The sequence below is a fragment of the Gopherus evgoodei genome, unplaced genomic scaffold (assembly GCF_007399415.2).
Source record: "Gopherus evgoodei ecotype Sinaloan lineage unplaced genomic scaffold, rGopEvg1_v1.p scaffold_34_arrow_ctg1, whole genome shotgun sequence".
Lineage (NCBI taxonomy): Eukaryota > Metazoa > Chordata > Testudines > Testudinidae > Gopherus > Gopherus evgoodei.
The window spans coordinates 3,756,755-3,824,389 of NW_022060016.1; the positions used below are offsets into that span (position 1 = coordinate 3,756,755).

General features: G+C 61.0%; 3 protein-coding genes across 6 annotated transcripts; 1 reads left to right on the top strand and 2 right to left on the bottom strand.

Moving 5' to 3' along the window:
- Positions 1-885: 885 nt before the first annotated feature.
- DMWD (DM1 locus, WD repeat containing) lies at positions 886-11,987 on the bottom strand. Its single transcript, XM_030544353.1, has 4 exons — positions 11,628-11,987; positions 8,845-9,027; positions 6,707-7,972; positions 886-2,520 (listed from the first exon to the last, which is right to left on the bottom strand). The coding sequence occupies exons 1-4, from the start codon at positions 11,985-11,987 to the stop codon at positions 2,473-2,475; spliced, it is 1,857 nt and encodes a 618-aa protein (XP_030400213.1). The 3' UTR covers positions 886-2,472.
- Positions 11,988-12,391: 404 nt separating this feature from the next.
- Positions 12,392-34,027, bottom strand: LOC115641418 (symplekin-like). Of its 3 annotated transcripts, none has more exons than XM_030544568.1 (27): positions 34,006-34,027; positions 33,005-33,256; positions 31,895-31,960; positions 31,395-31,448; positions 30,812-30,885; positions 29,978-30,104; positions 29,365-29,614; positions 29,021-29,191; positions 28,438-28,677; positions 27,659-27,813; positions 26,615-26,765; positions 25,863-26,097; positions 23,803-23,953; positions 23,490-23,725; positions 22,752-22,833; positions 22,305-22,418; positions 21,779-21,926; positions 21,103-21,263; positions 18,930-19,038; positions 18,588-18,688; positions 18,007-18,097; positions 17,518-17,619; positions 17,048-17,235; positions 14,667-14,843; positions 13,855-13,944; positions 13,248-13,553; positions 12,392-12,688 (listed from the first exon to the last, which is right to left on the bottom strand). In XM_030544568.1, exons 2-27 carry the CDS (start codon positions 33,110-33,112, stop codon positions 12,518-12,520), a joined length of 3,858 nt encoding a protein of 1,285 aa, XP_030400428.1. In that variant the 5' UTR covers positions 33,113-33,256; positions 34,006-34,027; the 3' UTR covers positions 12,392-12,517. The 3 variants fall into 3 exon arrangements, with proteins under 3 accessions (XP_030400428.1, XP_030400430.1, XP_030400427.1); XM_030544570.1 differs by having other exon boundaries at positions 25,863-26,076; positions 33,005-33,259; positions 34,006-34,021; XM_030544567.1 differs by having other exon boundaries at positions 33,005-33,259; positions 34,006-34,021.
- Positions 34,028-40,168: 6,141 nt separating this feature from the next.
- LOC115641421 (homeobox protein H17-like) lies at positions 40,169-53,535 on the top strand. 2 transcript variants are annotated; one of them, XR_003998073.1, is made up of 4 exons: positions 40,169-40,334; positions 44,419-44,582; positions 45,664-46,758; positions 53,523-53,535. XR_003998073.1 is itself a non-coding variant. In XM_030544580.1 (3 exons), exons 1-3 carry the CDS (start codon positions 40,319-40,321, stop codon positions 45,826-45,828), a joined length of 345 nt encoding a protein of 114 aa, XP_030400440.1. In that variant the 5' UTR covers positions 40,169-40,318; the 3' UTR covers positions 45,829-47,077. The 2 variants fall into 2 exon arrangements, 1 of the variants encoding a protein (XP_030400440.1); XM_030544580.1 differs by lacking the exon at positions 53,523-53,535 and having other exon boundaries at positions 45,664-47,077.
- The last annotated feature ends 14,100 nt before the right edge of the window (positions 53,536-67,635 follow it).

Sequence of the window (67,635 nt, forward strand, 5' to 3'; positions counted from 1 at the left end):
GCCCGCACGGCAAGTCCCTGCTCAGCTCCCCCAGTGGCCCTGGCCAGGTTGCAGCCAGCAGGGGGTTGAAAGCCAGTTAAGTTCAGCTGGTGCCAAGCCTGCTGTGCCCCCCACGACTACTTCACACCTGGGCACAAGGGCTGTTCATGCCAGTGCTGGCTGCCCTGCTAGAAATGGCACCGAGTTTGTTCCCACCCTGGACCCGCTCACTCTGCAGCAACTGCAGCTAACCTAGTGCAAGGGGCTGGCCAGTCCCTGGCACCTGTTCAGCCAGAGCTCAGGAGTGGGGATGCCAACAGGGCCCCAATCTTGGTTGCTGCATGTCCGGGCAGCGTCCGGCCCGCTGGTGCCCCGGTCTCGGTCACTGTGTGTCTGGGCAGCGCCTGGCGCGACGGGGCCCCGATCTCGGTCGCTGTGTGTCTGGGCAGCGCCTGGCGCGACGGGGCCCCGATCTCGGTCGCTGTGTGTCTGGGCAGCGCCTGGCGCGACAGGGCCCCGATCTCGGTCGCTGTGTGTCTGGGCAGCGCCTGGCGCGACGGGGCCCCGATCTCGGTCGCTGTGTGTCTGGGCAGCGCCTGGCGCGACGGGGCCCTGATCTCGGTCACTGTGTGTCTGGGCAGTGCTTGGTGTGATGGGGCCCAGAGCTTCTCACTGTGTCTGTTTAGTACCCAGCCCAAGGGGCCCTGATCCTGGCTGAAGACACAAAGCGAATTATTTTCAATAGCCAGGGGGTCAGATGGGCCCAGCCTGCCCTACCATGCTACCAGGAAAGGAGCGAGGCTGCATCTGCACCTGCTACGGCTGCCAGGCTGGCCCTGTCCTCGCCCCACGGGCAGCGCAGAGCGCAGCTGGAGGTGCACACAGAGCAGAGGCAAGGGGCAGTGGTGTGAAAATCGTTTCTTTAGTATAAATAAGAACTTGCAGAACCGCAGCTCCATAACTTAGACATTCAGCCACAAGGGGAACAGGCGGCAGAGGGGTCCCCACTCCCTGTGGGCCCTGCCCCCCACCTGGGGGAGTTCAGTGGGCAGGTGCCCCCACGGCCAGCAGTAATAAGGCCCCAGGGTGCCTGCAGAGCCCCAGAGGGCTGCCTGTGGGGGAGGGGGCTAGAGGGCACGGGTGAGTGGCCATGGGGGGGGACACCAAGGCTAATACTGTTCTTTGTGCTGACCGGGCTCTCCCAGGGCCCACACTGGGTGTACGACAAGCAGGGGCGAGGCCAAGCCAAGCCGCACCGCAGCGATTCACGGGGTGTTTGGGTCAGCTCCGGGGGGGGGGGGGGGCAGGGCACCTGCTCCAGCAGTGGGGAGTTCCCCAGGCCCAGCCCAGCGAAAGGTGCACCTCCTGCCAGCCTTCCCACAGCGGTGGAGGCCGTGGCTGTTGCTCAGGCAGCTGGGGCCAAGTCCCTCTCCCCCCACATGAGCCCAGGGGGGCCATTCCCAGGGAGAGGGTCTCCGCACAGCACACAGGTGCTCGCAGCCAAGGCTTTAGAGGTGGGAGGGGTCAGCGCTGTGGCCAGCTGCAGGAAGGGGCCAGCAGCCAGGCAGCGCTGTGAGCACCCACAGCTCCAGGGAGCCCAGTGAGAGCCAAGGTGTGTGGCAGCGCCCTTCTCCATGGGGAGGCCGGGTACTGCCGAGGCTGGCTCCTCTCTCTGCCCAGGCACAGGGCAGATGCCCAGAGCAGGTACAATGCAGGCTGTTGGCACAGCAGCCTGGGAGTTTCTCCAGCTCTTTGGGGGTTGTTCACACGCAGGAGAGGAGGAGAGATTTGCCAACTTGCTGCCCTCTGGGCACCTTTCCACTCAGCCCTGCTGCCTCTGGGCCCGGGGATCAGTAGTGGGCGCAGAGGCCCTGCAGGGTGAGGACGGAGACAGACACAGGCAGGCGCCACCAGAGCGAGCGCTGGCTCAGGACAAAGCCCGGCCTGCCCGCAAGGGGTCTGGGACAGCAGCAGGTGGTGCTGGGGACGCCAGCGGTAGCTTGTGCCCACGTGGGGGCAGGGTGCCAGGTCTCCAGGACTGCGTATGTTCCAGGGTGGGCGTCCCTTGGCAGAGGAAGTGCAGGTAGTGCCGGTCTGTAGAGGCCCTTCTGGCCACTCCAGAGTGTTTTGAGGAAACTGAGGCAGCAGAAAACCTCCCCCCTCCCCAGGTCGCTGGCAGCTCCTGCACTCCAGGCTGTTATGCAAAGTGAGGGCTCTGGGGAGACCAGCTCTGCTCCCATCACTCCAGGGCTGAAGTTCCACAACGCTTTAAACAGGGGGCCATTAATACATTAAGGGAGGGGGTGGCCCGGGCCGGCGGAGGGGCCTGTGCTCTGTAGACGGGGATCTATATATTAAACCTCTGTTAGCGGCTCACCACCACGGAAGCGTCTGGCCACGCAGCGTCAATTAGCGTTAAATAACGAGGGCCTGGAGTCTGGGCAGTGCCAGGTGGCCAAGCTGGCACCGAGTGGGGGGCGGGCGCTCCCGGGGTTATACCACAGTGCCGCTGGGCGAGCTGCCGTTCTGAGAGGTGAGGTTCTGAAAGGGAAGGGGGAGATGGTTAGAACTGGGGGGCGGGACAGACACCCCACACTAACAGTCAGGGACGAGAGGCTGCAAAGGGGCAAACTCAGCCCCACAAGCCAGGACTTCGCACCTCCCCAGTCCCAGGACTCCAGGCCAATGCCCTGTCGCCAGGGACTGAAACACGGGCACCGACCAGGGCCTGGCCTGGCAAAGGGATCGAGGTCCCAAACGCCCCCCAGACCAACAGCAACTAGGCACCACACCACCCTGGAGGATCTGGGCCCAACCTCATTGATTCCCTTTGCAGTGGCCAGAGCCAGAGGGGGCCGGTCCCTGCGCCTGAGTCCTGGCCCTGGCCCAGAACAGCAGATCTCTGCTAGCCCAGCCCATCCCAGACCTGCTCCCCTTCCCCCCACCCTGGGGGTGGTGGCCAGGGGCAGAGCTTTGCCTGGGTATTATGGTTGTTCCAGCTGTGAGCTCTTTGGGGTGGGGCCTGTCTCTCCCTGCAGCCAACACAACCCCCCTGCACACACACACACCTCAATCTCTGTCAGGGGCTGTGCAGCACCCGGACAATGCCCCTCCGATCCCTATAAGTGTCTGCACAGTACCTGGCACTACATCCCCGACTCCCATCAGGGTCTGTGCAGCACCTAGCACAATGCGTCCCCACAGCAGGGGCTGTGCAGAACACCTCTCTCCCCTGCAATCTCTGTCAGGTGTGTGCAGCACTTGACAACAACAATCCACCTCAAAGTGCTTTACAAAGGAAGACAGCATCATTAGCCCCACTGCACAGATGGGGAAACTGAGGCACAGGGTGGGGACGTATCTTGCACAAGGGCACCCAGGAGCAAAGCCCACAGCGCCCACCCAGTGGTATGAAGGCAATGGGGGCCATGTGGGTGGCCCTGACACAGGGGGCAGAACTTTTGTTGCTGGAGACGATAGGTAAGACCGAGAGCGCCTCGCTCCTCTGGCCGAGCCCCGGAGCAGCTGTCAGGGCTGGCGATGGGCATCAGATCCCATGGCTTGCCTTTGTTTGCGAGCCCAACTGGAGTCCCAGCATAGCCAGGGACCAGCCGGCCGGCTGCGGGGGGGAGCGCTACAAGGTGCGGGGCTGGATGGAAACTGCCTTCCAGAGGCAAAACTCTTCTGCTGAACAAGCCCCCACTCCGGTCCCAGACACCCCAAAGCCACTGGAAGCGCCTCTACCGGGGAGGCAGCGGACGCGGCAGCAGCTGAGACATCTGGGTGAAATCAGGGCTGAGTTGGCAGCTGTGAAGCCCTTGTTGTATTCTCAGGGCAGGGCTCACCAGCCCCTCCCCCCACATCCTGCTAACGGGGCTCGGTCCCCGAGGCCGCCCTGCGCACCCAAAGCTTTCTAGCCGCAGGCTCCCATTGGCACAAAATGTGGGGAGAAGCCAACAACCCTGCAGCACAGAGGGGCCAGGCGGCTCCAGAGAGAAGCAGCTGCAGCCCATGGGATTCTGAGCACTACCGAGAGTTCACACAACCCCCCCGGCCTGCCTGATTCAGAGCCGGTGACCATCTCCTGGACACAGGGTGCTCAGCTCCGAGGGGGGGTTCCAAGGTTCGGGCTGAGGGGGTGACAAGGAGCTGGTTAAGAACTTCAAGAAGGGCAGCTGAGGGGCTGGGTGCCCCTAGGATCTCACAGCCCCAATGTTCTCACTGACAGCGGCCAGAGCCGGGGCACACAGGCGGACCCTGCTGACTTTTAAGCGCATCACTCACCGGTCCTGTTTCCCGGCAAAGTCCCGGTGTGAATCCTTTGCTTGCAGGCTACAACCACTATGGAGATGGATGGAAAGGGGGAGCCCCTCCCACACCAGCGGCAGGACCAGAGGGGATCACACTACGCCAGGCTGACTCCCACACGCCTGGGGCGAGCGGGTTCCTGCCCAGCACTGCGGCTCCAGCTGTGATTTGGGGCGGACAGGAGGTTGGGAGGGTCCGAGTCTCCGCCAGAGCCACCTCCACACGGCACGAGTGTCAGCCTGGGCTGGGAGGCTCGCTGCCAGCTGCAGTTCAGACATACCCAAACGGCAGTTGTGTGTTCCTGCCACAGAACCCAGGGGGCTGCTGTGTCAGTCGTGGGGGTGGGGAGCAGCTGTAGGCATCCCCGATTTCACACCTCAGTGCTCCAAGGCAGCAGTTAAAGGATGGGGGGAAGGGCGGAGACATGCCCCTCCAACTGGGGAGACAGGGAAGGGCAAAGTTAACCCCAGTGCTCGGAAATCAGGAAACTGCCTCCCCAAAATCACAAGATTCGCTTCAAACTCCTAAGATTTTTTTAAATAATCAGAGGGGAGGGGTCATTAGCCTCCTGGTGTCTGAGCCTTTTGGGGGTCCCCTGCTTTCATATTTGCAGCTTTTTCTTCCCAACCACAAGGGCGAGAAACTTACTTTTGTTTTTTAAACGTGATTCTCAGGTCACCAGGAGACGCTGGCAGCCGGGGCTTTAAGAGCAGTTTTAAATCAGGACTAAGAGACCTGCTCTGGCTCCCGCAGGAGCTAATGCTCCTACGGCCTGTGCTACAAAGGAGGTCAGGCTAGATGACGGCGCTGGTCCCTTGTGGCCTCAGAATCTATGAAAAGAGGAGATATGGCGAGAGTTGGCACCACGGAGGGGGCACTGCCTGAAGCACAGAAAGGCCTGAGAAGACAGCAGAAGAGGGGGGTTCATATTACACCTGGGAATGGGGGGTAGGACCTTCCCCAGAAGCCTCAGGAAGGCAGAGGGCCTCACTTGTTGGCATGCAGAAACAGGAAGTGAAACTGACTAGACCTGGAGGGAAACTGATTAGGGTAGCTGCAAAAAGCCAGCTAGCATAGGTGGGGCAGGGAAGTCGACTGGTGACAGGGCTCGAGCGACATGCGGCAGATCTCAGAAACCTGCACCCTACAAGTCATGAAGCTCTTCACCCTGCCCCCCTGCTCCCTCCCCGAAAGATCCCTACCCCTGCCAAGCAAGAGTGAAATCACAGCCCTGCTGGGGTTCGATTTGCAGAGAGCAGTGTCTGCTGACGCCCTCCAGCCCCCAAGACACACGCAGCGGGGGCGTCACTGCTCCGATAGAACAGGGCATGGAAGAAAGCAGCAGGGAGCAGGAGGGCTGACGGTGGGAGAAGTGGAACCCCAAAGTCTCTCCCAGCGCCTCACGGCTGGAGCACCTTTCGACAGAGGATCTCAAAGTGGGTGGCACCCAGCAATTGCTGGACACCTCCCCCAATGCTTCTGCCGCGCTGCCACTCCAACACAGAGTCAATCCGGAGGCAGACAAAGTGATTTGCCCCCAGGGTTGAAAACCAAACCAGCGAGTCAGCGGCAGAGACTGGAGTCACCCGGGGCAGCAGCATCCCTAGAGTGAAGCCTGAGACTCGCTAACAGCTGATTTTGCTAAGAGCTCTAAAATCCACTTGCTCACTCGGTCTATCTGGAAGATGACTGGGCCCCGTGCAGGGGATGTGCCCCACAGAATCCCCTGGAGGAAGGCCAGGGGAGGTCTGGGTGGTCTGGGCAGCCGGCATCTAGGGTGGTCTGGGCAGTGGAGGTGAGTCCAGCCCCGGCGTAGCTGGTGGCCATAAGCCAGCCCTAAATCTGACTATTCCCCTTGCGAGGACACGCTCAGCTTCCTGCTGCCCCACATGCTGTGTCCCCACCTCACTGGGTAACATCGGGAAGGGCAGAGCAGAGGGGGGACCTCTCGCAGCGAGCAGAGTTCAAGCTGGCCGATTGACAGAGGTTTATGTCTAGGCACTCGACCTTCTGCAGCAGCCAGCCAGGGCAGGGAATAGCTAGAGCCAAACGCTCAGTCCCTGGTCCGAGAGCGGGTCCTCACTCCCCTCCCAGAGCCGGGAACAGACCCCAGGGGCCCCGACACCCACTTTACACTGGACCCCACTCCCCAATTTCTTAGCTGCTGTGCCAAATGCCCTCCTGAGCAGAACAGCCTTTCCCACGTCCCTCTCCTCTGCCCCAGCTCTGCTCAGAGTGCTGTCCCTGTGTGGCCCCCCAGGCAGGAGCCATTCCCCATGGGCTGCAGGACTCCAGGAGAGCCAGTGGCTTTGGAGGAGCCTGCCAGAGGGGAAGCAGACGCCTCGGCCGCTCTGGGATCAGTACGTGCAGGCCTCCCCCTTCCCAGGGCAGCCCTGCAGTCCTCGGCAGCTGTACTTACGGCTTTCCCAGGCCTGGCCCAGGTGCAGATGAGCCCCTCCTGGCAGGCGGTGATGATGCAGTCCTCCAGGAAGAGCAGCATCGTCAGTCGCTCGTGTGCGATCTTCTTGCAGACCAGGGGCTCCAGCAGGGGCACCTCGTTGATGCGGGGGCAGAGGGCCGTGCCCAGGACCTTGGCCGTGTCCAGCTTGCTCCGGGGCGCCCCGTTGAGCTTGTCGTTGCTCTTGCTGATGTTGCCCAGGCTGTGGTAGCGCTTGTGCTCCTTCTCGGCGCTCTTGTCCCGGCGCTCCTGCAGGGTGAGCGTGGCGAACTTGCCGATGCTGAAGGGCACGGCGCTGTCCGTCGTGTGGCTCTTGGCGGCGCCAGTGACGGCCGGGTGGGGCAGGCTGTTGGAGCGCGAGAGTGAGCGGGGCAGGATCGACCCGCTGCTGCTGCCCCCCGGCTCCCCAGCCAGGTTGCTCCCGCCGCTCATCGAGGAGGGGATGCCAGTGCTGAAGGTGTTGGTGAGAGTCCGGGCCCGGGAGAGCGGGTGGTGGGGGTACAGTACATCCTCCGTCAGGTCCCACAGGCAGAACTGAGTGTCCTGCCCGGCCGAGCCAAAGCGGTAGGTCACCGAGGGGGAGCTCTTGGTGCTGTGCTTGGAGAGGCGGGACAGGGTGCTGCTAGTCCGCACCCGGCCAAAGTGGGCCGGCTCCTGGGGCTCCTCGTCGCTGCCGCTCAGCTCCGGCGGCTCCTCCTCCTCCACGCTGCTGGTGTAGGGGTCGAAGGCCACCGCGTTGACCCAGGACTTGTGCCCGTGCCCCCTGGCGATGACCCGGCCCTCGGCGAAGGACCAGACGGTCACTAGGTCGTCCTCGCCGCCGGTGACAATGTAGCGCCCGTCGGGGCTCCAGCAGACGCACAGCAGCCCCCCGAAGTAGCTCTTCATCATGCCCTGCAGCAGCATGGAGTCGAAGTGGAAGACGCGGAGGCAGCCGTCCTGGCTGACGCAGGCCAGGTAGCGGCCGTCGGGCGAGAAGGCAAACTCGTTGAGGGCCCCCTCGCCCACCGCCCACTTCACCAGCGGGTTGCGGGTGCTTTTGCTCTTGCAGGCGTAGACAGCAAAGCCCTCGCCCTGCTTGAGGAGAGTGTACTGGGGCAAGGCAGAGCCACACGGGTGCTCCACATTGTACAGGTACAGGTGCCCACTGGCATGTGAGGCCAGGAAGAGGCTCTCCGTCTCCGGGATCCACTTCAGGTAGGTCACCTTCGTCTTGTCGATGAGCCGCTGGGGCAATGGGAAACAGACAGCAGGGATCAGATTGAGGAGATCTTCCCTAGGGGGAGCCCCACAGGGTGGGGAGGGGAATTCAGGTCTGGGGCCTGTCCAGGCCTTGGCCACTCCATTGGGGTTGGTTGGGACAGTGGCCTGCTGGGCCCTAGACTGAGAACTCCCCAACTTATTGCATACAGACCAAGGGACAGATGGCAACTGCTTCCCAAATTGGGCTGGATCTGAACCAGAAACATGTAGGTGGAAGGGCCTGTAGCCTGCTCCCAGCCCTCTGCCTCACCATTAACCCTTCCCAGTGCAAACCACAGCCTCGTTTGAAAACCCCTGCAGCTAAAAAAGAAACATGCAGGAAGATTTTAGCAGCCCCAGACAGCTGCAGGGGAGTGTTTTGCCAGCTGAGAGTCAGGCATAAACCCCCACAGAAATGTACATCACCCAAGCAAACAAGAGCAGCTGCAAGTCCCACTCCGGTTGCTGCCGCTACCAGGGTTATTTCGGGTAACGGACAGAACATTAACGACCTCAGAAGATGGTTTATAATGACAGGCTCCCCATGAGACCCAGTGACCCCTAGAAACACACAGGGCTCAGTAACCAATCAGAGGGAAGAGAACTGCCTCACAGAACCTCCCCCAAACTCTGGCCCAGCCTGACCCTGCTTAACTTGTGAAATATGACATGGTGCCAGGAGCATGGGAAACCTTGCACTGCTGACTAGTGCCTCCTAGTGGCCAGTCTGAGGACTAGCACAGACGGGATCTGAGGATGGTGGTGAGTCACAAGACCCATCGGCTCCAGGGGGGCTGGGTGAAATCCTGCCTTGGCTAAGGAGGGAGCAAAAGGCTCGTTAGCGGCGGGGATCTCACCTCCTCATTGAACAACTTGCTGGTGTCCTTCTTGATGAGATCCAGGTACTGGACCTGCCCGGCGGAGAAGCCCACCAGCAGCGAAATGCTGTCAGCGGCGACTGTGAACTGGTTGAAGTCATGGCAGGTGGGCTGCGTGCCTTTGTAGATGCGCTTGTCGATGGGCTTGTTCAGATCCAGGGACTGGAATTCAACAACACCAGGAGGGGTGAGAAGCTGCTGGCTTTGAAAGAGGAAATGTCAGTTACATCCCCTCCCCCTTAACCTTACACGCTTTGCAGGAGTGGATCTAGAGCAACGACTCTCAAGCAGGGGCTCAGGGCCACCTGGGAGGCTGCTAGCAGATATTAGGGGATCCACCAAGCAGGGTTGGCATTAGACTCACTGGGGCTGAGGACAGAAAGAGGAAGCCCCGGGCTCTGAGCCCCACCACCTGAAGCTTCAGCAACTTAGCTTTGCTACCGGCAGCCCGGCCTTTTATATGCAGAAAAAGTTGTTGTGGCATAGGTGGGCTGTGGAGATTTTACAGCATGTTGGTGGGGGCAGGGGGCAGAAAGAGGGCCTCAGAAAGAAAAAGGTTGAGAACTCGTGATCTAGAGAGCAACTGGGACCCTGAACCGAAGAGGATCCAGCATGCTGCATGGAGAACACACTGCGAGAGCTGGCAGGAACAGAGGACATCACTGCTGCTCCTATTCGGGGTAGGATCCCCAAGGGAAGCAACTGAAATCAATAACCATTCAGGACAGCTAATCCCCTCCCTCCTGCAGCGCCCTACTGCCAAGGGCCTCAGAGTGTGCACAGACACAGGTTACTGAGGCCCAGCCACTAGCTCCCGGGTCAGTACCATACTGCTGATTGTACAGATGGGGAAAATCAGGCAAAGAAGGGAAGTGATTTTTCTCAGTGTCAAGAAGTGACAGAGCCAGTAACAGAACCCAGAAATCCCAACTCTCAGCCCCTTCCTGCTCTAACCACTAGGCCGCTTTCCCCTCCCAGAGCTGGAGGGTGGAATACAGGAATCCTGAGTCTAGGCTTCTTCCTGCTCTAAGCAGTGGACCCCACTTTCCCGCCCAATCACGACCACTTCCGACGTGCCTGTGACAGGGATTACAACCAGCTTTGCCTAACACACGTCCCCTTCCCAGTCAGCCGTTCAGTCTGCCTTAAGCGGACAATTGCTCTCACGCTATTTCCATCTGCGTCTCCAGTGATGTTATCACATTGCAGTAAAGACTGGAACCGTTTCCTAACTGCTTACACAACCCCTAGAGAGGACCCCAATTACATCTAATCCCCAGGAGGCCTCTGCACAACACTTCCCACCACCCTCTTCAGCCCACACAAGATCCCAAACAAGCCTTTTAAAGAAGGCTAAACCTTTCCCCTTTCAAGCAGCTCTGCTTTCCCTGCCCCTCCTCTGGGAGAATCGAGAGAGAACTGGCACAGTGAGGGCTCTGATGTGGAAGAGTGCCAGCCGTGTAAGTGCCAGTCTCCACACAGCCTCCCTTAGTGGTCCCAGTGATAGATCAAGAATCTTAGTGCTCTCAATTTCAGCTAAGAGGCTAAATTCAGGTGTACAGTCATCTTATCTGTCTGAAGCACCATGCTCAGTCACCGTCCTGTGTGAGCAGCTGGAGTCCGCCATTAACACAAGCTGCAAACACCCACAAGGATGCTGCATCATTGAATGTACTTTGATTGGTCAGGCTCAGTAACTGATACCACAGTCTGGCCCCAACTGCCAAGATCTCTCTGCGTATGGGCCCAGTCCCCTCACATCTCCAACACCCTTAACAGTCAACTAAAAGTTCAGAGGTCTAAAGTCAGCATGCACACACACACCCCACCTACAGTTTGCATCCCAGTTGCTGCTGCACAAATATCTGCACTGGAGTGTATGTCAGAGAAGTGCAGTAGAAAGATTCACTGCAGCAACATCCCCGCTGCTAAATCGTGTGGAAATGGGGGGATTGCAGAGCAGCGAAGTGGGACACAGCATGGTTCGGCTGCCTGGCACCCAGCACCAACACAGAATTCAGCAGGGGTTGATTGCGTCACTTGTTTGTGCAGCTGTTTGAAAGCAACAGCATGGGGCAGATGCCCAAAGTGAACAGGACAGATGCCTGTCAATGCCATGTTTGGCCTTCACTGGAGCTAAACAGCTCACTCTGTCCTAAACTCCTTCTGCCTGCACCCCTCCCAGTGCAGGAGCACTGAGGCTGCCAAGCACCCCTTGCAGTGGAGGTGCTTCCCTGTCTGGAATCCGGCCCCACATGCTCCCATGCTCTTCTGTGGGAGTTTAACCTCCTCTCCTTCCCCGGGGAAGGAGCCCCACACACCCAACCCTCCTCAGGATTCCTGGTTCCGTCCCTCCCCTCCAGCCTCAGGGTCCCCCTTCCTCTACCCCCATCCAGATTCCCTCTGCACTTTGGGGGTCCCTGCTGCTCTCGCTTCCAGAGGGAACCATCTCCCTTCCCTGGGGATCTGCTGATTCCAGCCCCCCAGCCCTAGTTACCAACCCCTCCTACTCCCCCCATTACCAGCTTGCTCACCTCAGGCCCCCCAACTTGCCTGCACCCCGTGACCTAAATGCTCCCCCAATCCTTGTACCAGTTACCCCCCCACTCCCTGACATCCGCTTACTTTCCTGCTCCTCCCAGACACCTCCCCCTCCCCGACCCCTTCTTCCGCCCGTCAAGAAATCGCTCCCCAGCCCCCGATGCTCTGGGCTCCCCCCCCCACCCTGCCCCTGGGGGGGCTCCCGCCCCGCCCCCCCTCACCCGCCTGCTGGCGCGGCCGCCGGGGCCCGGCCCGCAGCCCGAGTAGAAGTAGAGCTCCCGGCCCAGGTTGCAGCAGAGGCGGCTGCGCTCGGCGGGCTCGCCCGGCTCGGCGGGCTCGGGCCCCTCGGGCAGCAGCAGCCGCACCAGCGAGAGCCGCACCGGGGGCAGCGCGGCGGGGCCGGGCGGGGGCGCGGGCGGGGAGGGGCCGGCGGGGGGCGGCGCGGCGGGGCCCCCCCGGCTGCGGGGCTCGGGCCCCGGCGGCGCCAGGAGCCGGTAGGAGCCTTCGCGGGTCCGGAACTGGCTCTTCAGCTCGGGCAGCAGCGGGGGGGGCCCGTCCGCAGCCGCGACCACCGCCGCCATCTTCCCGCCGGAAGCCACCTCTGACCCCGCACCCGGAAGTGGGCCCGTAGCAACCACACACGGCCCCCGCCAGGCCCCGCCCACTCATTGACCCGTCTAGGTCCCGCCCCTTGGAAACCCCGCCCACCGGGCTCCACCCCCTCAATGACCCTCCATAAGGTCTGATCCTCAGCAACCTCCCCCAGCCCCCACCCACTATCCCTCCCCCATCCCTCACCTACCCTCCTTCAGCCCCCCCCAGCCCCCCCCGTCCCCACCCACTATCCCTCCCTCAGCCCCCCCACAGGCCCCACCCACTGCCCCCCCCAGCTCCCTTTCTCCCCTGGGGGAGGCTGCTCCGGAGGGTCAGGGAGATGGACCTGGCAGCGGGAAGGACGCGCCCCATGGAGACAAGGAGGCAGAAGGACCCAGGAACAGCGACTCTTTATTTAGCCCAGAGCCAGGCCCTTAGCTGTGCAGTTTCTGCTCCTCCCCACCCTCCCCCCAGAGTATCTTTGCCCTCCATGGGGCGGCACTGCCCCATCACCCCATCAGCTCTCTGCTTTCTGCTCCTGCTCCTTGCCAGGCTCTGGCAGCTCCTCCGGCTGGCTGATGGGCTGGGGCCCGCCAGGTACCGGCTCGTCCGGCGTGAGGCTCTCGGGCTTGCTCTCGGCTTCCCCCTCAGCAGCGCTGCTGGCTCCCGCCTCCTTGCTCTTCACTTCCTGGTGTGGGGCAGGGAAAGGGGGCAGATAAGATGCCTCATGAATGGAGACACCCCAGCCCCACAGACGGACAGACTAAGGGACCCATTGTTGAGCTGGCTTCTAGCTTTAACTGCCATTCTGACCCCCACAAGGGGATCATGTCATCCCCACCTGGGATCTCTTCAACTGTCCCTCATTCATCCTGGGGCAATCCCCCTCCCCCCAAGATCTCTACATTAGCCTCAGTTTCCCAGCCTCAGGCAGGAAGGAGAAGGGCTAAAGGCACTGGGCAGGTCCTTGGCTCCATCCTTTGACCAATGAAACCAGTGGCTGCACAGGGGTTCAGTGGGGGAGCCACACTGACCACCATGGGGCAGGGCCCCTGATGCTGCAGTGTTTGGGGAGGGCCCCCGGTACCCAGCAGCACTCCTTGTACCCCTCCTCTGTGCTAGGGGACACTGGGGGCCAAGAAGTAGGAAGCTTTGAGGCCAGCAGGGGGTTAATGGGACCCTGGCTGGGTGCATCCCTGACTCCACGCACGAGCTCTGCCAAGCCTCCGCCTGCCCCCAGAACGTACCTTTGCAGATAGGGGCCCCTCCACGCTGGAGTCCAACAGGGACCCATCTCCGCCTGAACCCTCCTCTTCCTCCTGCATGCTGATGAAGATGGTGGGCGTTTCCACCTCGGGCCCCTCCTCCCGGAAGTCCATGGGCTCTTCGGGAGGCAGCGGTGCCAGGGCGTGGGCAGGGCGTGGTTGGCTGGAAGGCTGCTTCAGTTTCTGCTCCTCCTCCAGCTGGCGTTTGAGCGCCTTCTCCTGGGCCAGCCGCAGAGCGATCATGTCCTGGGACATGCGTGGGAGGAGGGGCACGGGTTCCAGCTCCTCCTGCCCAGGGACAAAGCACCGTCAGCCAGGGAAGGGACCCCTCCCCATCCCTTCGAGTTGGGGTAGCAAAGGACTCCCCTCAGAGAGACTGGGCTGGGGACCCCGCTCCCTGCCAGCCTGCGGGGGGAATAGACGAGGCCCGGCCCACGGACCCTAGGCCTCTGCAGCAGAGCATTAACCACGGGGCTGGTCTGAGAGTCCTCCCACAGCACCTCCCTGAGCGCACGGCTCTGTTCTGTGCCTTCAGGCACTGACTCCCTCCCTCCCCGGCCCGGTTCCCAGCCCAGGCGTCTCCGCTCACCTCCTCCAGCAGCTGGGAGTCTTTCACCTCCACCTCCTGCTTGCTGCTGGCTTCCAGGATGGCCATGGTGGAGTTGGGGACATGCGCTTGCTGTGAAGGGTGGGGAGGGGAAAGAGGGGTCGGGTGAGCGAAGCGTGCGGGAGCACGGGTCCACGCACCCAGTGCCTGCTGCCTGGGGCCGGGGCTCCAGCCTCTCCCCTGCCCTGGGAACAGCCAGCTCCCAACTGGAGCGAGAGGCCAGCCCGTAAGGACCTACCCTGGGATGGGGGAAGAGCTGCCCTGGGGAGCAGTCCCTAGTCGCAGCAGGTGAGTTTAAGGCTGAGCACAGGCTGACAGCCGCCCCGGGGGGCTCGTGTCCCCTAGGGGAGAGATGGGAGCCCCACTGCTGGGGGGACACACAACCAAACAGGGAAAGAGCCCAGCACACTAGGGGGCAAACTTGCACCAGGCTCCAAGAGATGCTGGGACTAGGGCCACCCTCCTCCTGCTGAGGGCTGGTGACTCGCAGCCTGACTCCCCACCTGCCCCAGTGCAAGGGGGGGGGCAGGAGGGTGATGGTGGGGGTGCTGGAGCCCTGAGGGAACTGGCTGAGAACAAACCCTAAAGAAAGCTCCGTTCCCTACACCCCCACCTTGGTTAGACTGAAGGGAAGCACTGCATGCTCGGGCCTGCAGTCTGTCCCTAATTATTAAAGGGGAGGGCAGCTGCATACCCCCCCCATCACTTGTGTGCCCTCCCCCGCCCCCCAGGATTACACTCAGCCCCCAGTCTCCTGCACGACCCCCTCTGCCCTCCAGGGGGCAGGCCAGTACCTGGTGCGGGGTGAAGGAGCGGACGTGGGCCAGCAGGGGCTCGCGCAGCTCGGGGCACTTCTCGAAGACGGCGCTGAGCTGCTGCGGAGGGAGCTGCAGGATGACCTGGAAGGACTGGGGCTTGGTGCGCTGGCAGCATTTGATGAAGCCCTCCCACACTTTGGGGTACTTCCACACCTGGGAAGGCGAAGGGGAGAGTTAAGAGAGGGGCCTTTCCACTGTGCCCTCCCCCCCACACCCATGTGGGCACAAGGGGCAGCCAATTCAGCCAGCCCTCCACGTCAGCGGGTCACCCTCGCTCTGGCCAGGGCTTTGCTGGGGCATGAGCCAGGCGTCCCTCTGCTGGGAAGCAGCCAGCCACCTGTATCCCCATCACAGCCCTTTCAGAGCTGGGGAGATGCCCACCCAGAGGCAGTGCTGAGAGCCAGGCTGGCTGGCAGAGCAGCGAGGGGGCAAGGTGCACCTGGAGCAGGGCAGAGGCCAGGTGTTGTCACATGCACCTCCAGAGCCCGCGCCCGAGGGGGAGGAGGTCTGAGAAATGGAGAGACCTGGGCTGTCTGGGGGACAGGCGAAGAGCTGCCCCTCCCCCAGCTACTTCGGAGAAATTGCTTTCCTTGGCCCTAGGATGCGGCCACCTCTGGGGAGGAACTCACCAGCTGGTCAACAGCTAGATGCCACCAGCGCATGGTAGTTTAGGACAAGAAGTGCAGACTAAGTGCAAGGAGTGGGGCTGAGGGAGGCCGAAGAAAGGAGAGGAGGAACGGGCCAGGACAGTGGACACAACAGAAGCCAGCGATGGGATCTTGGGGTGATGGCTCAGCCGGAAGATAACAATGCCAGCTCCAGAGCTCCCTAGTTCCAGGGCACTGGCTTAACAGGGCCCAGCAAGACAAGCGCCCTCTAGTGGATCATCCCCCCCCTCCACTCATAGACCTAGGGCTTGTCTACATCAGAAAGTTGCAGCGCTGGTGAGGGAGTTACAGCGCTGCAACTTAGGAGGTGTACACATCTGCAGGGCACCACCAGCGCTGCAACTCCCTGTTTGCAGCGCTGGCCGTACTCCCGTTTTGTCTCGGGTGTAGAGGATCCAGCGCTGGTGATCCAGCGCTGGTAATCCAATGTAGACAGTTACCAGCGCTTTTCTTGACCTCCGTGGAAGGAGGAAGCCTCTGGTAATCAAGCTGGTTTCCTTTCCCGGTTTGCTCTCTCGGTCCCGGAGCCACCCAGCAAACCACAGGGAAGGAGACCTGCTTGCTCGGGGTTCCGGGACCGAGAGAGCAAACCGGGAACGCCGCGGTTTGCTCTCTCGGTCCCGGAGCCACCCAGCAAACCGCAGGGAAGGAGACCTGCTTGCTCGGGGTTCCGGGACCGAGAGAGCAAACCGCGGCGAAGCTGGTTTCCTTTCCCGGTTTGCTCTCTCGGTCCCGGAACCCCGAGCAAGCAGGTCTCCTTCCCTGCGGTTTGCTGGCTGGCTCCGGGACCGAGAGAGCAAACCGCGGCGTTCCCGGTTTGCTCTCTCGGTCCCGGAACCCCGAGCAAGCAGGTCTCCTTCCCTGCGGTTTGCTGGCTGGCTCCGGGACCGAGAGAGCAAACCGCGGCGAAGCTGGTTTCCTTTCCTGGTTTGCTCTCTCGTCCCGGAACCCCCCTTGAAGCCGCCCAACAGCGCTGCAGTGTGGCCACATCTAACACCACTTGCAGCGCTGGTTGCTGTAAGTGTGGCCACTCTGCAGCGCTGGCCCTATACAGCTGTACTAATACAGCTGTAACAACCAGCGCTGCAAAATTTTAGATGTAGACATGTCCTCAGACTTGAAGGTCAGAAGGGACGATTACAATCTTCTAGTCCGGTCTCCTGCTCAATGCAGGCTACAAAATCTCACCCACCCCTCTTGTCACAAACCCCTGACCCATGTCTGAGCTACTGAAGTCCTCAACTCGTGGTTTAAAGACTTCAAGGGGCAGAGAATCCTCCAGCAAGTGACCTGTGCCCCACGCTGCAGAGGAAGGCGAAAACCCCCAGGGCCTCTGCCAATCTGCCCTGGAGGAAAATTCCTTCCCAACCCCACGTATGGCCATCAGCTAAACCCTGAGCATGTGGGCAAGACTCACCAGCCAGGCACCCAGGAAAGAATTCTCTGTAGTAACTCAGATCCCACCCTACCCAGTGTCCCATCACAGGCCATTGGGCATATTTACTGCTAAAACTCAAAAGATCAATTAATTGCCAAAATTAGGCTATTGCATCATACCATCCCTCCATAAACTCTTTAGAAGCCCTGGGATTTCCGGGGGCTAACCCAACCCAGCTTAGCTTGTGCCGGGGTCCCAGCGCTAGGCTGCCTGGCCAGGCTGCAGGAGGCGCCGCAGGGCCAGGTTCCCACCTGCTTCATGATGAGGCGGGACAGGACGTTCATGACGAAGCCGCCCAGGCGTGGGTACATGGTCAGCGACTGGATGACTGTCCTCATGAGCAGTATGGGCAGGGGGCTCTGCTCCATCAGCTGCTGCATCACCACGGCCAGCACCTCCGACGTGTAGACGTTCCTCTCCCCGAAACACAGGTTGGTGGCTGTGGGAGGAAGAGATGACCTCAGCCGAGGCCGCCGGGCATTTGGGGGTGTGGCTGAGACACACGAAGAGGTAGAGAAGGGAGCAGGTCGCCAGTGGGTGCGAGACGAGAAGCCGGAAGTCCCGGCTCCCACCCGTGGGCCAGCCTGCTGCCAGTCAAGGGGAAGGAGGAAGAGGCAAAACAGTGAAAGCAGGGCAGGGGCGCAGGCAGCCAAAGGGCTGGCTCAGCAGACGCAGCCATCTCCGCTGTCTGACTTCACTCAGGCCTCTGGCACCCCCTTACCTTTGATGATGGATTTCATGTCACACTTGGCGGAGTCGATGTTGTGCAGGGCGATGAGCAGCTCCCCGGGGTTCAGGGGGGACACGGCCGAATTCCCTTCACCTACACAGGGTAAAGAGAGGGAGGCTGAGCTGGGAGGCCAGGCTGTCTGTGCAGACCCACTGTGCCCTAGTGGGAAGCTTGTGCTGGGCAGCATAGGGCCCTGCTGCCCAGATCGGTTTCTCCCCCAGGCTCCCCACAAGAGACACACGAGATGGGGTTCCTGAAACTTCCCAGGCTCAGGCTTCTCCCTGGCTGGGCCGTGAAGCTCCTACCCCCACCTGGAATGGATGTGGCAGGATTGACCCCCAACTGTCCTCCCACTCAGTGTCATGGCACCATTGTCTGCCCCCACCCCAGGGTCTGTCGGCGCCAGTCCATCTCCCAGCATCATGTTGGCAGCTGGCCCTGCAGAACAGAGAAATCACAGCCCCTCGGCTCGGCACCTACCATGCTGAGTCCCCAAGAGGCGGTTGAACACCTCCTTCACCACAATAGGGTTCAGCTTGATGAGCTTGGGTAGAGCCTGGATCACCTCTTTCTGGAGCAGGGAGAAGAGAGAGGGAGAGCTTGGCAGATATCGGTTATGCCACATGACCCTCTGGCCTATTTAACACAGGGGAGACTGAGGCACAGCAAGGGGACACGATGGACTCGGGGTCACACCGAGCCAGTGACAAAGCCAGGAACGGAACCCAGGAGTCCTGGCTCCCAGCCCCCGCTCCCCCTGCACTCTATCCACTAGATGCCATCCCCCCGAGAATGGAACCCAGCAGTCATTGCTCCCAGCCCCCTACCCCGCTCTCACCACTTAGACCCCATTCCAAATGGAACCCAGGAGTCCAGGCTCCCAGCCCCCAACCTCCCCTGCTCTAATCACTAGAGCCTACTGCCTCCCATAAGAACAGTCTCCCCTAGGCAGTGACTGTCCAGCCACTCCCCTACTCTTGCTGTGGCAGCAGCTGGGCCAGGCAAGACGCCAGGAGCCCTGTCTGGCTCAGCAGCGCCTGCCAGGCCCCATGGGGTCCTACCTTCTCCAGGCCGTTGAGGACAGGGATGAGGAACCGGACGTCTGGGAGCCGCTTGTGGTAGAGATCACGAACTCGCTTCACCAGCTCAGGAGAAGGGGGCACTGCGAGAGCAAGGGGAGGTCAGTGCTGGGGGAAGGGCTGGAGAACAGGCAGGAGAGCCCGGCGGTGAAGAACAGTTGGGGAAGCAACAGTCCCATTTGAGGGGAAACTGAGGCACGGGGCAGGGTAGCCAGCCAGGGAGAAAAGACAGCAGCCCTGCTCTAACCCTCTGAATGCCCACTCATCTGGACGGTGGTGCCCGCCGGGGAATAACAGTGGCAGCACGGGGCAGGGCACTGATACCTTTATCCGTCAGGCTGTGCAGGCATCGGGTCACCAGGGTCTCGGCCCCTTTGGGGCAGTTCTCCACCAGCAGCAGCAGCTCCGGGGAGTTCATCCCCATCCCGCGGATCTGGCCAAGGAGGGGGAGAGACAGAAAAGGCAGTCTCAGAGGATAATCACCACAGATCGCGGGGGAAGGAACCAACTGTGACAAGTCAGCACACGCAACATGGCCATGGCCCCACCCCCCAGCCAATCCCCAAGGGAACCCAGCCAGTGGAATGCAGCTGAGTACCCCAAACCCCCATCCCCCTGGGACCCTCCCCACCCTGCTGCAAGGTGGCCCAGCAGCTGCCTAACCCGATCCGTGCAGCACGGCCAGGTAATGCTCTTTGTTTGTACCTTCCCCGCCAGAGGCTGGAGTCTGCATGGGACGCTCCTGCTTTAGGCTCTGTTCAGAAAAGGCAAAGGGGGATGGACAGAGGCTGTAAGCAGATCACAGACCCCAGGCTGGCTGCTCACCAGAGATGGCTCTGAGCCATGGTCAGGAGCAGTCTGGGGGATAACAGGGTTATACGGAATGGCCAGCATGGATTTGTCAAGAACAAATAATCCCAAACCAACCTCATTTCCTCCTCCACCAGTTACTGATCTCAGAGGTAGGGGAAAGCAGACAGGATGCAGCTTGATTTTAGTCAGGTTGCACAGTCCCACCTGACAGTCCCAGAAGCAAACTAGGGAAATGCGCTCTACATGGAATTACGATAAGGTGGGGGCACAAAGCGCCGTTATCAATGGTTCGATGCCCAAGTGAGAGGATGTATCTATCGGGGTCCCACAGGAGTCGGTCTTGGGTCCGCTTCAGTATTTTCATTGCTGACCCAGGGAATGGGGTGGAGAGTGTGCTTATAAAACCTGCAGCTGACCCTGAGTTGGGAGGGGTGCAAAGCGCTCTGGAGGAGAGGGTTAGAATTCAGCAAAAAGAAATTCCATCAAGGCGAGTGCAAAGTACTGCACTTAGGAAGGAAAAAATCAAACTCACAGCTACAAAATGGGGAATAATCAGAGGGTCGTACTGCTGAAAAGGGGGTGGGTGTTAGGGTGGATCGCATATTGAATGTGAGCCAAGAATCTGATGCAGCCGTGAAAAAGGCGAACGTTGTTCTGGGTGTATTAACGGAAAGACATGGGGTATAACTGCCCTGCTGTACTTGGCCCCAGGGTAGGCCCCAGCTGGAGAACAGGGTCCAGTTCTGGGTGCCACATTTCAGGAAAGATGTGGACAAACTGGAGAGAGTCCAGAGAAGAGCAAGAGAAACGATCCAAGGTTTCGAAAACCTGGCCTAGGAGGAAAAGTTAAAAAAAAAAACTGGGCACGTTTAGCCTTGAGAAAAGAAGCCTGAGCAGGGAGCGGAGAACAGTTGTCAAATTCGTTAAGGGCTGGTAGACAGAGGACAGGGATCAATTGTCCTCCCTTCAGTGGACATGGAAAACAGGCAGCAATGGGCTTAATCTGCAGCAAGGGAGACTGAGGTGAGATATTAGGACAAAAACTTTCCAGCTCTCAGGGAGTTCGGCTCCGAAACAGCCTTCCCAGGGAGGCCGAGGGATCCTCGTCATTGGAGGATTTAAGATCAGGCTGGACAAACCCGTCAGGGCTGGGGCTAGGTTTGCTTGGCCCGGCCACAGTGCATGGGGGCCCCTTCCAACTGGGGTTTCTGGACTCCAGAACAGCTGATCAACCCAGCTTTAAGACAGCTGTCAATCATCCATTAATCCTTTTATTTCTAACCTGAACCTTAATAGAAAGTGTGACCCATCTGCCTGAATCATTATTAGATGTATTACGGTAGCGCCTAGGAACCACAGTCACAGCCAGGACCCCACTGTGCTAGGCACTGTACTTCTGCTTTGCTATTAGATGTATTATGGGAGCATCTAGGCATTCCAGTCATGGAGCAGCCCCCCACGGTGCTAGGAGCTGTACAAACAGCATGAAGATGGCCCCTGCCCCAAGAGCCTAGCTTGGAATTCAGTCTCCAGCCCTGGGCTCAGACAGTTCCAAGTCAACAGGTCCCGACGCCCCTTTGCTTTGGGGTCGGCCTTGCAGTGGCTACAGTTCGCTGTCCCACCTGCACAGAGAGCCCTGTACTGCTGCAGGGGGTCCCTGCAGAGCCTTTCCCGGCGTGCTCACCGGCTGCTCGATGACCCTCAGCACAGTGCGCTTGATGTCAGCGATGGCCTCCGTGTAGACCGACGCCAGCTCGTGGATCAGCTTGTGGTTCTGCGGCAGCAGGGCCAGGTAGAGGTACAGACACTGCTTGACGGTCTCCTCGGTCCAGGGAGCAGCCACCTCTGCACGACAAGGGAGGGAGATCGGTCGTGGGGCTCCCAGCGAACAACCGCAGTTGGAGAACCAGGGGAAAGAGCAGCAGCTGCCCCGACCTCTGGCGACAGCCCAGCAGGGAACTGAGGGACGGGCTCAGACTGCAGAAAGGGGCCAGCAGCTGGCCCCATTAACTCTAAGGAGAGGCTCTCGGATCATCGGCTATGGAAGCAGCAGACGACTACCGGCACAGCAGGGTAGGAGCGCTAACCACGGTAATGCCAGCTCGTGGGCAGAACCCAGCCATGGGCCTGAGATGCCCTGGGATTCACCGTGGCTACAAGCACAGGCCTCCTTCCTCTAATGACCGAGTGGGAAGGAGCCACCAGTACCAGGCTGGGGGACCCCCACATGGCTGGTGCCGCAGCCCAGCGCAGTAGGGGAGATCTGACCCACCAGCTAGTGACAGTGAGAAGTGTCCCCTCAGGACAGCAGCCCAGGTTCACTGGTCGTCCCCACCCCATGCATGGCCCCACCTTGTTACCTGTGTCCTTGTCGGCGCCGAAGAGCACAGACGGGGGGTTGGGGTGCACCAGGAGCTGTAGGTAGTTCAGCGCAAACTTCTCCACGTACTCCCGCAGCTGGTCCTTCTCGTACATGCGTTTGATGAAGAGGATCGCCTGCTGGCGGACCTGCGGGGCAGACGTGGTGTGTGAGGGGAGTGCTCACCCAGCACTGAGGGGCAGCCACCTCTGGGGCAGGGGGCAGCTGAAGACAGCTGCACAGCAATGCCCCACGAGCGCTCCAGTCGTACCCCTGATTAGCTGCTGGGGGACAGAGGGCTGGGATCTGGCTAGGACGCCATTGGGAACTCTCCGTCTCGCTCAGGCCGCTGGGGGAGCAGTGAGGAGCTGAGTTACGGGTCTCATCGGCAGGATTCCTGAGACTTCGCAGCCAGGGCAGCGGGAAGCTAGCCTGAGGCAGTATCTCAGGGGGCGAGCCGGGCTGAATGAAAGCACAGAGGAGCTGGACAATACCACAAGACACCGGCTCCCGGTTGCCTGACGCACCTTGTCCTTTTCGTGGGAGCTGAGGTCCAGCAGCACGTGCAGATACTGGAACTGCCTGGACGGGCGCTTGAAGATCAGGTCTCGGAGGGTGGACATCCCCAGGTAGGTGCGGCTCTGCGAGAGACCACGTCAGTGAGCAGATGGTCCCCCAGGGCTCGGCTTGGAACCCCCCACCCCCCGCACAGGCTTGGGAATCAGCTCTATGCATTCAGCCGGAGGAGCTCGATCTAATGTGGACAGGCAAGTGCCAGGCGAGGGACGCAGGCGGTGAGGCGGGAATCACAGGAGCCTGCCCACAGATACTGGGTGCACATACCATGTGACAGGGAGATGCCAGCCCCGTCCTGCCCCTCTGCAAGAAGGATCAGTGGGTTCGGTTAGGATCTCCTTAGGCAAGGACGGTGTCTCTTTAATAGCCGCTCTCCCCTCCCTGCTCCTCGAACCCACCTCATCCTCGCAGTACTTGCGGATCACCTCCAGGGCACTCTCTGTGATGAATGGGGCTTCCAGTACCATCTTGGTGAAGATCCTGCAAGAGGCGCACACACAGACCATCACCACCGGGCTGTGGCCCCCAGGTTCCCTTTGAAAAGGGGCCCTTCGCCTGCCCCGGAGATGCAGCCACCTCTGGGGTGGGCCAGGGCCGGAAAAGGGAGAGAACCCCTGCCCCATTGCATTATCCAGGATGTTTAGGACAGGAAGTGCAGGCAGATGTCTCCAGCTGAGAGTGCTGGCTCCAGAGCCCTTGCACCCCCACGCTGGGATGGACTGAGGATGCTCACTGCTGTGTGATGGGGACACCTGCCCCCTGGAAACCCTTCCTAGCACGGCAGGTAGGGCCAGACTGGCAGTCCCATGACACGGCAGGGAGCTGGTCCCAGCAGGAGCATTAGTTATGCTGCGCTGGTCACGCTGATGGAGCCCTAGCTGCTGCAGGCAGGACACTGCTGGGAGGAAGCTCGCAGCCCTGGAGCCCGAGTTAGGCACTGCTGGGAGGAAGCTCGCAGCACTGACATCCCAGCAGGGTCACAGCTCATGGTATAGGCTAAGTTCACACCAGGAGATGGTAGGGAGCATGTCCCCAACCCAGGCTAATCTGGGTCCAGACCAATGACTCAGGCTGGCAAGGCTCCGCCTCTCAACTCCTCCCCCCTGAAGCTCTGCCCCCACAGCGAGGCCACTCACCCATCCTTCTGGTCTGGCTTCTCCTGCAGGCCGGAGAGCAGGCCGATGAGGCACTCATCGTAGCTCTCCAGGGAGCCGGACGGGTACGTGCTCAGGTAGGCGTTGTACTCCTGGTACAGCCAGGCGAAGGCCAGGTCCAGCCGGTTGCGGATGTCGTCCAGGATGAAGGCCAAGACCTCACTTTTCAGGGGCACGTCAAACTGGGTCACCAGGGATGAGAGGATCTTGACACGGGCCTGGGAAGGAGAGAAGGGGAGGGTCAGGCATGGATGGTACCCAGACCCTGCCCCGCTGCGGCTGAGCCGGTGCCTACCTGGGCCGCCCCACTGCAGACGACGGCTCTCTCTGAGCACAGGATCCGCTTCACGGCTCCCAGCTTCAGCTTCTCCATCTGCACGTCCGTCAGCGGCTTGATTGCGTCGCTCAGGCGGAAAACCTTCTTGCGCCCGCCGGCGCCTGCCAGCCTAGAGCGGGGAGTTAAAGCGCGGCTCAGTGCCGGAGGGGGGCACGGTTTGTAACGCTCTCACAAACCACCCACGCCTCAGATTATCCGTTTGGCTTGGCAGCACTACCCACCAAGCACAGCAGCAAGGCCCCAGGCATCTGGGCAATGGGAACATGCCATCAAGAGCTGGCTCGGCTCAACACGTCATGGGGGATTGGGAGAAATCAGTGCCTGACCATTAACCATAGCAGGGGGCTCAGGCAGGACCAGGAACTCAACAGGGCTTGGCAGCTGGAGGACAACAGACTGGAGGGGGCAGAGAGGTGTGTAAACAATGAGGACACAGAGAGACCCCGTGAGGGACCCCATAGGAGCCTGCACGGCTCCCGCCAGGACAAAGTGCCATAACCTCTGCGCCTCTTCTCTGCCCTAAAGCCCTCCCAGTGGTATTGGTGGTTCACAGTCAAACTGGAAGGGCTCATGGAGTGGTGTCCCGCAGGGATCGGTTTTGTTCCATATCTTCATCGGTGATTTAGATAACAGCATAGAGAGTACACTTAAAGTTTGCGGATGTTACCAAGCTGGGAGGGGTTGCAAGGGCTTTGGAGGAGACGATTAAAATTCAAAATGATCTGGACAAACTGGAGAAATGGTCTGATGGAAATAGGATGAAATTCAATAAGGACAAATGCAAAGTACTCCTCTTGGGATGGAACAATCAGTTGCACACGTACAAATGGGGAATGACTGCCTAGGTAGGAGCACTGCGGAAAGGGATCTGGGAGTCAGGGCAGATCACAAGCTAAATATGATCAACAGTGTAACGTTGTTGCAAAAAAAAAAAAAAAAAAAAAAAAAAAGCACACATTCTGGGCTGTATTAGCAGGAGTGTTGTAAGAGAAGTCATTCTTCCGTTCTAGTCTGCACCGATTAGGCCTCAGCTGGAGGATTGTGTCCAGTTCTAGGCACCATGTTTCAGGAAAGATGTGGACAAATTGGAGAGTCCAGAGAAGAGCCACAAACCCAATGAAAGGGCTAGAAAACATGAGCTATGAGGGACGACTGGATGAATTGGGTTTAAGTCTGAAGAAGAGAAGACTGAGCAGGGACATGATAACAGTTTCAGGTACATAACAGGTGGTTACAAGGAGGAGGGTGAAAATTGTTCTCATTAACCTCTGAGGACAGGACAAGAAGCAATGGACTTAAAATTGCAGCCAGGGCAGTTTAGGTCAGACATTAGGAACAGGTTCCTGTCCGGGTAGCTAAGCCCAGGGAGGGTCGGAATCTCAGTCCCTGCAGGTTTTTAAGAGCAGGTTGGATGAACAGCTGGCAGGGGTGGGCGAGTTATTACGTGGTCCTAGTTGCTCTCTCGAGGTCCCTCCCGGGCCTACGTTTCTATGATGCTCTGGTGCAGGGACTCAGAGCTGGCTCTTCCGCAGCAACCCCTGCTGCCCGCTGGGAGCTCTGCCCAGTCTGATGGGCAGACTCCTGCTCGGAGAGGTTTCACCCCATCAGGGATCAGTGCCTGTTAGTATCTGCAGCGCTGCCAGGCAGCCCGGCAGCGCTGCCAGGCAGCCCGGCAGCGCTGCCAGGCAGCCCGGCAGCGCTGCCAGGCAGCCCGGCAGCGCTGCCAGGCAGCCCGGCAGCGCTGCCAGGCAGCCCGGCAGCGCTGCCAGGCAGCCCGGCAGCGCTGCCAGGCAGCCCGGCAGCGCTGCCAGGCAGCCCGGCAGCGCTGCCAGGCAGCCCGGCAGCGCTGCCAGGCAGCCCTGCAGCGCTGCCAGGCAGCCCTGCAGCGCTGCCAGGCAGCCCTGCAGCGCTGCCAGGCAGCCCTGCAGCGCTGCCAGGCGACCTCTTGGGGTACCTCCCGGGAGCCTACAAACCCTGCTCAGCACAGACCCTGAGCGCTCTCCCCCGAAAGGCCTCACCTGGGCTGGGTGGCCGGGATGATGGGCTCCGGCCGCCGCTTGGCTTGGGGGGCCTCTTGCTCCAGGAGGATAGTGACGCAGCCCTGTGCCCCCAGCACGGAGATGGCTTGCCCCTGGGACAGCGAGGACAGGCGCCGTTTGATCAGCACGCTCTCGGGCTTCGCCAGCTTCTCCTCCTTCGGCTCCTCCTTCAGCAGCTTGGTGTGCTCCACGCCTGGGGGACGGGGAGAGGAGCCTGTGCCAAGGAGCCGTCTCACTCATGGTGCCCTCGCGAGGCCAGGCAGAGCCATTTGGCCCCCAGGCAAAGGAGAGTGGAGGCAGGAAACGAGCTGCAGCTACCCCCAGCTCAGCTGATGCCCCTCTATCCCAATCCACAGCCCCCTGCCAGCCTAGCCCCACCCCAGCTATGCCTGTGCCCCTCAATCCCAACCTGCATCCCTCTGCTAGCCCAGCCCTGGGCTCCCCCCACAGCTCAGCCAGTGCCCCTCACTCCTGACCCGCAGCCCCCTGCTAGCCCAGCCCTGGGCTCCCCCCAGCTCTGCCTGCACCCCTCACTCCCGACCTGCATCCCCCGCCCCCAGCTGGCGGCAAGGAATCTTGTGGCCGGGGAGGGCTCCTGAAGGCTGAGGAGGCAGGGAGCCGATAAGCAGGGGAGGTGGCACGAGTCTGAGGTCTCCCCGTCGTTAGCTCCCCTTCCCCCAAAGCTCTACCTGTGCTACAAGGGAGCCCCCCACTCCCCCCAGCAGACATACCTGGCCCAAGCCCTGCAGCTGTCATCTGGGTGGCCATCAGGCGGGCGAGATGCTTGATCTGGGCATCTGTGCCAGCCGACTCCACAGGGGTGTAGGTGGCTTGGAAGGAGGCGGGCATGGTGTCGGGCAGGTACACCATGCTGATCAGCACCTGGGGCAGGAGAGGCAGGACATGGCTGTGACGCAGCCCGCGGGGGGGGGGGGGGCACCCTGCAGAAGGCGCTGCTCTTATGGGCCCCAGGCCCTGCGCTCTAGGCCCAGCCCCCCACCAGCTTGCTGAGGCCAAGAGCCATTTCCAGCAGCGAGGCCCCCCCAGCTTCCCACCAGGCCAACAGAGAGCGCCCCCTGCTGAGCTCCCGCCCTGCTCCCCGCAGCCCAGAGCCCCCATCCCACTCCCTGCAGCCCAGCGCCCCCTGCTGAGCTCCCCCGCCGAGCCCCCGCCCCACAGCCCAGCGCCCCCCGCCGAGCCCCCGCCCCAACTGCCCCGCAGCCCAGCGCCCCCCGCCGAGCCCCCGCCCCAACTGCCCCGCAGCCCAGCGCCCCCCGCCGAGCCCCCGCCCCAGCTCCCTGCGGCCCAGCGCCCCCCGCCGAGCCCCCGCCCCAGCTCCCTGCGGCCCAGCGCCCCCCGCCGAGCCCCCGCCCCAGCTCCCTGCGGCCCAGCGCCCCCCGCCGAGCCCCCGCCCAACCGTACCACGGCCCAGCACCCCCCTGGAGTCAGCATTGATTGCAAGGTGAGACTGCCCCAAGCTGAGCCCCCTGTCCCATTCCCCACAGCACAGCGACCCCATGCACCATGGCATTGAGGTCAGCACTGACTGCAAGAGGAGAGCGCCTCCTGCTGAGCTGTCCCATGCCCTGAACCCCCTGGATTTCCCCATAGGTCTCCCGTCCAGCAGGCCTGACACTCTTTGGCTTGTGAGCCAGAACAGGAGCCGCTGCTCAAGGCCTGGCAGCTGCAGCCCAACACACCCGTCCCCCGGCAGCGTGTCGGGAGGGCTGTCCATTTCAGAGGCCAATACCGAGCCAGGGCCCAACCTCACCCACCAGATTGGCCACATTGTCTGGTGTCAGCAGGGGCTGCAGGAACTCGGCTGTGATGTCCGTGTCCGAATGGGTGCTGGTCTGGGCAGAGGGCTTCAGTGGCGGCGCGGCTGCTTGCTCTAGGTCCTTATCCTCGTCATCCTCCCCGAGAGGTGGCTCTGTGCCGGAAAGCCTGGGGTTAGAGTCGAGGGCACTACCAGCCCCAGACAGCCAGGTCCGGCGCTATCCCCATTCTGGGCCTGGCAGCAGAGGGCAGGCTCCTGGCAGGTGCCGCAGAGCAGATGCCGTGTGCACACAGAGCTACACCTTCCCGGCAGCCCCTGGGACCAGCACCTTAGGGTCCACAGCTGGTATGGCCCCAGCAGAGGGCAGGCAGCTTCCGCCCCACACGCTGCCCCTTGCCAACCTTACCCAGCCCTGGAGAGGGATTTCACTGCCTTAGAAACTCCACCTCTAAGGACAAGTTGGCTGCTCCGCACCTCTGGATCCGCCACTTTGATGCGCAGGCTGCACCCAGGAGCCCAACTGAGATGATGTCTGGGATGCCAGTGCTCCCATGCCCCCACAGCACCCCCTGCTGGGAGAGGCTGAGACTGGAGTAACTGAGCTGTTCCCTTGATCACCTCCCTCTGGGAACTGGGACAAACTCGCTGCTCAGGGGGCCCCCCGGACAGCTCTCAGCTGCCTGCACCCGCTCTCCCAAGGCACCCCACCCCCAGGAACGGTTGCTGCTAAATGGGGCCTCCCAGCAGAGCGAGGCCCACCCCGCCCCGTCCCCTTACCCATCTTCATCTTCTTCAGGGCCGGGTCGCTGTCATCCCGCGGGCGCTTGCGCGGCTCCTTCAGGCTGGGCATGCTGCGGGTGATCTCGGCCTGCTGGGTGCCCAGGTCCACCAGCAGGGTGGTGATCTGCGCCTGGAACTCGAAGGACGAGGGGTGCTTCAGCACGCTCAGCAGGTGCAGCTTCAGGTTCTTGCGGACGCTGCTCACCTGGGACTTAGCCAGTGTCGGCGGCAGGTTGGCTGGCGGGAGGGTGACATGGAAGGGGCGTCAGGTACGCGGGAGGGGGGCTACCCTAGAAGGGCCCCACTTTAGGACGGAGGCTTGAGCTAAGCCTGGGGTCTGGCTCTGAGTAGGGTGCAGGGCGAGGGAGGGGCTGAGGGTCAGGACTCCTGGGTAGGGAGTGGGTGCAAAGCGGGGGAGGGGCAGGACTCCTGGGTTCTATTCCTGACCAGGGAGTGGGGGGCGCGGCTGGGAGTCAGGTCAAGCGTTGGGATTTCGATCATTAACGCACACAAAGCCCAGGGGAAGCCCCAGGCCCAGTGCTGGGCCCAGCAGCTCAGGCCAGGGAGGGGCAGCACTTACCATGCAGGGTCTCGTAGGCCTGGATCACCTCGGCCATGAACATGGGCCGCTGACGGGCAATGGAGGCCAGGGAGCCCAGCGCCGCCGTGAGGTTGATGCTGGAGATGGCCGGGTGCACCATGAACTTTAGCAACTGCTCCAGGGCCGCCTTGCCCTCCTCCCACAGCACATCTGAAAGGCAGGAGCGGGCGGGGTCATGGCACAGGCCACAAGCCATAGGCCGCGCAGCAGAAGGCAGGCTGGGGTGGGCAAGGGCTGTTAGAGGGCCGTGTGCCAAGGCAGCCAGCGGGACCCCAGTGGGTCACCCGACCCAGCTCCGAGAGCCCCGCTGGGCCCCCACTCACTGTGTTTGATGTAGGGGTGGTCCTTGGGGATGCGGTCGAGGCTGATGTCGTTCTCATGGCGCTTGGGCACGTCCGAGTCGGGCATGCGGGGCGACAGTGTGATGATCAGCCCCTCCACGAACTTGATGGCGTGGGTGCGGATGCCATCGTTGTCCGAGTCCAGCAGCAGGATGATGTCGCTGGCCATGGCCGACACCATCTCCCAGCAGGCCTCCTGCAGGTCGTTGATGACCTTGGACTTCACCATCCACTGCCGGGAGCCAGAAGGGAGGGGTGAGCACCGAGGCCAGCCACTGAGCACTGACAAGGCCGGCTGCTGAGCACAGCGCCCCCTGTGGGGACAGGCCGGGCCTGGAGTAGCCGGGCGCTCTCCCCACAGCACCTCCTGCTGGAGCTGGAGTAGCCAGGAGCTCCTCCCCCACCCAGCGCCCTGAAGCGCCCCCTGCTGGGAGAGGCCAGGGCTGCAGTAGCCAGGAGCTCCTCCCCCACCCAGCGCCCTGAAGCGCCCCCTGCTGGGAGAGGCCAGGGCTGCAGTAGCCAGGAGCTCCTCCCCCAGCCAGCGCCCCCTGCTGGGAGAGGCGTGGGCTGCGCAGGCTGGCCGAGGGGGGCTCACCTGCAGCGCCACCTTGTAGAGCTGGGTCATGGCGAGGATGGCCTTCTTCACCACATTGACGTTCTCATCCTTCAGCAGCATATTCAGGTTGGCAATGAGCTTCAGCAGCAGCTCGATGTCCCGTTTGCTGGGGGCAGGGGAGAGACAGCAAACTCAGGGGGGGAGACACAGCGCTGGCTGGAGGTGGGGCAAGCAGCTACTGCAGCAGCCAGACCCTCATCCAGGACCAGAGCAACTGGTTTCTGTGGAAACCTCATCCCTTGTACAGGTGGGGAAACTGAGGCGGGGGAGAGACTCGCCAAGGTCACACAGGGAGTCAATGGCAGATCAAGGCATAGAACCCAGGAGTCCTGGCTCCCAGCCCCCCTGCCCTAACCACTTGACTCCAATCCCCTCCCACAGCTGGGAATAGAACCCAGAAGTCCTGCCTCTTCACAGCCCCTGTTGTAACCTACCAAGTTCTGCTCACAAGAGGGATCTTAGCTGGAGACAAGGGATAAGCACCTGCCCTGCCCTGGAAGCCACCCCCCAGGCAAAAGCCCAGTCCCTCCGGTCCATAGGTGGCTGACTTCTCTTCTGCAGGCTGCTGCTGGGACACTCCTGTTCTGGCTAAAGGGAGCTCTCAGACTCAGCCCCTCCCAGCAGGGGACGCTGTAGGTAGCGGGATGAAAGAGTCCCAGCGGCGGCTGACGTCTGTGGGGCGTGGGGAAGGAGCTGGCTGGGTGCCCCATCTAGGTGCTGTACAGACCTGTAGCACCCTGAGGGCTCGGAAGCTGTGGGGGAAGGAGAATTATACCCAGTGGCTCCAGGAGGCAACAGCAAATCCGTTCTTACCAGGCCTCTTCTATGAAGCCGATGACAAACTTCCGCACCTCGATGGATTTGTCTGCCTGGAAGGCGATGATCTCCTGCAGCCGAAGAGGCAGGTGGTTAGGGCTGGCCCCCAGCTGCCTAGCAGGCAGCAGAGCTGGCCGAGACGGGGAAGGGGGCAAGAGCAAGGCAGAGTTAGGCTGCCCCCGAACTAGAACAGGGAGGTGGCTGCAGAAAGCTTTAGGTTAGGCCCAGGTGAGAATATTTGACACTGAGCAGTCTAAGATGCCAGCCTTGGCACTGCCCAGGACACGGCAAGCTTGAGGGGTGTCGGGCTCCAGCTGGAAACCCAGCAGCCTTTGGGCAGCCGCTCATACCTCAACCCTCCCCCGCACCATGGGCCCGCTGAGTAGGCAGTTGATGCTCTGTGTCGATCCAAGGAGTTCTCCACCTCACTCAGCCATCAGAGGGTTGGGGGGCTGCTGAGTGAACGGCCTGCAGTGCCAGTGGTACTGCACCGGCCCTTGCTACGGGCACAAGGAGAGTCAGGAAAGGCTGTTTTCAGAGGAGTCCCCGGCACCCCAACTTTGCACCCAGGGCTACTCACATCCAGGAAGTTATCCAGCAGCGTGGGGTCCTTGTTTATAATTAGCTCCTGGACCTGTGGGGAAAGCAGAACAGCAGCGGGTGAGACCCGGGCAGATGGAGGGGTTTGCACCATCAGCTATCGCCCATTTGCCTCCCCCCAAAGCAGCACCCTGCCCCATGGACCCAGCCGCTGTCCAGCGTTTCTGAAACACCAAGGAGCTCCTCACAGAGCCAGGTGAGCCCAGCAGCAGGTCCTGTCCCTGAAAGGAGCCAGAGTCAGAGAATCCTGGGGAAGCCAGAGAGGGGCCAATGGCTAGAGAGATGGGTCCTCAGGAGAAGGCTGGGCAGGAATCTGGGGGGCATGAAAGAAAAGCTGGTGCTATTTGACCCTGGCCCTGCTGGCTGCACCTTTGACAGGCAGGCACGGAGCCTCGTGCCCCTGTACAGCTCTTCCCAGCTCCCTGCATCCCAGCCCACTGTCATCCCATTGCTGCAGGGAGGAGCAGCGTTCTCGCTCACCTGTTTGAGGAGGTTGATTTTAGAGTCGTTGCTGATCAGGGCAGCTTGGTTTAACAGATCCACCACCTGCAGAGAGAGGAGGCACAATGGAATTCAAGACTGGCCAGGCTCCGAGGAATCTCTTGCAAGATGGAGCAAACTGAAGAAGGAGGCAACACTCAAGGGCCAAGCTAGGCTGGGAGTTCAGGACAGGTCTAAGTTAACCGCTAATACGGCACAAAGCAGCACCACAAGCAGAGACGGAAACCAAGTTAGAAGTCCTGCCCGGTACAGAGGGGCTACACACAGGTAGCTTGGGAGGGGTACGCAACAAATGGCGATGGCTGCCCTGGTGACGGCCTCCTGTCCCATTAGCATTATGGTAGTGCCTAGGGCCTGAGATCAGGTCCTCATTGTGCTAGGCTAGCCACACCAGTCTAGTTTCCCTCCAGCGTGGATGCCACTGTACCATTGTAAAGGTGTTTATATTGGTGAGGGGAAGGGGAATTCTAGGATAAGGCACTTTGATGCCAGAGTAGCTGAGTCCACGCCAGGGTTGCACCAGTGCAATATACCAGGAAAAGTAACACATCCCGATCCTGCATTAGCGACTCTGGGATAAAAGCCATGCAGACAAGACAGGCCCAGGGAGAGGAAGAGATGTGCCAAAGGTCACGCAGTGGGGCAGCAGCAGAGCTGGGATAGACACCAGCTCTGCCAGGTCCCAGACTGGTGCCCTGCCCCCGGACTACACTGCCTCGCAAGAACCTGACAGAGCCAGTGAACACATTGTACAGAAGGATCACTGAGGGGCATGTCACCTGGCCCCAACATTCACGATACGCTTTGAAACTGGACTGTAATTGGCAAGAGAGGTGAATAGACTGTAACCTGTTCCACTCCCCCTGCCCTGGGGCTGGAATAGAGCCGGCGCCCCCTACAGGGAAAGGCCCGAAAGGCCCTGTATCCCATTCCCCCAACCCCTGGGCAGCTAGTGTGCAAGACCTGGGGCCAGATCAGAGCCACCTCTCTTGTCCCTGGTCTAGGGCTAACTGGCTAAAAGGGACGAGGGCCTGAGTCCCAGGCCACTTGAATGTTCAGCCTTCGCTGCCTGTTCCCCACACCACGCACCCTCTCCGAGGTTGTCATGCTGTCTGTGCCGCTGCCCTCCTCCTGGGTGAAGAACTGGGAGGCGATGCTCATGCGGGCATTGCTGCCCTCCCCTGCGCGGCTGGCCATGGCGACACGGGCACCCGGTGCGTGAGCCGTTCCCAGCCGAGAGCGGGAGGGCGCCCCTGCCAAGGTGTCTGTGCCCTGGGCTGGACGGGTGAGAGGGCAGCTCCCTCTCCCCAGCCCAGGAGGTCCTGGGGATCTCTGCTCCGGCTGCTAATGAGGAGACTCATTAGCACCCTGCCCCACACAATCCCTGGCCCCCCCATAAAAGCCCAGGCCACCCCACTGCCCCAGCCTAACACCCTCCCACCCAGATACCCACAGCCCTCCTTGGCACCACCCAGGCCTGGATGCCCTGTCACCCCACAGGAACCCCAGCCTGCCCCACTGCCCCCATGGGATACCTATCTGCCCCCTGCTCCCCCCAACCCAGCCCCCATCAGCACCGCCCCAGTGATCACATCACCCCAGGGCAGCCCCCTTTAGCCCCCCCACCAGTCCCCTCCCCCCTGGCCACCCCGCCTCCGGCCCCCTCCCTCGCAACCCCCCCATTGTAAACCCCCCGTCGGCCGCCCCCTCCCTCGCAACCCCCCCTCCGGCCCCCCAGGCCAGCCCCTCCCTCGCAACCCCCCCATTGTAAACCCCCCGTCGGCCGCCCCCTCCCTCGCAACCCCCCCTCCGGCCCCCCAGGCCAGCCCCCTCCCTCGCAACCCCCCCATTATAAACCCCCCGTCGGCCGCCCCTCCCCCCTGGCCACCCCCCGGTAACCCCCCCTCCGGCCCCCCAGGCCAGCCCCCTCCCTCGCAACCCCCCCCATTGTAACCCCGCTCCTGCCAGTCCCCTCCCCCCATTGTAAACCCCCCTTCGGTCCCCTCCCCCCTTTGCCCCTCTTCCCTCACAACCCCCCCCACAGACAGCTCCCTCCCAACTCTGCCCCCCTCCTTCCCGCGCTCACTCACTCTCCCGCCCGCCCCAAGCCGCGGCCCCTCAAGCTCCGCGCGGCCCCCTCCCGGCCGCCATCTTCCCCTGCCCGGGCGGTACGCACTGCGCAGGCGCGCACCGCAAGGCCGCCTGGGGCATGTAGTTCTGTTGGGTGAAGGGGCTGGGCGGGGCCGCCGCGGGGGGTGCTGGGTAACCGAGTCCGTCGCCTGGTGCTGCCTGCCGGAGAGGGGGGAGGGGGAGATGGTACAGCTGCCTCCTGCCCTTTGACCAATGAACCCAGCCACAGCGACCTCTCCTCGGTGCCCTTTGACCCTTGACCCCACTGCCATGATCACAGCAGCTTCCCTTTGATGCCCTTTGACCCTCTGACTCCAATCTCAGCAGCCTCCCCAATAGGGTGACCAGATCACGTGGGGGGGGGGCACAGGCTCGCAGCCCCCACCGGAGCCAGGGGGGAGGGGAGCGCACAGCCCTAGGAAGCTGAGAGGGAGGAGGAGTCTGGGGCAGGCGCCGCCCCCACAGCTCTCATTGGCCCAGTTCCTAGCCAATGGGAGCTGCGGAGCCGGCACTCATGACGGGGGCAGCGTGCAGAGTCCCCTGGCCACCCCTGTGCCTTGGAGCCAGAGGGAGATGAGGCCTCTTCCGGGGAGCTGCGTGGAGCCGGGTAGGGAGCCAACCAGCTCCGCACCAACTGGACGCCTGGCGACCCTACACTGTCGGGACTAATGGGGTCCCAATTGAACATCGGTCGGGACGCAGGAGAACGAGTTAAATATCGGGACATTCCTGATTTTATCAGGACATCTGGTCACCCTACTCCCCAATGCCCTTTGACCCCTGACCCCACAGCCCCAATCCCAGTGATCTCCCCCCACCTCCACCCCCTCCCCAGTGGACATAGATCCTGCATCTCACCTCACCCATGGCCTTGACCTTTTTCCTCCACCTTTGCACCTATCCCTCAGGCCAGGGCTGTGGCCCCTTCCTAACGCTTTTCACTTCCTGGCGCGCGCGGCCTCATCAGGCCCATCCTGTAGAGCGGCAGGAGCAGTGATGAGCTGCCAAAATCTTAACAACTGGTTCCCTACCAGGTCTTCGGCGGCACATTCTTCACTCGCTCCAGGTCTTCGGTGGCACTTCAGCAGTGGGTCCTTCAGTGCCGCCAAAGACCTGGAGCGAGTGAAGGACCCGCCGCTGAAGACTTGGAGCGCCAACAGGTGGGTACAAGCCCCATGTGTTTTTTTAAGTGTTTTTTTTTAAGTCATCCCTGCCAGGGCCCCGTTGAAATCTGGCCCCGCACTTCCTAAAGCTGGCCCTGCACATTGAGGTTGCAAAATTGTATCGGGGGCCGGGTAGGGAAGGCTGTGCCTCCCAAAACAGCCTGTCCACCCCATCCGACTGGTCCCCACGTCCTGCCCCCGACTGCCCCCCTCAGAACCCGCAACTCATCAACCCCCCCTGCTCCTTGCCTCCTGACCACCCTCTCCTGAGACCCACCCACCCTAACTGTCCCCCAGGACCCCACCCCCTACCCAACTTGCCCCGCTCCCTGGCTGATGTGATTAGGTCCTATGATGATGTCACTTGAATAGATATGTGGACAGACTTGGCATCAGCCATGCCATCGGGGCTCATTCTCCTGCACACTACCAATGTGATATATGCCATCATGTGCCAGCAATGCCCCTCTGCCATGTACATTGGCCAAACTGGACAGTCTCTACGCAAAAGAATAAATGGACACAAATCTGATATCAGGAATCATAACATTCAAAAACCAGTAGGAGAGCACTTTAACCTTTCTGCTCACTCAGTAACAGACCTGAGAGTGGCAATTTTGCAACAGAAAAGCTTCAAAAACAGACTCCAACGAGAAACTGCTGAACTCGAATTGATATACAAATTATATACAATCAGCTTAGGCTTGAATAGAGACTGGGAATGGCTGAGCCATTACAAACATTGACTCTATCTCCCCATGTAAGTATTCTCACACTTCTTATCAAACTGTCTGTACTGGGCTATCCTGATTATCGCTTCTAAAGTTTTTTCTCTTACTTAATCGGCCTCTCATCCGCGGCGAAGCTGGTTTCCTTTCCCGGTTTGCTCTCTCGGTCCCGGAACCCCGAGCAAGCAGGTCTCCTTCCCTGCGGTTTGCTGGGTGGCTCCGGGACCGAGAGAGCAAACCGCGGCGTTCCCGGTTTGCTCTCTCGGTCCCGGAACCCCGAGCAAGCAGGTCTCCTTCCCCGCGGTTTGCTGGCTGGCTCCGGGACCGAGAGAGCAAACCGCGGCGTTCCCGGTTTGCTCTCTCGGTCCCGGAACCCCGAGCAAGCAGGTCTCCTTCCCCGCGGTTTGCTGGCTGGCTCCGGGACCGAGAGAGCAAACCGCGGCGTTCCCGGTTTGCTCTCTCGGTCCCGGAACCCCGAGCAAGCAGGTCTCCTTCCCCGCGGTTTGCTGGCTGGCTCCGGGACCGAGAGAGCAAACCGCGGCGTTCCCGGTTTGCTCTCTCGGTCCCGGAACCCCGAGCAAGCAGGTCTCCTTCCCTGCGGTTTGCTGGCTGGCTCCGGGACCGAGAGAGCAAACCGGGAAAGGAAACCAGCTTGATTACCAGAGGCTTCCTCCTTCCACGGAGGTCAAGAAAAGCGCTGGTAACTGTCTACATTGGATTACCAGCGCTGGATCACCAGCGCTGGATCCTCTACACCCGAGACAAAACGGGAGTACGGCCAGCGCTGCAAACAGGGAGTTGCAGCGCTGGTGATGCCCTGCAGATGTGGACACTCTCAAAGTTGCAGCGCTGTAACTCCCTCACCAGCGCTGCAACTTTCTGATGTAGACAAGCCCTCAGAGTTGGTAAGACAACTCCCACCTTTTCATGCTCTCTATATGTGTATATATGTCTCCTTACTATATGTTACATTCTATGCATCCAATGAAGTGAGCTGTAGCCCACAAAAGCTTATGCTCAAATAAATTTGTTAGTTTCTAAGGTGGCACAAGTACTCCTGTTCTTTTTGGGGATACAGACTAACACGGCTGCTACTCTGAAACCTAACAGTTTGTAGAGGTGACATAGTAGTGATATAGATCTGACATTCTTCGGCACCGTTGCATCCTTCCCCGGCTTCAGGAAAGCCACAACCTATGTTTGTTGTCAGATCTTGGGTAACATGGAGAGCTCATGATGTTAAACAACTTAAGTAACTAGGTTTTTATTGCTGGCCCAACACGTTTTATTTGTTCAGTACAAATGTCATTTAGAGCGGCGTCTTTGCCATTCTTGAGGGTGTTAATTCTGGAAGTTAATTCAGTTATTGTATACTGTGCCCCCAAAGTTATAAGGCTGTTTGGTGAAAGGAACAGAGTAAAGGGGTTTTGTCACAAAGAGGCAGAGTTAAGGCTGATGTGTGCATTGTTCGTATTTTCCAATAAAATAAGAAGTAGAGGCAGAGTTAAGGCTATTTGATGAGATGGGAAGGGAGGTGGATTTAAGGCTGGTTGACTCAATACAGCACAAAGCTAAGGTTGATCTGGTGCAGTTCCCTGCGTATATCTGCTACTTGCCATTGTTTTGGTGAAAGTATCATGGGAGGGGATGAAGTTAAGATTGCTTGACCCTGGGGGTGGAGTTAAGGTTAATCTGGTGACCTCAACTGTACATTTTTTTTATCATTTTCTAATTTTATTATTTTTTAACCAGAAACTTCCACTTTAATTTTCGCTGAATTTCCTGTTGTCCAGACGTTGGTGATTACAGAGTACAGTAAACATTCCCCTCTGGATGATTTGGGTTTGTTTTTTTTTGTTAAATCACAGATGTGATAGATATTCCCCTCCCGAGTTTAAAGCATTTTGTAGTCTGAGAATCTTGTCCACATGTTATATCAGCTTTGCAGCCAGTCTCTGCCCCATGCATGTCTGATGCTTCCCAGGGATACCCAGTGTTGCGGGACACCTCACTACCACCTGCCCTTGGCGTGAGGAAACCTCAGGGCCGGCACTTCCATTTAGGTGACCTAGGCAGTCGCCTAGAGCACCAGGATTTGGGGGGTGGCATTTTGCGGCCCTCGGCAGCAATTCGGCGGCCAGGAGTCCTTCCGCGCTCCATGTCTTCGGCGGCAATTCGGCGACAGGGGGTCCTTCCGCGCTCCAGGACCCACCGCTGAAGTGCCCCGAAGACCGGGAGCGTGGAAGGACACCCCCCCCGCCGCCGAATTGCCGCTGACCAGGAGCGCAGAAGGACCCCCGCCTAGGGCACCAAAAACCCTGGCGCCGCTCCTGGGAAACCTTATTTGTGCCTGCCAGGGATCAGTTCCCTGATTCCACCAGCTCAAAAGCTTGTACCTTCCACCGACGAAAGTCGGTCCAATAAAAGATATTACCTCGCTCACCTTGTGTCTAGCACTTAGGTACATGTTAGCGAAAACAGGTGGACATTTCTTTAATGCAGAATAGAGATTTGAGAAGCAAGTAGAATTAATGGAAACAAATGGGTCCGTATAAAATCAAATCATAACCCCCATTCTAGAGTCTGCATGTAACAAGCCGCTCTTCTGTCTCTCCTAGCATTAAACCACCGGACCAGCTGTGATCCTCCATCCAGAAGACAAGCCACGGCTAAGATAGTGGAGTGTACCTCTGCCCCCCCAGATGTAGTTCCGACAATTCGTTGTCTTCACTTGTAAACCGGGCAGCTTGTTTTTTTCCATTGCAGACTTTGCCATCACTCGATTAGCACTTTGCTCAGCCCGTACGCTGGCGCTCACGGCGAGGCACTCCACGCTCAAGCTACACGCAGCCAGGCAGACGGATAAGTGTCTCCTGCCTGAAAGAAGTTTGTTCATCACCTTGTGGGGACCAGCCCCAACACATGGCCCTTGCGAGCGTGATTTTCAATGCAGACATGTAACTCCCTGCACATTAACCGTACGCAGGTTTTGAGGTGATTATGGCGCCTGGCGTGAGGCAGGCTTTGAGAAGAGGTCTCATACGACACCCTCTGAGGATCTATGTAGAGACCGGCCCAGGGAACCCTGTGATCTGCGGCCAGCCGGCACCATCAGCTCCCTGGGTCCCAGCATGTTGGACGACTCGGAGGTTCTCAAGCCAGAAGGAATCAGTCTGATTGTCCCACCTGAGGCCTTCCTGGCTGGGGTCAGGGAATCCAGCCAGCCAGGCCTGCAGCCAGCCCGGATCTGGTGGTTGAGCTAGAGAGGTGCTTTTACAGAGAGACGAACAGTTGTGATTTAAAGAACTTTTTGCAGTTTTGCTGTTGCTTTCGCTGCCCTGGTTGGATTGGGTGTTTGCTCCAACCTTCCCACTCCCCAGCGTCTCTTCACCTCAGCCCCCGCCCCCCTTCCCTTCTCTTTGCAGTTAGCTTATCACTTCTGAACTAAACCCACCCCCCAAATTAAGATGCTGTTTGCTGCCATCCCATTGTTCAGGATTCCTCGGTTCTATCCCCAGCCCTGGGAGGGGAGTGGTGTCTATTGGTTAAAGCAGGGGGGCTGGGAGCCAGGACTCCTGGGTTCTCCCCCAGCTCTGGGAGGAGAGTGGGGTCTAGTGGGTTAGCGCAGGAGGGCTGGGAGCCAGGACTCCAGGGTTCTCCCCCAGCTCTGGGAGAAGAGTGGGGTCTAGTTGTTAGAGCAGGGGGGCTGGGATCCAGGACTCCTGGGTTCTCCCCCAGCTATGGGAGAAGAGTGGGGTCTAGTTGTTAGAGCAGGGGGGCTGGGAGCCAGGACTCCTGGGTTCTCCCCCAGCTCTGGGAGGAGAGTGGGGTCTAGTGGGTTAGTGCAGGAGGGCTGGGAGCCAGGACTCCTGGGTTCTCCCCCAGCTCTGGGAGAAGAGTGGGGTCTAGTTGTTAGAGCAGGGGGGCTGGGAGCCAGGACTCCTGGGTTCTGTCTAATGGTTAATTCCCCTCCCTTTGAAAAATGTGCAATTTATTTCTGGCCTGATTTTCTCTCCTTTAAGTTCCCAGCCATCCAATCTTTCTCTGCCTTTGTCTGCTGGATTAGGGAGCCCTCTGCTCTCAGCAAATCTCTCCCTGCGGAGGGGCCGAGAGGCTGGGGGCGGCTGTGCCTGCGTCAGTCGGTCTCCCAGGAGCCCCGTTGTATAATGGGAAGGGGGGGCGATTGGGTTCCGGGCGCCCCAGCACTCCCCGCCAGGGATTAGAGCTCGAGCAGGTAATTAGTTAATTGTGGCCCCTCGGCTCACAGACTCTTTTGTGCTTCTGGTGCCTTAATCCCGAAACCATCAGCTGGATCAAACGTTCTCCTGACAACGGCCGGGGCACCGGGGAACCAGCAGGGTAACAGGAGCCTTTGGGGAGAGATGAAGCCAAAGGCAGGTAACCAGTCAGAGGAGGGCAGGTGGGAGCTGGAGGGGGGAGACACACTGGCCCTGGGGCAGGGGGGGCCTGTGCCAGGAACCTGAGCTCTGGGGTTCAGGCTGGAGCAGGGGCAGAGGGACAATGAGTTTACAGTTCTCAGCCCATTCTCACGGCGGAAAGCTTGTCACATTACCAACCCTCACCCTCCCACCCCACATGCCAGCTGATGAACCGAGGGCTGGGCTGGCAGGGGGCTGCAGGTCGGGAGTGAGGGGCACCAAGAGCCCACGGCTGGGTCAGCAAGGGGCTGTGGGTTGGGAGGGAGGGGCACCGGCAGAGCTGTATGTGGGGATCCCAGGGCTAGAAACACACAGGGGGTTGTGAGCTGGGATATGGGATCCTCCTTCGCTTTCGACTCCAACCAGCAGTGTGGTGTTGCTGCATCTTTTAAACAGCTGCTGCGCGTCACCCCAGAGGTGGCTGCATTTGAGTGCCAGACGAGGGATCCCTGAAACCCATCCATAATTCACTGCAGGGCTCGACTCTCATTTGCGCTGAGATGCCAGCAGCCCCCTTCGCCATGGGCTGTCACAGACCCCCTCACTGGGGGAGTGTCCAGCTGTGAGGTTTGGGGGGGGGAACCACTTTCCCCGTGAGCTCAGGCCCAGTGCTCCCAGGACCCCCACGCTGGGAACCCAGTGTCCCTGGCCCCTCCTCTCCCCTCGCTGCTGCCAGGTGATCCTATCGCCCTGATTGGTCCCAGGTAAATCCTGCTAAAGCTCCTCTCCCCAGCACTCTGCCCTTAAATAGGGGTCGGGGCTTCAGTCAGTGCTGCTAGAGCGCCCTCCCCCCGCTGGCCCCCCATCTTCCAGGGTTCTGCCCCCCACCCCACCGCCTAACCTCCCTGCCCCCCAGAGCTCTGCTCCCCCTGCCCCCCACTCCCTTGGCTGGCCCCTGCCCCCCAGGGCTCTGCTCCCCCTGCCCCCCGCTCCCTTGGCTGGTCCTCCTGCCCCCAGTGCACACTCTTGTGGCCCCCCAGGTCTCTACTGCCCCCTCTTCCTTCTCCCAGGCTCTGCTGTCCCCTAGTCCTACTCGCAGGGGCCATGGGTAGCTTCAGCAGCCTGGAGGGCTGTGCCCAGCTCGGGGTGCTCACCTCCTGGCCCCTCCTCCTCAGACAGGGGGTCCCTGGCTTTGCCCCCCCAGCAGGACGCCTGGATCCAGCCCTAGGCTTCCCCCCAGCGCGGCCAGCCCAGCCCCCACGGCGGGTGGCCGACTTCTCCATCTGCTCCCTCCTGGCCCTGGGTGGCTCGGAGGGGCCAGGGGAAGGGGGGCGCCAGGAGGAGCTGGGCGAGGGGGCTGCGGCATGGGGATCGACCCCACCCGGTTACGCCTGGATCCACTGCTCCCGCTTCAAGCCGCCTCGTCTGGCAAGTAAGATCCCCCCCTCCCGCGCCCTTGGGGTGAGCCCCACTGTAGCCATGCAGCCACCCGTGAATGGCAGCTCCGCGACGCACTGGGTGTGACCGGGACAGTGGGGGCTCCCCCCCGGCTCCCCCAGCAGCTTGAGTGAGCAGGATCTCAGCCCCTCCCACAACAGGCTGGGGCCAGCCCTGACTGAGAGGAGAGAGCACCCCCTGCTGAGCCTCCCACTGCTCCCTGCAGCACAGAGCCCCCTAGCACCTGATTGGGGCCTGCCCTGCCTGCCAGGGGAGAGCACCCCCTGCTGAGCCCCCCACTGCTCCCTGCAGCACAGAGCCCCCTAGCGCCCCATTGGGGCCTGCCCTGCCTGCCAGGGGAGAGCGCCCCCTGCTGAGCCCCTCACTGCTCCCTGCAGCACAGTGCCCCCTAGCACCCGATTGGGGCCTGCCCTGCCTGCCAGGGGAGAACGCCCCCTGCTGAGCCCCCCACTGCTCCCTGCAGCACAGCGCCCCCTAGCGCCCCATTGGGACCTGCCCTGCCTGCCTGCCAGGGGAGAGCGCCCCCTGCTGAGCCCCCCACTGCTCTCTGCAGCTCAGCGCCCCCTAGCGCCCCACTGGGGCCTGCCCTGCCTGCCTGCCAGGGGAGAACGCCTCCTGCTGAGCCTCCCGCCGCTCCCTGCAGCACAGCGCCCCCTAGCACCCGATTGGGGCCTGCCCTGCCTGCCAGGGGAGAGCGCCCCCTGCTGAGCCCCCCACTGCTCTCTGCAGCTCAGCGCCCCCTAGCGCCCCACTGGGGCCTGCCCTGCCTGCCTGCCAGGGGAGAGCGCCCCCTGCTGAGCCCCCCACTGCTCTCTGCAGCACAGCGCCCCCTAGCACCTCATTGGGGCCTGCCCTGCCTGCCAGGGGAGAGCGCCCTCTGCTGAGCCCCTCACTGCTCCCTACAGCACAGCGCCCCGTAGCGCCCCATTGGGACCTGCCCTGCCTGCCTGCCAGGGGAGAGCGCCCCCTGCTGAGCCCCCCACTGCTCTCTGCAGCTCAGCGCCCCCTAGCGCCCCACTGGGGCCTGCCCTGCCTGCCTGCCAGGGGAGAGCGCCCCCTGCTGAGCCCCCCACTGCTCTCTGCAGCACAGCGCCCCCTAGCACCTCATTGGGGCCTGCCCTGCCTGCCAGGGGAGAGCGCCCTCTGCTGAGCCCCTCACTGCTCCCTACAGCACAGCGCCCCGTAGCACCTCATTGGGGCCTGCCCTGCCTGCCAGGGGAGAGCACCCCCTGCTGAGCCCCTCACTGCTCCCTGCAGCACAGAGCCCCCTAGCGCTGCCCTGCCTGCCAGGGGTGAGTGCCCCCTGCCGAGCCCCCCACTGCTCTCTGCAGCACAGCACCCCCTAGCGCCCCACTGGGGCCTGCCCTGCCTGCCTGCCAGGGGAGAATGCCCCCTGCTGAGCCCCCCACTGCTCCCTGCAGCACAGCGCCCCCTAGCGCCCCATTGGGACCTGCCCTGCCTGCCTGCCTGCCAGGGGAGAGCACCCCCTGCTGAGCCCCCCACTGCTCTCTGCAGCACAGCACCCCCTAGCGCCCCATTGGGACCTGCCCTGCCTGCCAGGGGAGAGTGCCCCCTGCTGAGCCCCCCACTGCTCCCTACAGCACAGCGCCCCCTAGCGCCCCATTGGGACCTGCCCTGCCTGCCTGCCTGCCAGGGGAGAGCGCCCCCTGCTGAGCCCCCCACTGCTCTCTGCAGCACAGCGCCCCCTAGCACCTCATTGGGGCTTGCCCTGCCTGCCAGGGGAGAGCGCCCCCTGCTGAGCCCCCCACTGCTCTCTGCAGCACAGCACCTCCTAGCGCCCCACTGGGGCCTGCCCTGCCTGCCTGCCAGGGGAGAACGCCCCCTGCTGAGCCCCCCACTGCTCCCTGCAGCACAGCACCCCCTAGCGCCCCATTGGGACCTGCCCTGCCTGCCTGCCAGGGGAGAGCGCCCCCTGCTGAGCCCCCCACTGCTCTCTGCAGCTCAGCGCCCCCTAGCGCCCCACTGGGGCCTGCCCTGCCTGCCAGGGGAGAGTGCCCCCTGCTGAGCCCCCCACTGCTCCCTACAGCACAGCGCCCCCTAGCGCCCCATTGGGACCTGCCCTGCCTGCCTGCCAGGGGAGAGCGCCCCCTGCTGAGCCTCCCGCCGCTCCCTGCAGCACAGCAACCCCTAGCGCCCCACTGGGGCCTGCCCTGCCTGCCAGGGGAGAACGCCCACTGCTGAGCCCCCCACTGCTCCCTACAGCACAGCGCCCCCTAGCGCCCCATTGGGACCTGCCCTGCCTGCCTGCCTGCCAGGGGAGAGCGCCCCCTGCTGAGCCTCCTGCCGCTCCCTGCAGCACAGCACCCCCTAGCGCCCCATTGGGACCTGCCCTGCCTGCCAGGGGAGAGCGCCCCCTGGTGAGCCCGCCACTGCTCCCTACAGCACAGCGCCCCCTAGCGCCCCATTGGGACCTGCCCTGCCTGCCTGCCTGCCAGGGAAGAGCGCCCCCTGCTGAGCCCACCGCTGCTCCCTGCAGAACAGCGCCCCCTAGCGCCGCACTGGGTTGTGGCTACCAGAAGGAAATGTGTGGGGCTGGTATTAACAGCGAGGGTGGCTGGCAGCCCTGGTCCTTCCTCTCCGGTAACTGTGCCCCCCCGCCCGCTTCACCTCTCCCCTCCCCGCAGAGGCGAAGCAGGGAGGCAGCCCCGGCCGGGCCTCCCGCAGCCCCCGCGTCCCGTTCTCCGCAGCCCAGATCGGCATCCTGGAGGGCAGCTACCGGCAGACACGCTATCTGAGCAGCGGGCAGGTGGGGGAGATGGCGGCACTGCTGGGGCTCAGCGAGACCCAGGTAGGACGCTCTGGCCTCGGTCAGGGCCTGGGGGAACTGGGCGGGAATTAAGCCCAGACGGATCCTCTCAGTTATCAGCACCTGTTAGAGCGAGGGGCAGCGCCCATCGGCGAGGGGGATCCCCCAGCAGCAGGCGCCCTGGGACAGCCAGCCTGTCGGTGAGGGGGAACCCCCAGGGGGCGTCCTAGGGGTAGCTGGCCCGTTGGCGAGGGGGATCCCCTGGCAGGGGACACCAGAGATGCAGCTGGCCCGTCGGCGAGGGAGATTCCCCAGCAACGGGCACCCTGGGGCAACTGACTGTCAGAGAGGGGGATCGTCCGGCCCATCGGTGATGGGGTGCACTTTAGAGGCAGCTGACCTGTTGGCGATGTGGATCCCCTGGTGGGGGTCACCCTGGGACAGCTGGCCTGTCGGGGAAGGGGATCCCCTGGCAGGGGACACCAAAGGGTCAGCTGGCCCGTCGGTGAGGGGGAATCCCCTGGCAGTGGGCACCCTGGGGCAGCTGGCCCTTTGGCAAGGGGGATCCCCTGGCAGGGGACGCCAGAGGGGCAGCCGGCCCCTTGGCGAGGAGGATTCCCCAGCACTGGGTGCCCTGGGGCAGCCGGCCCATCAGCGGGGGGGATCCCCCAGCAAGGGACACCAGAGGGGCAGCTGGCCTATCGGTAACGGGGATCCCCTGGCAGTGGGCGCCCTGGGGCAGCCGGCCCCTCGATGAGGGGGATCCCTGGCAAGGGATACCAGAGTGGCAGCTGGCCTGTCGGTGATGGGGATCCCCCAGCAGGGGGCACCCAGGGGCAGCCAGCCTGTCCATGATCCCTACCAGAGTATCCTGGTGACTCGCAGGCCCCAACTTTCCTGCTCCCGTGGCACCCCCTGCTGGAGGGTCTCCAACGGCCCGAGTGAGCCTCCGGGGATCAGGGCTCCTGAGCTGAATTCCCAGCTTTGCCCCTGGCTCGCTGTGTGGCCCTAGCTCTGTGCCTCAGTTTCCCTCTCTGTGCACTGGGGCCGATGGCACCCAGGGAGGTGTCCGGTCCGTTTGGGGGCCACATTCACGGTGACTGTTGCTATTGTTTGTTCCAAGGTGAAAATCTGGTTCCAGAACCGGCGGGCACGGGAAAGGCGGGATTTCTTGAAGGAGCAGCCAACCAGCAGCAATGCCCTGGAGGGGGCTGAGCCGGCCCATGCCGCCCCCCTCGGACAGGCGCCAATGCCAGGGCTGGGGAGCGCCAAGATGCTGCCCCCTTGAGCTACCGCAGTCTTGGGCATCTGATCACAATGGGGCCATTTGAGTTGCCATTTGGGGGGGCCCCCAGAATGGGGGTGATGGTCCCCCTATGGGCTGTGCACCTCCTCCACCTTGTTGTTACAGGGCACTCATCAAACTCCAGCCCCACCCCCAACTGCAAACTGGTCCCCTTCCCACCCCAAATCTTCAGCCAGAATTTGACTCCCCGGCCGGGATGTGTACCCCAAACTCTGACTGAGCTCGGGGGGCGGGAGCAGGACTGACACCCGCAGACACAGGAGTCATCCGGCCCGACTGCTTGGTGCCTCCTGTGTGCAATGAATTGGGGGGCGGTCTCAGCCTGGCCTCTTCACCCAACTCTCTTTCAAAACCAGCTGCACAATTAGCACTCCAGGCCAGGGCTTCCCGTTGGCCCACCCTAGGGCCCCTCAACCCTGGGGCGCCCCCTGCTGGGTCCCGTCCCCAGCACTGACCCGAACCTCCATTCAGGTGCAAAAGATGACTGTGCAGAACATCTGTGGGGGGGGAGGAGGGAGGCAGAATGTTCCCCCCACCCCACCCCACCCCGATCTCTGCCTTGTCAATATCACGGCTCTGCGTCCGAAATTGACAAGAAAACCGTTCACTGCTCGCGCTGTGACCCCGCAGCAGGTGGGGGGCTCCAGCTAGAGTCCGGCTGCCCCCCTGGTTCCCAGCTCCCAGCGGGGCTATGCCTGCCTAGCTCCCCACTCCCCCACCAGGGGCCTGGGTGCTGCCTGGGCTCTCGGCTCCCCACTGGAAGCCCAGCAGGTGCCCAGCACAGAGCTTATTACAGCAGTCGGTAACCCACCAACCCCTGTTTGTGTCCTGTGACTGCAGGGGCGTTAACGGGCCATGCTGCCTTGAACAGGCCCTTGAAATCTGTGTTCACGCCTTACACTAAACCGTCTGGTCTACCGTGTATGTAGCTGGGACGCTCTGAGCCGCTCTCCCAGCCCTGGAGAAGAGCTTGGTGTGGCTTCAAAGCTCGACTCTCTCACCAACAGAGGTTGGGCCAATAAAAGATATTACTGTACCTCCCACATCGTGTCTGTCTGATCCCGTGGTTCTCAGCCTTTTCAGACGACCGTACCCCGTTCAGGGGGCTGATTTGTCTGGCCTACCCCCAAGCTTCACCTCGCTTAAAAACAACTTGCTTACAACATAAGACCGAAAAATACAAACGTGTCACAGCCACGCTGTTACTGGCCAATTGCCAATGATCTCATTTTCCCCATCTAATTATAAAATAAATCAATTGGAATATAAATATTGTACTTATATTACATAGAGCGGTACAAGCTAGTCATCGGCTGTGTGAAATTGTAGTTGGTACTGACTGCGCTAGTGCTGTTTATGTAGCCTGTGGTAAAACTAGGCAAATATCTAGATGAGTTGATGTACCCCCGGAAGACCTCTGAGTACCCCCAGGGGCATGCGTACCCCTGGTTGAGAACCACTGATATCCTGACATGGCTACAACAACACTGCATACATACACACAGACACACACAGACACACACACAGCAGGGCTCATCCCCGCCCCCTCCTGCCCCCGAGCAGTGGACATCTGGGATGGGGGCACACACAGAGAGCAGGGCTCCCCTCCACCCAAGCAGGGAACATCTGGGAGGCGGAAACACACACACACACATACACACACACACACACACACACACACAGCAGGGCATCCCCCCAAGCAGGGAACATCTGGGATGGGGGCACACACAGAGAGCAGGGCTCCCCTCCACCCAAGCAGGGAACATCTGGGAGGCGGAAACACACACACACACACACATACACACACACACACACACGGGATGGGGACACACACACAGAACAGCGCTCACCCCACCCCTAAGCAGGGAACATCTGGGACAGACAGAGAGACACACACACAGAGGAGAGGGCTCATTCCCCCGAGCAGGGAACATCTGGGACGTGGACACACACACACACACACACACACACACACACACACACACACACACAGATCAGGGCCTCTCCCCTCCAGCAGGGGGCAGCAGGGACACGTGTGCGTGAACACAGTCAGTCTCACATACACACAGTCTCACATACAGAGCGTACGCACAATCACACATGCACACGCACACACCCCACCCCGTGCCCTGGGCAGTCCCCACCCCCCGCAGCCATCTCTTTCCCAATGGCTCAGCTCCTGGCGCTGACCCCTGCACATGTCCCCTGGCCGAAGGCAAACACGGAGCCCACGTCCCCTGGGCTGGGGGGCCAAAGTCCATCCCCGGCCTCCTAATCAGTCACTCACCTCTGGGGAGTAGGGGAAAGGTGCCTCCTGCCAGATAAGATCCCTCCCTTGGGATGGTGAGTGGGGGGGACGGGACCCAAGGGCTGAACCAACTCCTATTTTAGCTTCTTCAAGCAATCTTCTAAAGTGACAGCCATGGGCGGGGGGAGCATTGTCCAGTGGTCAGAGCAGGGCAGGCTGGGAGGCAAGACTCCTGGGTTGTGTCCCAGCTCTGGGAGGGGAGTGGGGTCTAGAGGGCAGAACGGGGATGGGGATGGGCTGTGTTTTACTTCCAGCTCTAGGAGGGGAGTGGGGTGCTGTGGTTAGAGAGTGGTTGTACTCCTGGGTTCTGTCCTCGGCTCTGCCACAGATTCCCTGTGGGACTGTGAATGAGTCACTTCCTTGCCCCATGCCTCAGTTTCCCCACCCCTCCTCACCTCCCAGAGCTGCTGCTCCACACTGTGTGGCAGCTCTTGGTGGGCAGGCAGTTCATTGGATCCTCCCCCCCCCGACCCCACGATGGCCCAGAATGGCAGGGCTGGCTCGGGCTCTTGGCATGTGCATGGCACGGGAGCCTGTGGACGGGTGCATGATGTGTGTGAAGGGGTGGGTGGAACTGTGCAGAACGTGTGTGAAGGTGGCACGGGGCACACGGGCACCACACATGTGCAGGGTTCTCTAATAACAAACCAACACCAACAGCCCCTGAGCTACCCTACAATAACAAACCAACGTCACCGGCCCCTGAGCTACCCTACAGTAACAAACCAACATCAACGGCCCCTGAGCTACTCTACAATAACAAACCAACATCAACAGCCCCTGAGCTACCCTACAATAACAAACCAACATCAACAGCCCCAAGCTACCCTACAGTAACAAACCAACATCAACAGCCCCTGAGCTACCCTACAATAACAAACCAACACCAACAGCCCCGAGCTACCCTACAATAACAAACCAACATCAACAGCCCCCGAGCTACACTACAATAACAAATCAACGTCACCAGCCCCTGAGCCACCCTACAATAACAAACGAACATCAACAGCCCCTGAGCTACCCTACAATAACAAACCAACGTCACCGGCCCCTGAGCTACCCTACAGTAACAAACCAACATCACTGGCCCCTGAGCTACCCTACAATAACAAACCAACATCAACAGCCCCTGAGCTACCCTACAGTAACAAACCAACATCACCGGCCCCTGAGCTACCCTCCATGGCTCTGGTGAGACCCTAAAATAACAAACCACCTGCCCTGCATGATCGGACACCAAAAAGCCAATATACACCGACCAGCTCCAGCACCCCCCCAACCCATCCATTTGGCTTAGCCTAACCAAGGGCAGGGGGGTCCCGATCGGCATCTGGCTGGCCCCATGGCCCCCACAGGCCGGCATGACCCCAGGGCTGAAGAGCCCCTGAGCTGCTCTGGCTGAAGGGGGAAGGAGAGGGATCTACCGAGGCATGAGAGCCAGGGACCGGGCAGAGACTGAGCTGTCCTTTGACCTCCGCTGGGGGTGACCTTCTCGGGCAACCGACACGTGTGAGGTCAAAGGTCAGTTAGGACCCCCCCACACACACTAAAGGCACAAACACCCCCGTGGGGATCAGCGCCTCTGATCTTTTCCACAATTGATGCCTGGAAACGGACTTGGCAGCCAATCGGTCACTCCCCACGAGGGGTGGGTGGCTGGGAAAGGCTGTTCCGCAGGGGGAAACTGACCTGAACTGCCCCAGCTCTAGCGAGGCCAGCGTAACCCCTCACATAGACCAGCCCTAAGACATTGCTCGGCTCAGCCACACAGTGTCCAGAGCATTGTGCCCAGGCCAGGAGCATTAGCCTCCATTGGGCAGAGGGGAAACTGAGGCACATAGGAATTTAAAAAATCAGTGGCGAAGCTGAGAGTAGAACCCAAGAGTCCTGGCTCCCCTGCTATTGCCTGAACCCGTTTGTCACACAGTCAGGGCAGGGAAGGCTTGGAGGAATGACTATTGCTGCCCTGTGCTGGCAATGCCATGTGCCTGGCACGCAGGGCACTCGGCCGTCTTTGCTGAGCCCAAGTGTCCTCGCTGGCCAAAGTCACTCTGCACTGTAGGTCGCCATCCCACTGCCATCTGGTGCTCTGCCTTGTGGGAGATTTACGCAGGGCATTGAGGGATACCAGCCCCCTGCCCTGCGTAAACGGAGAGAGCTTCGGGGGCAATTCCTCTGCTCCATCCCCTGATCTGCCCCGTTCGGGCTGTTTTTAGAATCCCCCAAGTTCCCTCCCCCACCCACCCTGGCTCTCCGGCAGACGCTTGGCTGCTCGACGGGCCAGCAGAGTTCATGTGGCTGGGCTAGAGAGAGGTGAGTCCCCAGTTTCCCTTGGGTGCGCAGCCGTGAGTCTGAGACAACTGAGGTGCACCCTAAAATCCTCAGGAGAGTAACAACAAAATCAGCTGCCCAAGTTGATCCAAGTCGTCTGAGCTTTCGGGGGCCTCCCATTTCCTCTGCAGCCCCCAAGGCTAGAATCTTCTCTTATGAGCTGAGTGTTTCCTTGTTATGGGCTGGGTTAAACCTCCATTGAGGGGTGTGTGTGTGTGTAGAAAGCTGAAGAGAGCAATGTTGGGTCTGGTGTTGGCCAAAGAGGCCTGTGTTCATTCTTGGTCAGAAAACAAGGCTGCATCAAAGAAAATCCCAGACTCCATCAATCTGTACTTCCAGCGGGAAGGTCCCCAGGGCCTCAGACTTTGACAAGCTGCTCAACTTCCTTCTTTAAAAACGGGACGACTCAGGCCCTCCCAGGAATCCGGGAGCTGGGGTTTTTCAACACCCCCGCCCGATAACAGCACCAGGAGACCCATAAGAATTGGTGACACAGCCGCCGGCAGGATGGTTGGCTGAGTCTCTGGTCACTGGGCACAGGGCTGTGTGCTGGGGGGCTCAGATCTTTGCTGGGACAACCAGCTTCGGAGGGGGTGGGTGGGAAATGCAGCCCGGCACAGATGGCTCGAATGGAACTTTCTGGCACATCTGGTTTAAATGGGACCTAAACAGCATCAGGCTCTTGTGCTGGCTTTTGTCATGGTGCGGTAGGGCGAGTTTTACCCCAGTGAGCTGATCTGGGCTGGCCTCTCCCCAGGAGGGAATGAGCATGGGGATGCAGTTCCCTCCTGACTCCACCAGGGGGCGATAGCCCATTGCTGGGCAGGAGCCTTTGGTGACGGCTGCTGAGCCGGTGCATGTGGGTAGGTGGGGGCCACCCGCTAACCCGCTTCATGCATTTAACAGCCCAGCCTGGTGCTAGTGCCCAGCTGAGTAGAGCTGGATCCCCCCTGAGTGCTAAGCCCCGATCCAGCCAGGCGCCCATTTCTCCCCACTCTCAGCCCTTTCAGCGCAGGGAAGTGAAGAGTTAATCTGGGCAGCGACTTCTTATCGCAGGGGCGGGGCCCCACAGCAATCCCACCGCTGCCACCGTCTGTTCCCTTATCTCTCCATGTCCTTGGCCCGCACCTGTCAGTGCGGTGCTGCCGGCGTTAACCATTAACCAGGACTTCCTGTTTGCCGCCAAACGCAGCAGGACCGAACAGGGGAACGAGAAAGAGAAAAAGGAGAAGAAAGGCCAACGCAAAACTGATGGGGGGCGCTTCTCAGGGTGGCACCCGCTGGCCTCACTGGCTCAGGGATTTGCTTCCATAACACCCTGTAATAGGGCTTGGAGACATGGGCATAATGCTGCCAGCTGGAGACTAGTAGCAAGCAAATAGAAAGGTGTCAGAGGCAGAGATACAGGGAACGGGCAGCGCGTCCTTGTGGTTAGAGCCCTGGCTGGGACTCAGGAGTCCAGGGGTCAGTTTTCTGCTCACCCCAGACTCCTCCCCACCTGTGGCAGACTCATCCGCCCTTCCTACGGCTCTGTTTAGACTGGAAGCTCTTTGGGGCTGGGCCTGTCTCTTGCTGGGTGTCTGTGCAGCGCCTGGCATGGAAGGGCCCCGGTCTCGGTCAGGGAGCACCGCAAGCCATGGTGCTTGTGCCACACTGACTGAATTAGCAGGTTGTTATTATTACTCATATTATGGTTAAAGATCTCACTCGACATCAGGGCTCCGTTGCACTGGGTGCTGCACAGACACACAGTGACCGAGATCAGGGCCCCGTCGTGCCAGGCGCTGCCCAGACACACAATGACCGCAATCGGGGCCCCGTCGTGCCAGGTGCTGCCCAGACACACAGTGATTGAGATCAGGGCCCTGTCGTGCCAGGCGCTGCCCAGACACACAATGACCGCAATCGGGGCCCCGTTGTGCCAGGTGCTGCCCAGACACACAGTGACTGAGATCAGGGCCCTGTCGTGCCAGGCGCTGCCCAGACACACAATGACCGCAATCGGGGCCCTGTCGTGCCAGGTGCTGCCCAGACACACAGTGATTGAGATCAGGGGCCCGTCACGCTGGGCGCTGCCCAGACACATAGCGACTGAGATCAGGGCCCTGTCGTGCCAGGCGCTGCCCAGACACACAATGACCGCAATCGGGGCCCTGTCGTGCCAGGTGCTGCCCAGACACACAGTGATTGAGATCAGGGGCCCGTCACGCTGGGCGCTGCCCAGACATACAGTGACCAAGATCAGGTCCCCATTGGGCCTGGCACTGCCCAGACACACAGCGACCGAGATCAGGGGGCCCTGTCGTGCCGGGCGCTGCCCAGACACACAATGACCGCGATCAGGGCCCCATTGGGCAGGGCGCTGCCCAGACACACAGCGACTGAGATCGGGGCCCTGTCGTGCCGGGCGCTGCCCAGACACACAGCGACTGAGATCGGGGCCCTGTCGTGCCGGGCTCTGCCCAGACATCACAAGAGATGGTCCCTGCCCTGTAGAACTCACCATCTGACTAGTCTGAGGGTGGCAGGAGAGACAGGAGGGGGATATAATATACCCAGGGTCACACAAGTCAGCAGCCCTGCATGTGACTGCCCCCAGCCTGGCCCCAGGAGCTCACACCCGTCCCCCTGCGTGTGAGAGCACAAGTGGCCAAGTGGCCCAGTGTGGGCGGTGGAGTCCCAGCCCTGCTGGTCAGCCGGCAGCAGGTCTGTGAGACACTGGGCTGCTGCGTCCATGCAAATCCCCCCCCCGCGATAAGAGGGGCGGAGCAGGCAATGTGCGGCACAAAAGCAGAATTGCCCATGGCTGGCGTCCAAGGATCGCCCGAGCTGGCGGGGCAGGGGAGCGCCGGAGCTCATGGAGCTCCACTCAGGGGCTTGGGGGCTGAATCCAACCAGGAGCAAGTCTGCATTTCTACAGCCCTGTCTCTGGCCAAAGCCCTCTGAGGCTGCTCACTCACCCTTCCCACCACTGCCAAGTGTGTGTGTGTGTGGGGGGGGGTGAGATTGTGGGTCAGGGCGATCCACTCTGCTTCAGAGAGGGGAAACTGAGGAATGGAGAGCAGAGGTGACCTGCCTTAGGGCGACCAGCCAATGAACCACAGAACTGCACATGGAACCCAGGCGTCCTGACTCCTAATCCCTTCTGCTCTAACCACTAGACATCATTGCCCTTGCAGAGCCAGGAACAGAACCCAGGAGTCCTGATGCCCAGCCACCCCCCACACAAACCACAGGCTTCCACAGCCAGCTACAGAACCTGGCTCCTAAGCCCCTCTAACCACTAGACCCCACTCCTGTCCCAGAGCTGGGGGCAGAACCCTGGAGTCCTGGCTGCCAACCTGTTCTGGGAACAGGAGAGCTGACCGCACAGCACTCCACCCAGCCCTGCTGTGACTAAGCACTCACCCAGGGCCCTGGGCAGGGCGTGCTGGGGCATGTCGCATGGCACAGAGCCATTTAACCCATTCGGAGAGCGAAGTCCTGGGTCCAGGCCTCCTGGCGAAATGGGAAGGGGACCTGGGGCGTCCCAGCTGAGAATCTCAGCGGCTGGTGCCCAGAGCCAGTCCACGCGTTGGCTTGTGTGTGGAACGAGTTTGCTGGGTCTCAGCCCAGCTCCACATAATCCCCATCAGCAGCAGGGGGACCCTGTGCCAGCCTCCGGCACTGTGTCCCCTGCCAGCCCTCAGGCAGGGCTGGGGTCCAACAGAAAGGCAGTAGGGGCTGGTTTCCCTATCTCTCCAGCTACAACCCTCAGCCCCCCTTGGCTGTGAGAGATCCCTCCCCAGGAGGGGTGGGGCTGCCAGGAAAACCCTGGACGGGCTCTCAGGATATTCTCTGTTCAGGCCCAGCTCCCCACCCACTGAAGCCAATGGGAGTTAGGCACTTAAGCACCTTTGGAGATCTGGGTGTCAGTTTCCCCATCTGTCCCATAGGGATCATGGTCCTCGCTCGTCTGTTCCGGGGCAGGAGCTGTCTCACTCCAGGTGCGTGTTCAGTGTCGAGTGCTTAGCGGCCAGGCTCCCATAGGAGTTAGGCACCTCTCTGAGGATCTGTGATTCACACACTAACAGGTATAGGCACCTACCAAGGGAGCAGTGATGCTACGAAAGGGCCCAATGCCCTCTGTCACCGGATGTATTTTTCTCTCTAGTTATTTTTTCTGCTTGCGTTTGCCATTCGCTCCTCAGAGCTTGTCTGCTTTGAGCTGTAAATAAACCTTATACAAGAGCTAGGTATTAATTACCGTTACGATTACCCTGCTTCCCCCACAAGACTGTCTGGACAACTGGAGAACTGGCATGAGAGACGCCACGCCGCTGAACTGCCGATCATTTTGACGGGAAGGACTCTATTCATTTGTAGTCAGTCTGCTTGAAAACTCTGTTCTTTAACTCAAATGCCAGAGAAACGCTTTGGAGAAAAACGTTCTTTGCGAAAGATTCAACCAATCTCCCGCTGCTCATTCCTCAGCCCTCCCTGACTAGAAAACCAGGGAAGGAACAGACTCGACAGTCCTGATATTTCCTAGCAAATATCCACCACACGTCAGCAAGAAGTAAAAAAAAATTTTAAGGAGTCAAAAGGCTACAACTCTGATTTTCTTTCTCATTGCAAGTCAATAGCATGGAATTATATGAACATCCGCCTCCAACCATTTCTCTAGCTTGGCTAGTTAAACCATAAGTTCTTCACATCAGAGACTATTTCTAACCGATAGACCCCACTCCTCTCCCAATGCTGGGAAGAGAACCTAGGAGTCCTGACATTCAGGCTTCACTGTGCAAACCACTAGACTCCACTTCTCTCCTAGGTAGGAAGAGTGTTTTCCAGGCCCCTGGGTGGTCTTTGTAACAAAAAGACGCAGCCAATCTTCTCCTGAGGGTGAGGTACTTTCCTGATTCCCTCGTGTTCCCCAGCACCCGCATGCCCAAGCCGGGGTTGTGTTGCGTCCTCACTGCTCAGTGCAAGAGACCGAGTGCACTGGGACTTCCAACATCCTTGGGCTAAATCTTCCGCCAGCGCCCTGAGCAGAGAGATCCGACCCCTCAGGGCAGGGGGAAATAAACACCCAACAAGCCCAGGCTCCAGGGCCGGTGCAACTATTTAGGTGACCTAGGCGGTGGCCTAGGGCACTGGGATTTGGGGGGTGCCATTTTCTTTGGTAGCGACAGTGGCAGCCGGATCTTAGGCCGTCCCGGTCGCCGCTGGCATTTAGGCAGAGGGAGCTGGGGCAGGGGAGTGCGGGGAGGGCTGCCTGCAGCAAGTAGGGGGGGCGGCATGCAGGGGAACTCCCTGCCCCAGCTCACCCCTGCCCTGCCTCCTCCCCGAGCACACCCATGGCTGCTTCACTTTTCCTGCCTACTTGGCTTGCAGCGCCTAAGCTGATTGGCGCCGCAAGCCTGGGAGGTGGGAGAAGTGGAGCGGCGACGGTGTGCTCGGAGTGGAGAAGGAGCAGCGGTGAGCTGGGGTGTGGGGGTGCCTCAGGGCAGAGGGTGGGGGGTGTGGAGCTGCCACAAGGGGGGTGCCTCAGGGTGGGGGCACGGGGCGGGGGGGGGCATAAGGTGGAAGTTTCTCCTAGGGCGCAAAACATCCTTGCACCAGCCCTGCCAGGCTCACACCTGGCCATGATCAGCCGGGAACCTGTGTCCCCCATGACCTGCTCCTGGAAACAAAACAGAGATCGTACCCTGGGTTGTTGAGTTTTTTAATCTTTAGGGTGGCTCACAAAGTCCCGAGGGGCCCCCCTCTGTGCTTCTTCTGCCCTATTCATTAGTCAGGCCTCATCTGACTCGATTTTCCTGGAAGTCTCCCCGGAGGACTGAGCTGGACTGTGGCGTTCTGGATGTGGAAGGGGTCTCACACTGGCTGATTGCAACTGATTGCGTTATACAAATGTGTCCAGCTCCAGGGAGGTCCAGGCCCTGGGTCTCAGGGGCTGGTGTGTTAAAACCAGTGAGTTAAGTAACCAGAGAACGGGAAGGCCTAAGAGTTCTGCTGCAGGAGGCAGTTTGGCTTGGGGGTCCGCAGGAGCCTAGAAGGGGAAGCAAGTGGGGTGGGGGCTCAGAGACAGACAGGCGTTGGAGCCAGGGCCACCCAGAGGATTCAGGGGGCCTGGGGTCTTCGGCAGCAGGGGTTCTTCCGCTCCAGGTCTTCAGGGAACTTCAGCGGCGGGTCGTGGAGTGAGTGAAGGACCCGCCGCCGAAGACCCGGAGTGGAAAAAGCTCCGGGTCTTTGGCAGTGGGTCCTTCACTCACTCCGGGTGTATTTGGCGGCACTGAAGGACCTGCCGCTGAAGACCCGCCAAAAACTCTTGTGGGGGCCCCTGCAGGGCCTGGGGCCTGAGGCAAATTGCCCCACTTGCCCCCCCCTCCCCCAGGGTTGCCCTGGTCAGAGCTCCAAACCCAGCTGGGTGCTGTGCATGCCACTCGCTGGCCAGAGAACCAGAGCCCTGTGGCTATTCCTGGAACTAAACAGCTCGCCCCCCCAGCTTCCCTCCCTGCCATGTCAGCTCCCCACTCAGCCTAAGGGGAGCAACAGCCCTACGGCTAAAGAGTTGGCTCCTGCCCCCAAGTCACGCTAGTTCCCTAGCAGTAACAGTACCAGTCCCTTGGGCTTTCCATCCATAGATGGCCCTGTTGTACAGATGGGGAAACCGAGGCAAAGGGGAAGATGGCTCACCCAGCTTCACTCAGGGGGGTGGGGGAGGTGCTGGGAATAGAACTCAGGATGAGATGTGTGTGTTGCTGCAGCCCCTGAAAGGAGGCCAGATTGCCAGCCTGGGTGGGCTAGGGTGCTGAGTGCCCACAGCTCCCACTGGCATTCAGCGTGCTCAGAAGCACTGAGCAGCAGCTCCCCCTCCTCCCACAGGGTAGCCCCCAGAATAAAGTGACACCCAAACACAAGGGGAAGGGCAGTTTTGGCCTTAAAAAACAAACAAACCGCTCTGTGCCTCAGTTTCCCCATCTGTGATGGAGGGATAATGGGGCCCACCCACACAGTGCAGGGATAAGCAGAGCCCTCTCAATGCTCAGTGCCATTGTGGTGATGCCTTCATTGGTTGGTCTGGCCGGAGTGAGGGAAGGGCAGGGCCTCTCCCGCTCATTAACCTTTGCTCCAGGTGTGCTGGCTCTGGGCAGGGTGGAGGCTGCGGCCAAGGCACAGAGCGGTCCCAGCCAGCTCTCGCAAAGAAAAGCAGCTTTTGTGTCTCTGCCTGGAAACAGCAGCCTGACCAGGTGGGAAGCACATGATGGTCGGAGGGGCAAGTGCGCTCAAAGCAGTGGGGGCAGGGTAAGCAGGGGGGGGAGGGAGTTCCTGCCAATCCAATCACATGGGGGAGTAGCTGGGGAAATAACCTTTCCAACATGGAGAGCTCATCAACGAGCAGCAGAAGAGAGGGCAGCACCCCTGTCTAGTGGTTAGAGAAGGGGGGGGTGGGAATCAGGATGCCTGGGTTCTATCCCCAGCTTTGGGAGCTGTGTGGTGTGGCTAGTGGTTAGAGCAGTGGGGGCTGGGAAGCAGGACTCCTGGGTTCTACTCCCAGGTCTGGGAGGGGAGTGGGATCTAGTGGTTAGAGCTAGGAGTCAGGACACTTGGGTTCTAATGCCAGCCCCACCTTGCTGTGACTGGGAAGGTCACTCCCCCAAACTGGGCCTTGTTCCCCTCTCCCTGTGAAATAGTCACAAGGATTGCAGGGGAGCAGGAAGGGCATGTTAACATCTCTCTGAAAATGGAAGGCTTCCCATTAAAGTAAACTATTTATTATTATTATTATTTACAGAAAGCCTCCGAGTGCCTCTTGAAATGACAAACTATACATTTACAGGGAATGCTCTCTCCTGCAATGAGATGCGGCTGCCTCTGGGGTGGGGCATGGGAGCTGTTTATACAAGGATCCCTCACCTGGCTCTGAGATGCAGCTGCCTTTGGCGTGGGGTCCAGGGGCTATTTAGCTGCCAGATGCCTGACATACTTGGGCACTAGTGCCAGAATTCACACTTGCAGCCCCTCTGCCATGCCCACGGTGTGTAGCAGCCTGGCTGGCTGTGGGCAGTGCTCCAGTGGGGAAGGGCTGGTGCCTGTGGGCAGGTAGTGATGGGCAGCTCCTGTCTGCAGCTCCCTGGCCCTTTACAGCATAATGACGGCCTATAAAATCTCTGGGCAAACAGCTTATAAATGTCGCGAGCTCTTTATGGAGAGGCTGGGCTTGTGGGGGTGCAGGGAGAGATGGGACAGGCACAGCAGGATGCAGCCTCCTTGGGGGAGGGAAGGGCTCCTATGCCGCCCCCTGCAAAGCTCTCCGGGTGCCGGGCTCCCCACAGATCTCCAGCAGGGGCCAGGGGAGATGGGTCATAAGGTGCAGCCCCAGCCCGGGGCCCCCAGATCATTGCTCGGCTGCTGGGCACCGGGACCCTGCTGGGCACCGGGACCCTGCAGCCTACACCCATCGGCGGGCCCTGACCCGGCTGGTTTTGCTGTGGCGATGGCCGGATCCTGCTCCCGGGAGCTAATTGAAGCTGGGGATCCGCCCCCTGAGCAAACAGCAGCTGCTGATATAAAAGGCTTGATAGCAGGCGGGGAGCTCCCTGCGGCATAGGGGCCATCCCACGGCAGGGCTGGAGGCGCGGGGCTGGCGCTGCTCCTGGGGGAAGGTGCAGCCCCTATTGTGGCCTTGGTGAATTTAGAGCTTGGCCAAGGTCCCTTTTCATGGCCCCTTGCAGCCCAGGCTCCTGTATGGGAGGCACAGCCAGGGTCACCCCCACGTGCCCACCACTTTCTACGAACGTGCCTCAGGCCTGTCCTAGCGGCCCCCAAATCAGGCCCTGCCCTGTGTCATCACACAGCAGTGTCGGTAACGAAACGATCACCCATGTGATCCTAGCAGCGCATCAGGGGAAGGACAAGATGGCTGCTGCACAAGCCGAGGGCTCATGGGAAATGTCTGAGGTTTGAAAACAAAATGGCCACTTCACAAGCCAAAAAGTACAGGCGCTGACTGGGCGCCTTAACGCACAATGGCTGCCTCACTAGCCAATGAATCAGGGGAGGTGACTGGGTTTCTGAAAGGAAAATGGCTGTTTTCTGAGGCAAGAGATATGGGTGCTGACTGGGTTTATTCAAATCAATGGCTACTGCTCAAGCCAAAGAATCATGGGAGCTGGCTGGGTTTGTTTAGATAAATGGCCACCTCGTACGCAAAAAAAGTTGGCTAACTGGGTTTCCCAAAACAAAATGGCTGCTTCACGAGCCACGGAATCATGGAGGTTGACTGGGTTTCCCCTCCAAAAAAATATGGCTAACCCAGGAGCCAAGGAATCATGGGAGTTGATTGGGTTGCCCAAAACAAAATGGCTGCCCCATGAGGCAAGGAATCATGGGAGTTGACGGGTGTCCTAAAACAAAAGGGCCGCTTCAGGACCCAAGGAATCATAGGAGTTAATTGGCTTTCCCAAAACACAATGGCCACCCCATGAGCCAAGAATTAATGGAGTTTAATTGACTGCGTTTCCTGAAACAAAATTCCAGCCCCATGAGCCAATGAACCCTGGGCGCTGGCTGGGTTTCTACCCAACACTCCTGAGCCAAGGCCCTGGCCTGACCCTGATTGGAAGGTGGAACCAGCTCCACAAGTGTGGGGGGCTTTGGGGGGCTCCTCGGGGACTCCCATCCTGGGGCATGTTTGCCAATGGGGCTGTTTCCCAACCCAGTTAGCTCCCGTGCCCAGCTCCCAGGGACTGGCCATCCTCCTCCCCTGTCCCCAGCTTGTGTGCCCAAGCGATGGCCCCGTGGGGCGATGGGGGGGGCGGCGCTCGCTGGAGGCAAACAGCTGCTCCTCTCCCATCACCCTCCGCAGGGCGAGGCTGCTCCAGCCCGGCTCACGCTCCCGGCTGCCGGTTAACCATTAACCCAGCTGTGGTTAGCTCTGGCTGGAGGCGTTGCCAGCACCCACTGGCAGGCTGGGGTTGCTGAACTGCTGGGAGGCGCCCACCACCTCCCTCCAGGGCCTCGTTTCTTCCTCCCCTGTTTACACCCTAGGCTGGGGAGTTCAAGCCTGTCTCCAGATGGATCATTAGGAAAAGATCTAGGATGGAGATTGCGGGGCAGTTTCTCCCACCCCGCCCAGATCCACTCTGGCAGGGCCTGCATCCCTCTCCCCAGCCCCTTTTTGTGATCACAGGCATGGCCCAGCACCGCCCTCTCCACACCCGCGCTCGGTGCTGTACAAAAACAGAACAGAGGCTCCCTGCCTCTAAGAGCTACGAGCCGCAGGAGGACAGGCGGGTAGGCGAAGGGTCAGGCTGAGAACTGGTCGAGATATTTAGCCTTCCTCCCCGACTCTTCCTGCCCCCAATCAGCTAGCTCAGGGGCTGGCTGTGCCATGGGGCTGGGTGGCGGACTGTCCCCGAACCCTACCCAGGCACAGCTGGGGGTGCCAGGGCCCTTTGGGGCCACCTCCCCCTGACCGAGCGAAAGGAGCTAATTCCATCACGCGTGAAAGGTCCATTGAATAAAAACACGGCAAATGTAACTCCCTTCCCTGCCCCCAGGCTTGGAAACCCACCTCCCTGGAATCAACTGCTGCCTTCTTTTCCCCCCCCTTTCCTCCCCCGGCCTCTGCCTGTCTCAGTGTCCCGTTGTCTCACACCTTGGAAGGAAACTGGCAGCTCTGACAGGAGCATCTTTATACTCGCTGCCGTGCCCGCACCCGGCCCACCTTGCCGGACACAAAGGCCCGTGTGTTCGGAGCCGGCCTGCCTGCCTCGCCCAGCTCTGGCTGCCTGGAAAACACACGGGGCCCGTGTTGATTTAAGAATGTATGGATATATATAAAACTGCTCCCAGGAGCCGGGCCGGGGGACGGATGTTTTCAGGGAAGCCGCGTGAGGATGTGAGGAAGGCAGGATCAGCAGCTTCCCAGCGCTTCGCCTGGCAGAAGGGCCACTCAGGTGCTTTTTTCACACCCGCCCGTGGCCCCGTCTGCCGGAGTCGAGCCGCCCCGGGGGCCCGTGGCCTCACACGGGCTGAGTGTGACAGCCACTTCCTGGGAAGGATGGAGCCGAGGAGACTGGAAAGCTTTAGTCGTTTAGTTTGTGTAGCAGGGCCTGATACGTGGAGCAGCTCCCCAGCTGGCTGCCAGGGGGCACTGTGCTCCATCACCCACCCACGCCCCATTTCTCAGTGCCCATGGCAGGGACTAGGAGGCGCTGTGCTCTGTCACCCGCCCATGCCCCATTTCTCAGTGCCCATGGCAGGAGCGCTGTGTTCCGTCACCCACCCATGCCCCATTTCTCAGTGCCCATGGCAGGGGCTAGGGAGCGCTGTGCTCTGTCACCCATCCATGCCCCGTTTCTCAGTGCCCATGGCAGGGGCGCTGTGCTCCGTCACCCACCCATGCCCCATTTCTCAGTGCCCATGGCAGGGGCGCTGTGCTCCGTCACCCGCCCATGCCCCGTTTCTCAGTGCCCATGGCAGGGACTAGGGGGCGCTATGCTCTGTCACCCAGCCATGCCCCATTTTTCTGTGCCCATGGGAGGGGATAGGGGACACTGTGCTCTGTTATCAACCCACACCCTGTTTCTCAGTGCCCATGGCCGAGGACAGGGGGCACTGTGCTCCGTCACCCACCCACACCCCGTTTCTCTGTGCCCATGGCAGGGGCTAAGGGGTGCTGTGCTCCTTCACCCACCCATGCCCCATTTCTCAGTGCCATGATACTTCCCCATCTCCTCCAGCCCCCCAGGCTGAGGGTCATGGCCCTGGCTCGGAGCCCCAGGCAGTTGGGAGGCACCTCGCAAGAACTCAGACCAGTCTGTTCCACTAGCGTCCACAGATATTGGGGACCCAACTCGGGGAGGGGCATACTCTCAGGCGGTGCTGGGCACCCATTGGCTTCAGCTGGACTTGTGGGTTTTTGGCGCCTCTGATGGGTGAGGTGTCCAGCTGCACTGGCCACGGTTCACAAGTAATGCCTATTGGAGACACACGAGGAGCAGAGAGAGGCCCAGTCAGTGTGGCACAGCATTGGGCTGGGGCATAGGAAACCGGGGTTCAGTTTCTTGGTATGTCACTGACACCCTGTGGAATCTTGGGCAAATGAGCTCGGCTTTCCAGCTGTAAAATGGGTGGAATAATCTGTCTTGTCTGCTCAGACTGTGAGCCCTTCAGGGCAGGGCTGTCTCTAGCTGTGTGTCCGGGCAACACCTGGCATGATGGGGCTTGGATCTCAGTCACTGGGTGTCTGGGCAAGGCCCGGCTGACGGGGCCGTAATCTTGGTCACTGTGTGTCTGTGCAGCGCCCTGCGTGACGGGGCCCTGATCTCGGTCACTGGGTGTCTGGGCAGCGCCTGGTGCGACGGAGCCCTGATCTTGGTCACTGGGTGTCTGGGCAGCGCCTGGCCCGACGGAGCCCTGATATCGGTCACTGGGTGTCTGGGCAGCGCCCGGTGCGACGGGACCCTGATCTTAGTCAGTGTGTGTCTGGGCAGTGCCTGGCGCGAGGGGATCCTGATCTCAGTCAACTTGTGTCTGGGCAGCACCCGGTGTGACAGGGCCCTGGTATCAGTTACCCTATGCCTGTGTCAGGTGCTGCACAAAGTAACCCCTTTGTGTGGGGGCCTGGTCTCACCTGGGGACTGTAGCTGTCGTGGAATAGAGAGAAGGTAACTAGCATGGATAGTGGATCTACTTTACGGAGTCCGGCTATGTCTAGCAGTCGACCTGTCCAGCCTTCTCCTCTGAGCAAGGTGAGACCCACTGACAGAAAGGGGGCACAGGCAGGAGGGGAGACGCTTGTTCTGATGTTTCGGGGGCACTGAGGGTTGGCTCTGGCCCAGTTCGAGGGGAAGGCTGGGGTGGCTGGGCTGGTGTTTGGAGGCTGGAGGGGAGACCGGAGATAGAGAGATGAGAGGAAGAGGAGAATGCATGGGGGGAGCCCTTTCTGGCCAGCCCCGGCGGCCTTTGAACCAGGCTGCGTTTGGAGGAGGTGCTGGCCAGGCAGTGACGGGCTGGGGTGGCCGTGACGGAGGTACTGGGCTGGGAGCCTCAAAGGGGCCATTGTAGTCTCAGCGGAGCCGGCTGCTGTGCTGTCCTGTTGGTTATTTATAACCGCCGGCAGGTATTCCACGTCGCCGCTGCCCGTGGCCGGGCTGCCCCCCCGCCCGCCACCGCCGAAGGGAAACTCATTTGATCCAGGACGGCTGCACAGATAGTCGGGGGGCTTGGCTGCCCCCTGCTACTGCTGCTCTGTCACACCCCTCCAAGCACAGCTGGCCCCTGGGGGCACAATCTGCTAGGGTTTGGGGGTAACCCCCTGAGCATCGCCCTGGGGCTGCGGGACAGCTAAGCAGCGTCACTCTAGGGACCGCATTGTGTGTGTGGGTGTGTACGCCCACGTCCGTGTATCCGTGTCTGCACGTGTGTGTCTCTGTCTGCACGTGTGTGCATCTGCGACCCTGCATGTGTGTCTGGGTGTATCTGCATGTTTTGTACGTATCTCTGTCTGCGTCTCTGCCTGTGCAGTTGTTCCTGATCTGCAAATCCTCCGGCGAAGCCCAGCTGGGCGTGGCGCTGGGGTGCGCTCCCTGTGCTCCAGGGCATCAAACCCTGGGGTGAAAGGTCAGAGCCTGGCTGGGATCCCGGCCCCGCCCTGCAGCGCTGGCCTGGGGTGGGTCCGGTTTCACACGACCACGGCTGCATGGGCTGGGCTGACGCAGGTGTGTCCGGGTAGCCGGGCGTTCCCCAGGATCCGTTGTTTGCACTCGCGCAGGCATGGGAGGAAATCTTCGCAGCAAACAAACAAGGATGACGGGAAAGCCCTGCAGGGCTGGGCCTGAGGCCCCAGGGATCGGCCTCCACGGCCCAGTGAACCCCAGGGCATGGAGCCGGATGTGGGGCATCCTGGTGGCTGAGGAGAGGGAGACGTGGCTGGGAAGGGGCATGTTCATGCTGGTGGTTCCTCATTGGAGGCTGGTGTTGGGTTCACAGCCCCAGCGCTCCCCACCCAGCTTCCCTCTGGGGAGATGTGGAGAGTGGGGTCCCTTCTCCCTTCTCATGCTGGGCAAGGGGGGTGGGGCTGGGAGAATCCCACTGCTGGGCACTGGTCTCAGGCCTGGCAGGGGTATCTCTGACTGCTGACATGGGCAGGATTCGAACCTGGGGTCTAAGATGTTGAATGCCCTGTTCCTGACCCCCACCTCAGTCACCCTGTTCCCTTCCCCTCCTGCCCCCCCAGTCATCCTGTTCCCTCCCCCTTCCTACCTCCCATAGGCCTCCTGCCCCCTCCCTGATCCCCAGGGGAATAGGTGATAGCTTCTTTATGGTGAGGTAAGCTGCAGGCTGTGTGAGTGTCTGCGTGTGTGTTCCTGCGTTTGTATGTGTGTGTGAGTACGTATGTGTGTCTGCGGGTGTGTGTACCTATATGTGTGCACATTTGTGGACATGTTTGTGGGGTTGCATGCACGCACATACGTATGCATATGTACGCCTGCGTGTGTGCGTGCACACGTGTGCGTGTGTGTGTGCACTTGTGTGTGCATGTTTGTGTGCATGGACCTGTGTGTGCGCGTGTGTGGACTGCGGGGCACTTAGAAGAGTTGTGCTACCAACCAAAAGGGTCTGGGCTGAGAGGAGCATCACCGGGGGGGCCTGTGGGTAGGGCTGTTCGTGCGGGGCATGTGCCAGCGTCTCGGCGTGTCTCCCTGCGCCTCTCAAGCCAGGCCCACGGAGCCCCTGTACTTTTCCATTCCCGGCTGTCGCTTGTTTCCTTTCCACCCTCTCTCCAGCCGGGCGTCCCCCCTTCTCCCTGCCCTGTCCTGCTCCCCGCCCCTGCCGGGACAGCTGCCTCTGTCTCCAGGGGGCAGCGCAGCCCAGGGCCGAAGCCGACTGGGGTTTATTTGTGGGCCCGGCACAGGGCTGTGGTGAGCCCCGGCGGGCTGGGAATAAACGCCGCTTTGCTGAGCGGGGGCTAATCAGACGGACCAGGAGAGTTTCTTGGTTTGGATGGAAATGGGGGGTGAAGTCAGGTCGTGCCTCTGGCCGATAAATTTAGAATCACTTGGCCTGGCTGAGCTGTTTTGAACTGTCCCCAGAAAAGGGATCCGAATGGCAACTTTATTCCTTTCGTACAGACCCTCCCACAGCAGAGGGGGTGGGGGGATCCCAGATCCCTCATGGCTGTCGCAGGTCAGATTCCCCTGTGTGCAGGACCGGTGCAAGGATATTTTGCGCCCTAGGCGAAAATTCCATCTTGCGCCCCCCCCCGCCCAAATGCCAGCTCAGAGGGGCTGGGCTCAGAGCTGGGGGTCAGGGCTGTTGGGGGGATGGGGTCAGGGGGTTTCCAGCTCAGAGGGACTGGGCTCGGAGCTGGGGGTCAGGGCTGTGGGGGGGATAGGGTCGAGGGGGTTTCCAGCTCAGAGGGACTGGGCTCGGAGCTGGGGGTCAGGGCTGTGGGGGGAATGGGGTCGAGGGGGTTTCCAGCTCACAGGGACTGGTCTCGGAGCTGGGGGTCAGGGCTGTGGGGGGGATGGGTTCGAGGGGGTTTCAAGCTCAGAGGGACTGGGCTCGGAGCTGGGGGGAGGATGGGGTCAGGGGGGTGCCTGGGGGCACTGGGGCAGCTCAGCTCTGCAGGCTGCTGTTCTCTCCAGCTGTCCAGGCACAAGGGGAGCAGGAGCAGGGACCAGCTAAGGACCAAGGGGGCAGGAGCACAGGCACCTGAGGCTGACTCATGGAGAGGCACTTGCTTACCTTGCCCAATGCATGAGCGCTAGGGTCCTCTTTCTTCCTCCGCTCCACCAGACCACTGCTGAGGCTTTTTTCTTCTCCGTGCCCCTCGCTGGGGCTGACGTGGAGGCTGAGCCAGGGGGCAGCCGCGGCTTTCCTCCAGAAGCGAAGCCCTGGTGTTGCACCCCTGTCGCAGGGCCCCTGCCACGTGCCCTAAGCAGAGCTGCGCAGCTCTGCCCAGCCGCCAGCGCCCGCGCCGGGTAACGAGAAAAATTGCAGAGGCTGGAGCCCCTGCCCTGGGAGGGAGAGGGATTCTGAGCCTCTGCCTGCAGCTCAGGGATTCCCCTGGGTCAGCGCAGCCGTCATCAGCCCGAACCTCTGGGCTGCCGCGGCAGCGCGCTGACCCCAGGGGTGCCCTGGGCTGCCGGGCTGCCGCAGCGGCTCCCTGACCCGGGGGGCGCCCTGGGCTGCCGGGCTGCCAGTGGCTCCCTGACCCCGGGGGCGCCCTGGGCTGCCGGGCTGCCGTGCCGGCGCCCTGACCCCGGAGGGCGCCCTGGGCTGCCAGGCTGCCGCCCTGACCCTGGGGGCGCCCAGGGCTGCCGCAGCTGCGTCCTGACCCCGGGGGCGTCCTGGGCTGCTGGGCTGCCGCAGCGGCTCCCTGATCCGGGGGGCACCCTGGGCTGCCGCGGCTGCGTCCTGACCCCGGAGGTGCCCCGGGCTGCTGGGCTGCCGCGCGGCGGCGTGCTGACCCGGGGGGTGCCTTGGGCTGCCGCCACGGCGCGCTGATCCCGGGGGCGCCCTGGGCTGCCGGGCTGCCGCGGCTGCGTCCTGACCCCGGGGGTGCCCCGGGCTGCCGGGCTGCCGCCCAGCGGCGCACTGACCCCGGGGGCACCCTGGGCTGCTGGGCTGCCGCCCTGACCCTGGGGGCACCCTGGGCTGCCGCGGCGGCGCACTGATCCCGGGGGCGCCTTGGGCTGCCGCGGCGGCGTGCTGATCCTTGGGGCACCCTGGGCTGCCGGGCTGCCGCGGCGGCTCCCTGACGGGGGCGCCCTGGACTGCCCGCTGCAGGCAGCTTCTGCCGCGGGCAGCTCAGACTGCCTCTCCAGCAGCAGCGGCTGCAACCATTTAAAAATTTTTTTGAGGGCGCCGCTTTTTGGCGCCCTCAAATGTTGGCACCCTAGGCAACCGCCTAGTTCACCTAAATGGTTGCACCGGCCCTGCCTGTGTACATCACAAAGGGGCTATAAACTGGACTCACATTACTATAGTGGGAGCCTGCAGGCACTTGGTGAGATCAGGGCCCCTTCGCGCCCGGCGCTCCATAGACACACAGTGACCGAGATCAGGGCCCCATCGTGCCAGGCGCTGCATAGACAGAGTGAGAGACGGTCCCTTCCCTAAAGAGCTTGCAGTCTAAATAGCCAAAGGGCAGG

What these genes read in the sequence shown, in the direction of transcription:
- LOC115641418 (XM_030544568.1), bottom strand. Translation starts at nt 33,112, where the DNA reads ATGGCCAGCCGCGCAGGGGAGGGCAGCAATGCCCGCATGAGCATCGCC. An exon ending in TCTACAAGGTGGCGCTGCAG is followed by an intron (nt 29,615 to 29,977) that starts GTGAGCCCCCCT and finishes GGCTCCCGGCAG; the next exon opens with TGGATGGTGAAGTCCAAGGT. An exon ending in CAGACAATGTGGCCAATCTG is followed by an intron (nt 26,766 to 27,658) that starts GTGGGTGAGGTT and finishes CTCCTGCCCCAG; the next exon opens with GTGCTGATCAGCATGGTGTA.
- DMWD (XM_030544353.1), bottom strand. Translation starts at nt 11,987, where the DNA reads ATGGCGGCGGTGGTCGCGGCTGCGGACGGGCCCCCCCCGCTGCTGCCC. An exon ending in GCGGCCGCGCCAGCAGGCGG is followed by an intron (nt 9,028 to 11,627) that starts GTGAGGGGGGGC and finishes GTTGAATTCCAG; the next exon opens with TCCCTGGATCTGAACAAGCC. An exon ending in GGGCCAGGCCTGGGAAAGCC is followed by an intron (nt 2,521 to 6,706) that starts GTAAGTACAGCT and finishes CTTCCCTTTCAG; the next exon opens with AACCTCACCTCTCAGAACGG.
- LOC115641421 (XM_030544580.1), top strand. An exon ending in TGGGGCTCAGCGAGACCCAG is followed by an intron (nt 44,583 to 45,663) that starts GTAGGACGCTCT and finishes GTTTGTTCCAAG; the next exon opens with GTGAAAATCTGGTTCCAGAA.